Source organism: Schistocerca americana, chromosome 8, assembly GCF_021461395.2.
Source record: "Schistocerca americana isolate TAMUIC-IGC-003095 chromosome 8, iqSchAmer2.1, whole genome shotgun sequence".
Lineage (NCBI taxonomy): Eukaryota > Metazoa > Arthropoda > Insecta > Orthoptera > Acrididae > Schistocerca > Schistocerca americana.
The window spans coordinates 283,019,298-283,091,386 of NC_060126.1; the positions used below are offsets into that span (position 1 = coordinate 283,019,298).

The window sequence follows — 72,089 nt, forward strand, 5'->3', positions numbered from 1 at the left end:
TAACTCCCGAGGGGCTTCACTCCACGGAATCTGCGTACTTCTAAATCGCAAGCCCTTGATCAGACCATAGTTAGGGACACTATTTTCTTGTGTTGAAAATCTAAAATAAAGTACAACGTATGATCATCCATAACACCAAAAAGATCGTTTCTATGTCTTTTCTCTGTCTCAAAAATGTTTCCAAACTTTGCCTCTCTTTTGCTCATTTTAATGAGAACCTGGCCTTAAGAAGACTTCCGATGTTCTCCCCTAAATCATTTATCTAGATTAGCAACAGCAGAGTGTCTATAACACTTCCTGCGAAAACGCCAGATACATTATTTGAAAATTGACTGTCACTTTCCGCATCGTTACAGAAAGCTTGTCGTAATAATTTTGTAACTGTTTTGATCTTGTGATGACCTGTCTAGACGGTAAACGACACCGCCACCTGCAGACAATTTAAGACCAGGTTTTCATTCAAAATGGTCGAAAATTCGATATTTAATTGCACTTTGGAAATGTGTAAGTGCCAATAATGTTGGGACAAAAAGGTTTTTCAATTTGTGGGACGCTCTCAGCTGCAAACGACGATGATCATGATGATGTTTGTTTGTGGGACGCTCAACATCGTGGTCATCAGCGCCCGTACAAGTTCCAGATCTTTCCATTTCCAGTCTCGGCACTACCCGAAAGATGATGAGATGATGAGGACAACACAAACGCCCACTGGATGACATTCTGTCAATTACTACGAACTTTGACTTTTTTGACAGGAACTCATGAATCCAGTCGCACCACTGAGATGATGCTTAATAGACACGCAATTTCACTAGAAGCTGCTTGTGAGGAACGGTGTCAAAACTCTTAAGGATATCTAGAGATATGTAATCATGTATCCCATGCCGGTAGCATCCACGACTTCGTGTTAATAAAGAGCTAGTTGCAGTTCACAAGAACGATATTTTCTGAATCCGTGCTGTATGCCAATAGATTGTTCACTTCGAGGTAGGTCATAATGTTCGAACACACTAATTTATACGTTCCAAAAACCTATCACAATTCGACGTCGGTGATATGGGGCTGTAATTCAGCGAATTACTTCTATTTCATTTATTGAGCACTGGTGTGACTTGTGCCACTTCCCAGTCTGTAGCTACTGATTTATTGTTGAGGGAGTGGTTGTACATGATTGATAAGTATCGAGCAATTACATCAGCTCACTCCACGAGGAACTAAAATGAGATACAATCGAGCCTTTACTAAGTGATTCAAGTTGCTTCTCTACATCAAGGATAACCGACTTCATAGTTTCTGGTGGTAACAGCTGCTCTAGATTCGATTTCTGGAATATTTAATCCGCGTTCTTGCGTGAAACAATTTCGGAAAACCGTAATCGGTAACTCGGCATTAGTGGGCCTGCAATCAGCACATTACCAATGCTGTCACACAGTGAAGGTATTGATTGTATCTTGCAGCTGGTGTACTTTGTTTACGGCCAGAACCTCATCCGATTTTCTGCCAAGTATGGAGACGGATTTTCTTTGTGTAAACTCTTACAAGCATCACGCATTGAAGTCCGCGCTAAATGCCGAGGTTCTGTAGGACATTGATCGATGGGGATTTGGCATAGTTTTTCTCGTTGCTTCTGCAACGTTGTTCTGACCTGTTTTGCATCCCGATGCGGATTAGTTGCACCTCTTATTAATTTCATTGGTATAAACGTTCGTTCTGGTATTCTAATCTTTTTAATGTTATGCTTTTAATTTAGTTTCATCTGCAGGAGTTCCTGAAGGCTATTGCCAACAGCTATTTAGTATTTTCTGAAATGTATGACTCGCAACAGTCTCTAGGTCTTTTACTGGTTAGCAGTTTCTTTTAATCACCATTCTCTGAAAGAGCACATATTATTTACGTATCTTGTCATATTAATATGGGAATAAAGGTTTGCTTTTTAGATTTCCGAAGTTCACATGGCGCCGTGTTAGTAACATTGTCACGGTGATATGACATGATACGTAAATAATATATGAAATTCTATGTTGTTATGGTGGTTGTTAACTGAAAGCTGTAGTAAAAGTAAAGGATATGTAGCCAGCTGCATATCATGAATATAATAAACGTTCCCCTAAGTTTACTGAATCAGAACACTGTACTCACCTGTCGATCAAATTATAAAACAATGTATTCTTTAATTAAGTCTTTTTTTAGTTATCAGTCTGACTAGTTTGATACGACAAGCCACGGCTTCCTATCCTGTGGAAATCTCTTCGCCTCACAGAAGCACTTGCACACACTGCTCGAATTAATTGTTGCATAGTCGGCCGCTGTGGCTGAGCGGCTCTAGGCGCTTCAGTCCGGAACCGAGCTGCTGCTACGGTCGCAGGTTCGAATCCTGCCTTGGGCATGGATGTGTGTGATGTCCTTAGGTTAGTTAGGTTTAAGTAGTTCTAAGTCTAGGGGACTGATGACGTCAGATGTTAAGTCCCATAGTGCTCAGAGCCATTTGAAGCATTTTTTTTAATTGTTGCATGTACTCCCAACTTCAATTTTTCTATACGGCTTTTACCCGCTACACCTCCCCATAGGGCCACGGAAGTTATTCGCTGATCTCTTAACACGTGTCCTGCGATCCTGTTCCGTCTTCTTATCAGTGTTCTATATACGTCCCTTTCACCAACGATTTTGCAGAGAACTTTCTAATTTGTTATCAGTCCACCTGGTTTTCATCATTCTTGTATAGAACCACTTCTCTTCTTTTGCATTTTTCCCCATTGTTTAATTCAGCATTAATTATTCTGATGCCAAGGTAGCAGACTTATTTCATATAATTTACTTCTTAGTCACCATTTTTACTGTTAAACCTGTCGCTAATGTCATTTCCAGCACTACTCATTACCTTCGTCTAGTTTTAGCACACCCTCAATCCATATTCTGCAGTAATTAGACGATTCCGTTGATCAGGTCCAGTAATTCTTCTTCACTTTCACTCAGGACAGCAATGTCACGGTGGATATTAATCCCACTCCAGAAGCTTCAATTGCTATAATTGTTTCTACGATGTGGAGATTGAACTTTAACGGTCTTATTCGGACATTCTCGATTTCGGTCTTCCATTATCATTCGTTTCCCTCGTTTATTGAAAATACTGCATATTACCCACCTCTCGATGTAGTTTCCACGTATTATCCTCAGAACTTCAAACATCTCACACCATTTTACACTGTCAACCGCTTTTCCTAGGTCCACAATCCTCTGAACGTTTCTTGATATTTCTTCAAATGGTTCAAATGGCTCTGAGCACTATGGGACTTAACTTCTAAGGTCATCAGTCCCCTAGAACTTAGAACTACTTAAACCTAACTAACCTAAGGACATCACACACATCCATGCCCGAGGCGGGATTCGAATCTGCGACCGTAGCAGTCGCGCAGTTCCGGACTGAGCGCCTAGAACCGCTAGACCACCGCGGCCGGCTCTTGATATTTCTTCAATCTATTCAAAGCGTCCGTTATCAAGCGCAACTTCAGAACTGCCTCTCCGTCCCATTGCATTTTCTAAAGCGAAATTTATCTTCCATCAGAAATCGATTGTATTTTCCGTTCTTCAGTGTGTTATTCTTGTAAGTTACTTTGATGCACGAGCTATTGAACAGATTTTACGTTGTTATGTGCTCGCATAGAAGCAGCCTCTCCGGCTAAACAAGCAGCGCAGTTACAGCTGTCGTCTTTTCTCCATAACAAACAAAAAATCGTTTTCCACATACACCCTCTCTCTTAAGCGGTGGTATTTTAGGGCCAATGTACATTCTGACACAAATGACATCGGTGACCTTATGACACAATACGGAAATCAAAATAATGAAACAGTCACTCTCCAGTTAATTAGTCTGTTCCATGAGCAAGGCCGCGGCAACACCGACGAAACCTTGTTTGTCTCATTTTTTTCAGTATTGTGAATATTTTATGAGACGGTGCTGCAGTAACCCAGAATGATTACAATGATTAACACAGGCAGCAGAAGCCTACGTATATACATCAGATTTTTCTTACATGAGGACGAAATATTTCGAGGTGTCACTGCTGTATAAAACATTTTCGGATTTCTTGCCGAGTCAATTGAGGGTTACACTTTGAACTTTAGACGATTACCTGTGTCAGCTTCGTTAGGAGCATTGATGGATGCCCATACTCATCCAAATTACAGGGGTTCATCACACTATGTCGAAAATTTAGGAGTATGACCTCATTGACCGAAGGTGTGAAGAAAACTGCAAAAATTTTGTTCAGAAACTGTAAGTAATCATTTTAATTGAGCAACTGTTCTGAGCTACCAACATGTAACTAGTGGTATAAATCTCGAGATTTCATCATGAATTGACGCGGCGAGGAGTCCTACAGTGTATTATACAGATATCTCTTATGCTGTCGTAAATAAAATGTGGACGAACATTATTTTGAACTGAAATATGATTTTCAGTTAATGAAGTATCTATTAACCAGCATCAGCTGATTTATTTTCTGAATACGAGCAAGTGGAAGCGTTCCAAAGAGGCTTGGACAATAGTAGTGATGAAAGAGCTGCCGAAACGCAATTGCTCTTGCGTTTCGAGCCTATAATTTGCTTACGAACACACTTTTGGTGGTGTCGCCTCGTATGGTGCGGGTACAATGATTATTTGCCTCTCTCACGACCTTGGTCCCGCCTACTTACGCAGTCTCTACGATGGTAAGTACACGCTGTCGACACTGATGGATGTCTATGCTCGTCCAAATAACATGGGCACATCAAAGCACGTCGAAAATTTAAGAGTTGGAGTATATTGTCCATAGATCTAAAGGACGCTAAAAAAATTCTGCTCAGAAACTGCATGCAATCATTTTAACTGCACAGCTGTTCAACGCTACCACCTACACGAATAACGTAGCGGATGTGAATTTCCTTCTGGTTCCTTTAATGACCCATATAAGAAATTTCTTTTCCAAATATTAAGTGAAAAATTGGGATATTTTTAATCGAATTGTAAACACTTTATTTATCTTTAGTGACTTGGGTGCTTTTCCTCTCGGCTGTAATGTTACTATCAGTCCAAGCAAAGCTGACTGGTTGTCATTGCACCTTGAATTCCATCCATTCATTGCTGCTGTTACAATACACTGAAGCGCCAAAGATACTGGTATAGGCACGTGTATTCGAATACAGAGATATATAAACAGGCAGAATACGCCGCTGAGGTAGGCAACGTCTATGTAAGACAGCAAATGTCTGGCGCAGTTCTTAGATCGGTTACAGCTGATACAATGGCAAGTCAGTAACATTTAAGTGAGCTTCAACGTGGTGTTGTAGCTGGCGCACGAGCAGTGGGAGAGAGTGTCTCGGAAGTAGCGATGAAGTGAGAATTTTTCCCGTACGAACATTTCACAAGTGTGCCGTGAATATCAGGAATCCGGTAACACATCAAATGTCCGACGTCGCTGAGGCCCGAGAAAGATCCTACAAGAACGGGGCCAAATACTGCTGAAGAGAATCGTCCAACGTATCAGAACTGCAACCCTTCCGCAAATTGCCGCAGATGTCAATGTTGGGCCATCAACAAATGCTCAAAGAGACACATCCTCAATATCGGGTTTCGGAGCCATAGGTCCACTCTTATACTCTTGATGACTACACGACATAAAGCTTCACCCCTCGCCCCGGCCCGTCAACACCGACATAGGACAGTTGATGACTGGGAACATGTTGGATGGCCCGACGGGTCTCGTTTCAAATTGTGTCGAGCGAATGGACGTGTACGGGTACAGAGACAGCCTCATGCATCCATGGACCCCGCATGTCAGCAGGGGACTGTTCAAGCTGGTGGAGGCTCTGTAATGGTGTGGGGCGTGTGCAGTTGGAGTGATATGGAACTCCTGATACGTCTAGTAACGACACTGACAGGTTACATACACGTAAGCCTCCTGTCTGATCACCTGCATGCAATCATGTGCATTATGCATTCCGAAGCACTTGGGCAAATTCCAGCAGGACAATGCGACGCATCACATGTCTAGATTTGCTACAGAGTGGCTCCAGGAACACTCTTCTGAATTTAAATACTTCCGCGGCCTACCAAACACCCTGACATGAACATTATTGAGCATTTCTGGTATGCCTTACAAAGTACTGTTACGGATTTATGGACAGCCCAGCAGGGTTCATGGTATAAATTCCCTCTAGGACTACTTTAGACATTAGTCGAGTCCGTGCCATGTCATGTTACGGCACTTCTGCGTGCTCATAGGGGCCCTATACGATATTACGCGTACTAGTTTCTTTGGCTCTTCAGTCTAGGAGATATACAACTGGAACAGCAGATATTCTGTTCACTACACTCTTACCACACTTCGGCTAGTACGCTAATTTCGGGAGATATACACAGACTATGCAAATTGTCATGGAGGTGCACAACGACCATCACGTAAATAAAGTGTATTTATTGCTTATTTCACCCTCTGTGTTCACAAAATCGCATAATTTTGTAGAAGCAAGAAACCCTATATCAGAAAATCTAATTGTGTAGGCTTCCGCGGCCAGAATTAGTCGACATAAAAGTTTTCTGGGCATGGTAACGCGTCATAATATATAAAACTACTGCTGCTGGAGAAAAACCAACGTTTCGGCCACGGTTGAAGCGGCCTTGTTCTGGGTCTACAGACGATCTGTTTACAAATATAGATGATAGTAAAATGCTCTCCCTTATAAAAAAAGTGAAGTATCCGCAATACAGCGTTGTATATGGGAGTAAATTTGTACACACAAACATCATCGATGATAAGAGTTGCATTTTCTTGTGACAGGAAAATCGCTGCCAGAGTGCAATAACCTCTTCGTGTTTATCACCAGGCCTCGTAGGCTATATAAGGCGCGTGAACATCGTAACGTGTTGGATGATAACTGTGAAAGACACAGAGGTTCCACGTACTCGTCTGAGGCAGCGTTATCAGCCCCTGACAGAGTCCTAAATGAGCCTTTAAATTGTTTGGGTCCATTTGGCCGGCTGGTCGAATCGTGCAGTATCCTAATATATGGAGTATTCGGATGTTACAATGGCGCTATATTGCACTACATGGGAAAGACGGGGGCGGCATTCTCGCCATCAAGGTTCCGGTGGTACACGTTTGACAATCAAAAGGGAGGACGGCTATACTGCCCACCAAACGCATAGTAACCCCTTCACATCAGCGGCTGCTGTTCAGAACAAGTAGTTGACCCCTTGCAGCATTCTGTTTCATCTCGCAGAAAGTCTAGAGAATCACCATCCCGTCTGTCGGCTGGCGTCAATAGTCCTATCCACACACAATGCAGTGCGTATAAGGTGCGTCTCGTCTTACATATTCTTCGTGTAGCAGAAAGTCACTTGAAACATTTCACAATGTTCTCAACGCCACATGCTATTGTCGCAGAGCAACAAAGAAACGTCTTTGACTATTCAATATACAATTTCGGGGAGATAATTTTTATGCTGCCAAGTTTTTGTTTCTTTTATGCCTTTGTCGACAGTTTAAAATGGACATAGTGGTTGGTATGGCTCCCATACACCGGAAGACCTCAGTGTAATTATTGTTGCAGCAGATGGAGAGAAACAAGCTTGAAGCTGTCATAAACGTTTCGCCTCATAAAGGTTACACGGAATCGGGTCCTGTCGCTTACGACGTTCTATTGTTAACTGCACCAGCTGGTGTCCTGGCGGTCGTTTACGACGGTCGTGGTGAGATTTGCTATAAGGAATGACTTATGTATGACATTCAGTTAACAAGCTTCCAAAACCGTTCTGTGACCTGACACAAACAGACTGGTTATTCAGGTACATATTCGCAACAACACGTGATGATGAAAATACACCAGTAGAAATTCCACATGGCCCACATTATTTTAGCCGGCCGGAGTGGCCGTGCTGTTAAAGGCGCTTCAGTCCGGAATCGCGTGACCGCTCCGGTAACAGGTTCGAATCCTGCCTCGGGCATGGATGTGTGTGCTGTCCTTAGGTTAGTTAGGTTTAAGTGGTTCTAAGGTCTAGGGGACTGATGACCACAGATGTTAAGTCCCATAGTGCTCAGAGCCATTTGAACCATTTGAACCAGATTATTTTAATGCTTCAGGCATAAGCCACAATTAAAAAATTCAACTTGATCTGCTAGAAAGAATACTTTACGTACTAACATTCACATCTCCGTCTTGATGAAAAAAATTGAATCTACAAAGAGAATCGAGAAGTGAATAAGAAAAAAGAAATGAATTATTTGAAGCTGGGAAGGGTCAATGCCGGAAAGTAATCTGACCTTTTTCCAAATGTTCCTTTTTATCACACTTCCCTCGCAATGCGTCTGTCAATGTCATGATAATCCTGTTCTACATATTTTTATTCTTAAACGTTAAAAAATTTTGTGATCACTGAGAGGATAACTATAGAGGAATCCATATTACTTTATACCACAAACCGTAAGCTGTGGCTACGCGTAGGAGTAGTTTTGACATGTTCCGCGATTGTACACAGTACGTTCTAGTAACGTAGAAACGAGTTGCGCAGAATGAGTGTACGAAATATTTAGATTATATTTTAATTTTATATTTTTAACGTGACAGTAGACGGTTGTTTCAGTACTGACCTTCGCAATGTCAGAACCTGACGACCGACGCAAATTGCAAAACACGAAGTCATTCGCACGACGAGAGTTAGTGACTGACGACACTGCATTTCATTGTTTCCGCAGACAAATGACTGACGGCTGGTGTTCCTTGTGGTTGAACTGGCCTGCTGTCAATATTGAATGTTTGCCTTTGGACACCGCTTCGAGACGGCGGTAAATGCGAGGGATAATAGTTGGAGCCGCATCACCCGTGTGGCGCAAGCACGATGACTCAGGAGCCCAATGTTCCTGCTAATTGTGGCCCTGAAACCCCACACTGAAAGGAAGCCTTCGGCGATGGTGGACCGTGTATGTTGTCCAACGGGAGATGCGAAAGATGTATAATACTGTTTTAGACAAATTTCTCATTTTATTCTATATCAGCAATCTTTGCAGAGAGTCTGACTCCAGCAATTTAAAGTCCAATAATCGTATTGCTAGAATTCGATGTGTAGCATCACGAGGGTTAGAACAGTATTTTCTCTTCTACTTTAGGGGATCGAGAGTCACGCCATCAAACAGCCGCTTGCTTGACACCATCAATCGTTAACGTATCTCAGTCATTTACGTACATTTAATGGCTCTCAAAGTCTCCCCTTTAATGATTAAGAAAATCGGTCGCCGTTAGCCTCTGTGCACGACTATACTACATACCTGGTGCTTCCAAGATTACTGGGGTCATAAAACACGTATCGGTAATAGACATGAACCACGTATCGCGAAGAGGATACGAGTCTGACGTAAAAACACCTAGCGCCTAAAGCCAGGTTCTCATTTAAACGGGGAAAAAATAAACAAAGTTTGGAATTTGTTTTGAGACAGTGAAATACATATGATCTGTTTTAGGATTATGTTTGATCATATTTTGAACTTTAATTTAGATTTTCAATACAACAAAAATGGCGACCGTAATTATGCCTTTGTCAAGGGCCTGCGAACTTGAAATACGCACACTCATTATGTATTTACAAAAAATAATTGATATTATTAAATTACAAGCCTCAAGAAAAGCGTTTACTTTTCGGAGGTCAAACGTAGAAGTTAATAGGTCGAACCGTGAGTCAAAGGTAGATCTTGATAGGTCGAACCGTTTTTATTTTATGCTGGACGCAGCTTTGAAAAATGTTTTCTCGAAAAAGTTGTTTAAAAAAATGGCTCAAATGGCTCTGACCACTGTGGGACTTAACATCTGAGGTCATCAGTCAGCTAGAACTTAGAACTACTTAAACCTAACTACCATAAGGACAGCACACACATCCATGCCAGAGGCAGGATTCGAACCTGCGACCATAGCGGTCACGCGGTTCCAGACTGAGTCGCCTAGAACCGCACGGCCACTCCGGCCGGCAATTGTTTAAAATTTAGGGAAAACTTTTGTATGCATCATTAGTTCAATTTGCACAAAACTACAAGTTATTTTATATTTTTTATGTCGCTGAACACAAATCTGATGTTAGATTTTTAAAATTCAAAGGGGCTAATCCAATATGGCGGAACAAAAATTTTGTTTCTGTCAACTTTGACCGAAAGTTTAGAAAAATAAAATTTCGTTACTTACTTTTAGTCTGCAATTCCAGAACCGAACATCAACCCCTTTCTCTAACTCGAATTGTTCTTGGAGAGCAATTCCCTCGTCCTTCTTTGCGAGAAAAGCCGATCTAGCAGAGCTGGATATACTGCATTCGCTAGCCTGCTTACGTTGTTCCTCAACTTTCTTAGCGAATATGTCTGCATGCATACTGTAATACAAATCGTTTTGTGAACGTGCGTCACGGCACGATGAAGTTTTTACCTGAGGCGGGTGACTCTGGCTGAGAGCGCCCCACATCGGCTATGACAGAGCTTCGGACAATGTGCGTAGAAACTCTTTTAACGCACGGATTAAATAAGCTTTTCCTCCCAACATTCTAGACAGAAATACCTTTCAAAAAAACAACAAAACTCGATTTTTCGACCATTTCCAATGAGAACTTTTTCTCGAGGGTAACAAAACCTGCACTGATATTGATGAAGCAATCTTACTAGGAATAGCGTAGAGGTACTTAAGTAAAGCAGAGATCTCGATCATGACGGATTCATATATTTCTTAGTATTTGTGAAATCTGTATAGAGTATTTGGAAACAGAAATATTTAAAATTTATCTTTAAGATACCAAAACTGTTCCAGAAATATGGCATCGGAAGAATATCGTTCATGGACATATCAGATCCGTGGATAGTATAATTGCACCGCACAGATTGAAAAGTGGACATGAAGCAAAATTTCATGTTTTAATAAACTGTCATCTTGGCACCGCAGGAATAACCTGACGTACAAGATAGAAGAATAACTTCGCTCCTCAAGAGTTACTTCGATAAAGACACATTACTCCGACAAGTGTGGCAGTGAATGCGGGTCTTCGCTTCTTAAAAACACATTTTTAGACTTTAAAAACAAATACGAAATGAAGTAATTCTGGGTCACTACATCAAACAGTTCATAAATTCGTTTTTTTCCTTCATCATTTACATTATTGTACTTTTACCAGAGTTCTATGTTTTTTTTTTTAATTTCTGAAGAATGTTTTTGTATTTTAACAAAAACAAATAAAATCGAGTTGCTAATACCGATCTGAACAAATCGAATTTCTCGATAGATCGAGCTAGTTGCCTGGTCTTTTGTAGAAACATCAGTCAGTCGCTAAAATCATAAGAGAGCGTCCATACCAATCAATTCAGCTAGCCACAAGCGGAATCAGGTTTGGAATTAATTCACGAGTGTATACATTTACAGTCCTAGAAGGCTGATCATCACATCGCATTGCAGTTAAATCAACACTTGTTACTGGCGCTTGTAAAACTGTCCCAGGATCATGATTTGCTGCAAGATAAACGTAGTATGTTAAAAGTGGTGACCAAAAGTTACATTATCAACAAGAACTAAATGTTACCGTCAAGAAGACATACTGGTTTTTGGACAACAATTAGCCTACGAATCTACGTATACAACCAAAAACGGTATTCGAAAGAAGTATAGTTACATTTTACCTACGATATTATGCGACACTTCTTGGCCATAAGCCAGTAACTTCCGAATTTGGTGGATGTATTGTATTAACGGTGGTCTTAGAGTACGTATTAACTCACGGGTCACATGTACAATCACAACGTATGGAGTTCCCCAGACAGACACCGAGGCGCTGAGACTCCGGCGTGTCATACCCCCCGCGCAATGGAGTCGCGGCTCTTGCGTACTCTGTGGATGGGTGGGAGAGGGGAGGCGGTATCCGTGAGGACAAAGCAGTTAGCACGGGGAGGGAAGCCGAAACACCGATATATAAAGCCCCGAGAGCCCAGAGGAAGGCAGTTCCTGTGGAATTCTCTGACTTGTGAACGTCAATAGCCACTGCCGCGGAAATGGTCCGATTCTTGGTAAGTACCGAACGCAGCAGCAGAACTGCTCTTCTCTGCCAGCACACAGACTCCAAAAGTATTCCTATCCTACATCTTCATCTATATCTACGAACTCTACAAGTCGTCGTATGGTGCCTGGCGCAGGGTATGTTTTACCACTGGTAGGAATTTCCTTGCCTCTCGCAAATGGGGCGACAGACAGCTTCCGTTCCTTCTTGACTTCGCTGTCCGTGCGTGAGATGTACGTTGTGGACATAGAATCGTTCTCCAGGCAACTGTACACAGCGTTCTTTAAATTCTCTCTATAGTGTTCCGCGAGCAGAATCCCTCCATGGATTCCCATTTAAGTTCACGAAGCACCTACGTACTACTCGCTACTTGATCATAACATAACAGTAAAGATCTAGCAGAACGCCACAATTCCTTCAATGTCTTCCTTTAATCGGACCTGGTGGGGTCCTAAACACTCGGACAGTACTCAAGAATGGGTCGCACTAATGTTCTAAAAGCGGTCTCCTTTGCAGATAAACGACACTCCCTTAACATCCTCCAAATAGGTCGATCATATTTGATACCTACGACCGTTCTTACGTGGTCTTCCATTTCATATCGCTTTGCAACATTACGTCTATATACTTAATCGTCGTGACTGTGTGAAGGAGCACATTACTAACGCTGTAGTCTAACGTTATGGGATTTTCCTACTCATCTGCCCTAGCTTCCATTTTCAAATATTTAGTGCAACTGCCATTCATCACACCAACTACAAGTTTATACAATACTGCAGCGTCTTTGTTAGAATTATGATGCAAAGTTCCTTTGGATATGTATCCATGTATGCATGTCCAAAGGAACTTGGCATCATAGTTCAGAATAACACAGGCACTGCAATACCGAAACAGGGCAGATGAGTTTCAAATAAAATCTCTCACCTGTACGGGAATAATAATGGATGTAGAATTGCTGGCAGCAGACGCATGGTTGACGAGGTATGGAAATCTGGATCTGGCCCTGATTCGTACATGGATAGCCAGATGGTAGGGCGACCACTCGCGATAAGTCGGAAATCCAGGGTCTAGCCCCGGCCAGGCACAAATTTTCACCGTCGTCATTCAGTCCTACAGTTGATAGTTGTCCATTTCGCAATTGCGAATGGATTTAACGTAATCAGAATATCTGTCTAAGTCATCCTGTTTCTTCCTGGAATCAGTAAACGACGACTCATTCCCACACATCACAGTACCATCATGAAACAGCCGTAGATGTGCTACCCAGCTAGTCCTTCAGATCATTTACATATGTTGAGGATAACAGGGTCCCTGCTATATTCCCTTAGATCACCCCTGACGTTACTATTGTGTCTGATCTACACTCACTGTCGAGTACAACGTACTGAGTTCCATTAGGTGAGACGTCTTCGAGTTACGTACTAGGAACCTATTCCCTACGCTCGTACCTCCGTTATGTCTGTAGTGGAGCAACTTCACTGTGGTACGTCTTTCTTACAGCACTGAAGAACCACATACAGGCACGTTCTTCCTATTCAAATCTTAAACGTTGAAGTTCTTCACTGACCTCGGAGTGATCAACAATGGACTGGTAGTAAACTACAGGAGTTCCAGTAAAATTTCCTTCACGAGAAGATTTACATATTATCTTCAATTTCATTGTACCTAAAATTTCAAGATAATTTTTAATCATTCTCAGATAAACCACTCATTAATCAACTACACATTCAAGAACCAAACACGGAAATCAAGCTGAATGGCGTACAAGATAATTCTCAGTCTTTTAAAGGTTTGACCAGCGGGTTTATCAATTCTTTGAAATTTATTTAAGTTCATTTATTAGTTTATTTTCCCCGTCAACACCAAGCCAAAAGCTCTCTCTTTCTCTCTCTCTCTCTCCTCCCTTCAACTAAATCCAAGAAGATATCCTATACAAATACCGCTACCAGAAAACTTAAATATAATGGAAATGATTAGGTGTCAGAAACAGTGAAAGTATTAACAATGAGAAAAATATTCCATCGGTATTAATCTTCGGAAATGGAACGGTTAACGCAACAATAATCGGCGGCCGCTGTGGCCGAACGGTTCTAGGCGTTTCAATCCGGAACCGCGCGACTGCTACCGTCGCAGGATCGAATCCTGCCTCGAGCATGGATGTGTGTGTTGCCCTTAGGTTATTTGGGTTTAAGTTCTAGGGGACTGACGACCTCAGATTGTAAAGTCCCATAGTGCTCAGAGCCATTTGAACAACAATAATCATAATAAGAGTATACATGAAACTTGAGCTATATTTGGCAGGAAAGAACATATTTAAATAGTGACTGTGGCAGTAACAAACTGAAGGAGACAGAATTTTATGCGATCTATGGAAAGATTCCGTCATGATAGGAAGGATTGAGAAGTTAGTATCGCTTTGTTTGGAAGAAAATGACAGAGGATGTCGTGGGAGAGGAGGTGGGGGGAAAAAGTACTCATATGATACAGAACTGACCCCGTTGACCGTTAAGGTTATAGTAACTAAGTTACCTTGAATATAGTTGTAAGCATTTCTGCTTTTATTAGGTGTAAGATGAGGAGCAGAAGTCAATGTCTTTCCCCATATACTAAGAAATTCGTCAAATACTGGCTACGAGAGTTCTCTGTTGGTTGGTCACTTCTTTAAGACAATTTACTTGTTCAGCATGTTCTAAAATTAGTTTGCGCTTCTTAGAAAGTGCGTCTCAGCTCGTTAAATGTAATTCCGTTCTGATATACGTTAAATTGTAGTGCAGGCAAGATGGCCCATGAGTTTTCAGTACTTCTGCTTTACAGAAAATCTAAACACGGAAGGTCATTCGACATGTAGTTTCAATTAAATTTAGTTGGCTTGTAATAGTCAACTGATATACTGTATAGATATATTAGTTGATTGTTGCACAACAAAGAGATGTTCCAGCCGGAGCCAATGAACGTACATAACATCGTTATTAACAGAAATGCCCTCCCTCGAAGAAATGCGACGCAGTGCTTATGATTTTAATTCGACTTAATTTAATTTATCGTAAGTCAGAATGTTAGTAAACGCTCTGACAGTTGGTACACGTAAGCTGCTTGCCCTTCAGCCACAATTTGATAGCGAAAATTCCAATCATTCCGAGCACTGGCTATCCTCGTGGTGTCGAAAGAAATGAGACGCAAGTCGTCTGGTCGTGACAGAGATAGGAAAATTGACAGTGAGACGACCGCTGGATAACTGAGATGTTACAAATGTATTTGTGTAGTAACTAACTACCAGAGCATACTTTTGTTTTTAAGGACTTACTGTTATAAGCGCAAAAAAAAAAAAAAATCTATTCGAAGACAGAACAATACAAGAAGAAATTGTTGCCAACGGAAAGAAAATTAGTAATGCTTAGAATGTACCATTGAATTTGGAACCTTTTCTGAGTTGGATGGACATATGCCAACTTTATGTAGAATGGTAGGAGGTTTGATGCGGCTGCTTGAAAACTTGAAACGCATTTTGTTGGTACGAAGGATGACAGATGTGTTTAGAATAGCGCCCGAAAGGCCGATGAAGACCTTGAGGATACTTACTGAGAGCAAATTTTCGGAATACTGAATTTCAAGCTGCTGAACGTCGATCGTCAAGTTTATACATTATTTTAAGAGAATTAAGACGGAATGTAACAGTTATATGGAAAAAAGACATGTGATGCTATGAGAGCACGGTTAAAAACTTTAATACTTCCACCTGTAGACTGCCAAATGATAATGAATTATGATGACACCTAATGTGTAATAATTCACTGGCCTGCCCTCGTTACATCTTCCAGTTGGGACTTTCGAAGCGAAGGTCGCTTACGCCACGGATGTAACTCTTAACGCTTCCGTTCTAACTGCGATTACTGGTGCTAAAAATCGAAGCTCCACTGCAGCACTGTGCATCACCAGCTCAAAGCGAATAACGCTTGAGAATGTAACGATGTAGTTCTTGCCCGTCAGACAACTTAGCAAAATATTTAAAAATGAACAGTCGAGATCGCAACAATATTTCTTTATTAACAGGTTTAGTTGTATCTACGAGCCACCTTCAAAACTCTTTTTGCTCCCTATGGCTGGTGCTGGAGGCTCCTCGAGTATTTCGTGATACCACATATCACGCAAAATCCGAGCAGCCTCCAGCACCATACAGGGCCTAAAATGTTCTGAAGGTGGCTTGTAGATTAGCCGAAACCGGTTAATAAAGAAATATTACTGCCATCTAGATTCTCGTTCTCTATGTATGGAATCTGGTCGCCGCTCTCCATAGACTATGTTGTCAAAATTTATGAACTTAGCAACAGCTGACGGACGAATAGCATTAACCTCAACTTTTCTAAGCCTTTGAATTCTGAACTATGTTATTCTGTAAACTGTCACCTAATGTTGGGGTAGGCAGAAGTCTGGCCACTATTATTTCCTTTAAGGATCACACCGGAATGACGATGCAGCTTCATATAATAGACTGCTTTTCGCCCTTGTTTACTTCGTTCACGGACTGTGGTGTCCCAATGAACTTTCATCTAGATCAGAATTTACATCACCGTCCCCCCATCCTGACTGATTCCCTCACGCATACCAAATTAACAGAGGAAAGAGAACAATCCTGACAGACTGACACTTTAGTAGCTAAAAAAATGCACATTGTTGTATGATTACAACAAGACACATTACTGTAAGGTTACATTATTTCTAAAGAATACTGGAAGCAATCACATCCACTAAATGATTAGGAGTATGTTTACGGAGTGATAGAAAGTAGAACAGTCATAGAAAGCTATTCGTAGACAAGGCAGGTGCCACACGGAGGTTCATTGGAAGAATCCTCAGGAGGGCTAGCCCACCATCAAAAGAAGTTGCTTACAAGATCCTTGTTCAACTAATACTTAACACTGCTCTTCAGTGTGAGACGTATACCAGGGCTGAAACTAATAGTACATAGTGTGCGATAAGGGGATGAATTAGCCGAGCTGCGTAATTAGCACAGGGGTAGCCTCTTGATTTAGAACTTCTTTTGGGGAGTTGAGGGAACGAATTGTTAGCCTACAAAGCACATGAACTGAGGCATCGACTGATTGTAAATTGAGTTGAGGAGGCAGATGAAGAGTGTTATCCACTAATTATGACGATAAATATTCATCCTTTTGTTCTTGTTCTACACTTCAACGAAGATTCTTTTTGTGTAAGCCGTAGGTACCAATTTGAAGGACGTCAGTTAGATTAAAACGTGTGTATACACATACGTTTTCCCCGAGACAGAAGTCGTAGGTCCTCTGCGTGTGTCCCATACCCACAGACGCACCACTGTAGGCTGAGATATGAAGTTTTTTGTTCCCTTTCTCTCGTTTCTATTCCGAGGTGGGAGTTTGTTACTGTTGGGGAGCGAGGGTTGGGGGGAAGGATGGAGAACTTGATGTTACTTGATGCAACTGGCGGATCCCACAGGCAGGTATCGCCGTCCACGCCATCGTCAGCATGTGGTCCGCTGACACGTTAGACCGGAGAATTGTTGTACGATCTGACAGTTTTGCCCCAGACCTTTTTGGCTTGTTGTTTTTAGTGTCTACTATGGGTTTTGGGTATGTTGGTAAAGCTGTTTTAAGAGAACCATTCATTGTTGATCTTTGTTTCTGCGAACCGAGCGTTTCGCTGCCACCATCGACTCTGACGTATACGTACTTGGCGGTTTAACTAGTAGAGAAGGTATACACACATTTGCAGGTGCTGGTTGGCGTGCTCCGATCAGCTATCAATGTCTGGGTGTCAACATTAGTCTTAGAAACAATCTGAACAGTAGCTAGTTCAGAGTTTCAAATGCATTGCATCTCACGGAATTTCTCCTCGCTTCTCAGACAAATTACAGATCTAAACAAAGGCAACAATCAGTCGCAGACCTCAAAATTTATTGCAGATCTGGATTCCGACTATAACGCAGTTATCATCGGTCGATTACCAGAAAAGTCATACAGGAATAACTATGGTAATGCACCGATTAATACTGTGTTACAGTCTAAACCTACATCTGCAATAAGTTATAGATTCTGCGACTGACTTCTGTCCTTTAAATCTGAATATTCAACAGTGGCTGTGCGCTATTGGTATCCAATGGATTCTAACTTAATAAAGCAAATTTTTTACAGTGAAAGTCAAAAGAAGAGATTACGTCTTCTCCAGATCGACTCTCTTAATTTGTTACCTCGGTGACTCTCTCGCTTTTCCGTTCCCGTTCTGTTTTTTGACATTAATGTTAATTTTATCCCAGCTGCTTACAACTACTACGGAAAATCGTCATTTACGGCGCAGACTATTCCATAAGTGATTTGACATTTAACGCTTGCTTACTTTGATGCACATCATTGCTTCGAGCAAGAATAGTTTTTATTTATGCCGCAAGGCGACAGTTTTTCAAACGTACCTAACACATGCCTATTAACAACAGCGAGAAATCTCTACAGTGTTCGCTTCTCAGTTGGAGGTCATATTTGTGTATTGCCAGGTGACACTTCACCTTCGCAAGTGTAAGGACAGCACAGGCAGACATAGAATCAACTAGTTCCCGAAGCACAACACTTCATGCAACAAATGGTACAACAAATGGTAAACAGAAGCCATTGTTGTGGTAATGAATAAGAGAATTACTACGTTATGTATCTACATTCTAGACATTTCTATGCTACAGTCCTAGCTCTTCATTTCTGTCGCCATGAGGGAAATGCTCATTAAGCTGTTAATACTAGCCAGGTGTTTGAAAACGCTCGCGTGTAGCACAGCAGCTCTGGACCAAACAGAAACCAGAACTGTCACATAGTGTGTAATGACGCATCGAATGCGACTTGCAGCAACAAACACTTTGCCAACCGACCACGTGATCGCACTGTTGTCAGCAGGAGATATTCAAGGTACATTTTGAAAGGTATCCAAGCAGATCCACTGAACTCAAAGATATCTACAAACTAGATAACACGACCTTACCTTGTAAAATTTCCTCATATCGAATTCCCCTATCTGTATCTCATTTAGTTAACTCCTAATTTCGCAATCGCGGGAGCGCAACGGAGCAACAGAAATTACAGCTAGAGGTATCTCCGTATGTGCGAAATGATGGGTGAGATAAGTACTGTATGGTAACCTAGGAAATTTGTAACATTCATGCCGAGTACCCTTACTGCTAACTCCCTAATTGCAAAAGCGTGGGGAAGTAAGGAAAATTATGGAGAGAGTTTAGGTCTCTATCTGTATACATTAAGACATGGTGATATCTACACTGTTGCAGACTGTGTACCAGGTAATTACGTTCTGTTGGGCTTAAGTTTCTTCATCTGTGAAGCTTAGGTATAAAAAGTGGCGAACAAAATAAATTTGGTTTTGAGCAGGCAGCAGATAGCGTACAATGCCTCAGAAAGAGAATTTCCTACATTGCTTCAGTGTAAAGTACCCTGACTGTTTCACGACGTTGCTACTAAATGTAAATAGATCGCTCAAAAACGCTAGAAATAACATTTTTTGAATTATTGGATATTGCGATATAGTTCGTGATATAACCTTTTCATGTGGCAAAAAACTGGGATACAAAAACATTTAACATGGATACACAACTGTCTGAGAATGATGGTTTCCTATCTTCGTGTATTCTGTCCTATCCTTATCGTCAGAAATGCACGTCTTATTGTGGCGTCTTCACTTTAATCCTTTGCTGAGGCTGACTGTGTTTACGTTGCCACCGTTAAAAAACGCATGAAGGACGCTTAGAAATCATTGTTTAATTTGATTAACGTCACTTGGCTGTAGAAGGAAGATGTCAGTCAAAACGAAGTTCAATTCAACATTCCTATCGATGTGCCTCTAATGGCACCTGGTGTTTTTATCACACTTGACACCGCTGTACACCCAGAATGTTTTTATAGAAAAGGACTCCGGTCATGACAGCCTAAGATCTAATGTCGTAAGTGTTCTTCATATGTCTGTAAATTGTGAACATCTAAAATCCAGATAGCGACAGCAATGAGTACATCTACATCTACATCTACATTGATACTCCGCAAGCCACCCAACGGTGTGTGGCGGAGGGCACTTTACGTGCCACTGTCATTACCTCCCTTTCCTGTTCCAGTCGCGTATGGTTCGCGGGAAGAACGACTGTCTGAAAGCCTCCGTGCGCGCTCCTCTCTAATTTTACATTCGCGATCTCCTCGGGAGGTATAAGTAGAGGGAAGCAATATATTTGATACCTCATCCAGAAACGCACCCTCTCGAAACCTGGCGAGCAAGCGACACCGCGATGCAGAGCGCCTCTCTTGCAGAGTCTGCCACTTGAGTTTATTAAACATCTCCGTAACGCTATCACGGTTACCAAATAACCCTGTGACGAAACGCGCCGCTCTTCTTTGGATCTTCTCCATCTCCTCCGTCAGACCGATCTGGTACGGATCCCACACTGATGAGCAATACTCAAGTATAGGTCGAACGAGTGTTTTGTAAGCCACCTCCTTTGTTGATGAACTACATTTTCTAAGCACTCTCCCAATGAATCTCAACCTGGTACCCGCCTTACCAACAATTAATTTTATATGATCATTCCATTTCAAATCGTTCCGCACGCATACTCCCAGATATTTTACAGAAGTAACTGCTACCAGTGTTTGTTCCGCTATCACATAATCATACAATAAAGGATCCTTCTTTCTATGTATTCGCAATACATTACATTTGTCTATGTTAAGGGTCAGTTGCCACTCCCTGCACCAGGTGCCTATCCGCTGCAGATCTTCCTGCATTTCGCTACAATTTTCTAATGCTGCAACTTCTCTGTATACTACAGCATCATCCGCGAAAAGCCGCATGGAACTTCCGACACTATCTACTAGGTCATTTATATATATTGTGAAAAGCAATGGTCCCATAACACTCCCCTGTGGCACGCCAGAGGTTACTTTAACGTCTGTAGACGTCTCTCCATTGATAACAACATGCTGTGTTCTGTTTACTAAAAACTCTTCAATCCAGCCACACAGCTGGTCTGATATTCCGTAGGCTCTTACTTTGTTTATCAGGCGACAGTGCGGAACTGTATCGAACGCCTTCCGGAAGTCAAGAAAAATAGCATCTACCTGGGAGCCTGTATCTAATATTTCCTGGGTCTCATGAACAAATAAAGCGAGTTGGGTCTCACACGATCGCTGTTTCCGGAATCCATGTTGATTCCTACATAGTAGATTCTGGGTTTCCAGAAATGACATGATACGCGAGCAAAAAACATGTTCTAAAATTCTGCAAGAGATCGACGTCAGAGATATAGGTCTAGTAGAAGTAAATACGACACGAGAAGGTGACCAGACACGTTCACAATAGATGTGTAGCCATGTCAGATGCTTTAGTTCATTATGAATTAATTTGCCTTGATCGCAGTATAAATAAGCAGTTAAATTCCAGTGCACCGTTACTGGTTACATCTCACAATGCGAGGACGCCAGCTGCATTGGGAACTATGGTCTAAATAAATATGGTTGATGAACAACTGCACGAGTTACCAGACTGTTGCTTTACATTTCGACCAAGAAAAACTTATCGACTGTATGTCTCCTTACCTAACCATGTATAGTCTTAAAAACATTTTTGTGTTGTCATTTTATGGCGGATGATAAAGATGTAACTCGAAAGAAGTGTGTGTGTGTGTGTGTGTGTGTACGTGTGTCAATATCACACATCTTCTACATCGATTTCAATCAAACAATCAAACGTACTACACACATACCTTGCTGTCAGGCAATCATCGTATTGGTAACCTGTCATGGTTCACTACATATTATGTCACAAGCAATGAGATGCATGAAAGGCTACCGCATCATGCTTGATGATTTAACTTACTATTTCCTTGCAACTAACTCTATCCTCAACGTACTTCGCTAACAGCATCCATGTATGCTGCTGAATGTACCTACACAAATGCCATGCGACACTCTGTTCTAGAAATATGGCATCATAAACGCTGAGATTCGTGAAAAATATCGCATCATGCATGAATTTTTAATATGTATATCCATTACAACCAAGACACTCCTGCAGTCGAGTGAAATTTGGCAAATGCCTGCACGTGGAAGCGCCTTTGACAGCTTTCAGGTGCGATGCTCAGTCGGCTGTAGGCGGAAACCATAGCCGTCTACGGAGCTATGAACAGGCGTTGCTATAGAGACGTTAACAAAGTCGCGTTGTAGACACGCGAAGCAGCTTGCGCCCAGTGTACGAAAGCTGTCCAGGACCATGTTTCTTAACTTGGATATTATGCTTACATATTTGTATTTTTTTTTACGCCTGTTTTATAATTTCTACATTTTTTACCGACAGAGGGAAATGAACTATTTTCGATAAATCATAACAAACACAGTTAATTTCTTGTTTACGTTTCTATTAGAAAATTTGCAAAATAGCGAGCCATTCCAGGTTTCTCAGCCAGTGTTCTATAATTTTTTTTAATTAAATACGGCTCTTCCGATGTCACTGTGAATGATGTTAAAACATTTTGTTTTTCTGTCAATCACGTGCGGGACTAATGATGGAAGGCAACAGAAAATAAATAAAATTGACAAAGAACTGTTACTGGTAGTGGTCTATGAATAACCAACGTACTTCCGTTCACATACCATTCAACCATTTGTGGAAGTTAAAATGTAAAATTCTTAGAGAATGAAATTCTCACTCTACAGCGGAGTGTTCGCTGATATGAAACTTCCTGGCAGATTAAAACTTTGTGTCGGACCGAGACTCGAACTCGGGGCCTTTGCCTTTCGTGGGCAAGTGCTTGGGTAGCTCAGTTGGAAGAGCACCGCCTCCCGAAAGGCAAAGGTCCCGAGTTCGAGTCTCGGCCCGGCACACAGTTTTAATCTGCCAGCAAGTTTAAATTCTAACATCTTCAATTATTATATTTCACTAGATTGCTTATTGTGCTAGACAACGTGCGCTTTCTTCCTTCGTTCACTGTACCGTACCGGCTGAGAACACGTGGATGTGAAAAGTGCCATCTGTAACACGTAGTTTTCAACTAACGACGGATTGATCACTGTGCCTAACAGTTTGCAGCAATGGTGCTGGTGGTGGCGTGCTCGGCGCTGCCCCAGGAACCGCCTCCACCTCCGCCCCCGGCTGGAGCGGGTCCCGTACCTCCAGGAGGCCCAGCGCCGCCTCCACCTCCGCCGCCCCCCGCCCCTCCAGCGGGACCCGCAGCGCCTGCCCAGGGAGCCGGCGAGGAGGCGTCCATCACTTCCAGCAACTCCGTGATTAACCCAGACGGCAGCTTCAACTACAGGTGAGTGACAGCTGTCTATGTGATACTACCTGACCAGATGCGGCGACGAAATCAAGGGAAATTGTTCGGAGTTCAATGACCGATCGTTCATCGTGGTTACGAGAGAAAATACTCGTTACCGATGAAGATCGCTCAGGAATATCTTAAAAGTAATTTGATTAAGAGGTTTCGGGAACCACATTAAACCTAAACCACTGGGTCCTGACCGTGATTCTACGCTGAGTAACACTACCCGGACACCTCTGCGTGGTGAGGAATTGACCACTGGATGTCACGTGATGCGGACCCCCACAGTATAAAATGAGGCGGGAAGTGTTGTGTTGTCTCTAGAGAAACAGTAACAGCAGGAATGATCGGTCACAAGAGCTAAATGTATTCGAACGTGATCATAGGATCTCACCTGACTAACGAATCTAATGTTGCCAGACTGTTACTGATGTGAATGGTGAAGTGGAAATGCGAAGGCACAACGACTGCTGAACCAAGACCAGGGAAAGCCTCAGGTAGTGACGGGCAGGCGCTGTTGGGTGTTGCGGTAGGTCGATGTACAAAATCGCACGGTATCAGCAGAACGAATCACTCGTGACTTCCAAAGGATCACCAACAGTCCAGATACAACAATGTCTGCGCGTAAGTTGTTAAAAGGAACGGGTACAGTGGTCGAGCAGCTGGTCGTAAGCCACACATTCCCGTAGTGTCTGCTAAGCTATCTTGAGGCGATCTAAAGAGCGAGTCCACGGGAAGTAATAGATCTGGTGTGATGAATTACGCTATATCTTGTGGCATTATGTTGGAAGCGTTTGGATTTGCCTGAAGCGTTGAGGACGTTACCTGACATCACGTGTAGCGCCAGTGGGGCGCTTGGGTGTTTTTCGTTGTTAGGATAAGGTTCTCTTATGAGTTCATGAAAATGCTAAACGCCGAAGGCAAAGAACATGTTTCAAAGCGTTGCGTATTGCGTGCAGTTCGGACACGACGCCGCTCGGAGAGGCCGCGCAGTTTCAAGCGCCATGTCACGGACTGCGCGGCCCCTAGCGCCTGAGGCTCGAGTCTTCCCTTGGGCATGGGTGTGTATGTTGTTCTTACCATACGTTAGTTTAAGTATTGTGTAAGTCTAGGGACCGATGACCTCAACAGTTTGGTCCCTTAGGTGTTCACACACATTTGAACATTTTCGGACACGATGATTGCATCTGCATGACGATGCCGTCATCAAGCAGTGATTGTGACGCAATGGTTTGTGAACAGTGTCGTTCTTGAAATTAACTGTTCCGCCCACAGTCCCGATCTGAGCCCAACGGAACACTTTATGAATGGGTCAGAAAGTCGATTTCGCTACAGATCTCAGAGTGCAGCGTCATTACCTTTTCTGGTTTCCACTCTTGAGGAAGAATAAGCTAACGTTCCCAAATGGATATTCCGATGCCTTACTGACAGTATCCAAGTAGAGTTCAAACGGTCATAAAGGCGAAGGGTGGGCACTAACAGGTGTCAGATATTGTTGATCAGACTCTTTATGATTCAAATGGCTCTAAGCACTATGGAACCTAACATCTGAGGTCATCAGTCCACTAGACTTAGAACTACTTAAACCTAACTAACCTACGGACATCACACGCATCCATGCCCGAGGCAGGATTCGAACCTGCGAACGTAGCAGCAGCGCGGTTCCGGACTGAAGCACCTAGAAACGCTTGGCCACAGTGTACGGCACTCTGTAACAGTCCAGAGTTCTAACTACATCGTTGCTTACATAATACTCGAATTAGGTAATAATTCAGCATGTTGCCCTGGTTCACTTATTTGCAAAATCTGTCTCATAAATTCTACATTTTAACAACTAATGGCACAGTGAAAATTAACGGTGGTTTCTACATTTTTAATTTGTTTTTTTGGGATATATAACGTGTACATATGTGGCCGCATGTACTTAACGGTAAGACATGCGACACATGCACCTAACGATAAGACGTGTGAGTATAATTACGTTTAACACACTCATTCTCAAACCAAGCGTTTCAAAGTCTTGTAAGGGCGCCCAGATTTCTCTAAAACAATTTATAAAAAGTCTCGTAATGGACACTGCAAAACTTTCAAGAAAAGCATTCGTAAATTAAGCATAGGAAAATACAGTTCTATGTAAAATCATTGGGACAAACTTTAAAATTTATTAATTGCTTACTACAATGAACAATGAAGAGATAATATTTGAAAGTAGGAACACGATATCAACAAAGATCACAATGAAATGATTACCAAATCTCGGGTGGTATCTACGAACTCGTGTGTACCGAGTACGGCCGAGAGCATGCAGTTACATACTGTTAAAGTCCAGATCTCCATAACACCAAATACATTGTGGTAAAGGATTCTGTAACGGTGGCATTATAGTATGAGGTATTAGTACACAGTGTCAGAGAGGCAACAAATTGAGTAACAGGTAGTTAGTGTCAGCGATTGACTTGTGTAAGACTGTTGTACAAAAGTAATCTAATGGTTGAGTATATAATAATCACAATGTTTATTTGACACTACAACAATGAAGCCAAAATCACAGTACATAAATTATTTTCTTTAAAGAATGGGGCTACATTACCGGTTTCAACGAACTACGTCGTCATTTTTAAATGTAAAACATCAGTTGGAGAATATATTATGCTAATTATGACCATACATCTGATAACAATCACGAGAAATAATGAGACAAGGCAGCCGAGGCAGTAGCGGCACAACCAAGTCACTAGAAGTTATGGCCATGCTTCCTCAAACGTTCATTCAATGTCCTAATGTAGAATAAATAATAACTACACCAGAGGCCGGCCGAAGTGGCCGTGCGGTTAAAGGCGCTGCAGTCTGGAACCGCAAGACCGCTACGGTCGCAGGTTCGAATCCTGCCTCGGGCATGGATGTTTGTGATGTCCTTAGGTTAGTTAGGTTTAAGTAGTTCTAAGTTCTAGGGGACTAATGACCTCAGCAGTTGAGTCCCATAGTGCTCAGAGCCATTTGAACCATTTTTGAACTACACCAGAGTGCAAACTGACAAGAATTCTTGCGATGTGTCCTGCCGTGACACAACGGCCGTTGTAAGTGGTAAGTGGCAGTAAGTGTGAGATTCTCCACAGAGTCTAGAAGGAAAGAAACATGTCGGATGCGCTGGCTAGAAGGAAACACAAGAGGACGAAGCATGTATTAAGAAATCGGGGATTAACTTCCATCGAATTAGAGGGAGCCGTGAACGACAGATGCTGCAGGGGGAGATAGCTAGTGGAGTACATTTAAAACATAACTGAGAATGTTTGGTATATGTACTCGTAGTAGTCTGGGACAGACAGATACAGGTGAGAAAATCATGGGGCCAGTTTGAAGCTGTCCGACGATTAAGAGAGAAAAAACAGTTTATAAGAATAGTCTAACGGTGAACTACAACTTTAAAAAAACTTGTAATGAAATAGTAAAGTGCTGTGAAAGTGTCTTCTATGTTGGAATGCAGTTTACCTACGGTGTTCTGAATCACCTATGGAAGAATTTTTGTATGTTCCGTTTAAACAGACCACAGGATTTAGTTTGCTCTTTCTTTGCCTAATTTGAACTCAGAAATCGTCATAAATTACTTCACGGTCAACCTTGCCTCAGTCTGTAATCTATGATCCGAAAGTTTTTTGATTCGGCATGAATTAAATTAGTCAGTAAATCGATGTCTGTGTTGAGACGTCGTTCATACAAACCGAATAGTGGTATAAAATTTAATGTCATATACACACGACGACTGAAAAGTATACACTGGGTTTAATTACTCAAACAAGATCTAGAGTGAGCACTGATAAATACCTTGGAAGTTATAGACCGAAAAGAAAAACCGGCAGAAGGGAAATGCAGTCAGAGTATGAAACTGCAAAGAAAACAAGAATAATATGGGCTGAAGAAAGGTAATTCAAGGTGAACAAAAAAGTATTATCTCTTTTGAAAAACGGAAAAACGTATCCGAAAGCCTTGAGAATTCCAATAGGATTCTACTGTACGTAACTGCAGACTGATAAATTAGATGATAGAGAAATTTAGTACTTAATGTGTAATGTATTTGGTTCTCGGAAATGCATTACAATATATATATATATATATATATATATATATATATATATATATATATGACAAAAAGAATAAATATATATATATATAATAACAAAACGAACATACGTTATACCGACTCGATATGAATCGGAATAAAGAGAGGAGCCGGCGGAAGTGCCGTGCGGTTCTAGGCGGTGCAGTCTGGAACCACGAGACCGCTGCGGTCGCAGGTTCGAATCCTGCCTCAGGCATGGATGTGTGTGCTGTCCTTGGGTTAGATAGGTTTAAGTAGTTCTAAGTTCTAGGGGACTAATGACTTGAGAAGTTGAGTCCCATAGTGCTCAGAGCCATTTGAACCATTTTTTTTTTTTAAGAGAGGAAATTAGTAAATCGTTGTTTAGGTTGTTGACTACGAATCAGCAACATCGAAATTAAGGAAATGATTTCCTGGTGCCACAAAAATGCTCATGAGTAAAATGAAATGAAATAAGACAGAGTTAAAATTTATTACTGATACTTCATTACACTAAAAATATTTATTGGCACAGTAGTTACTGTATTCAGTCTATTCCTTTATTCCCCCTTCAAAGTGATTTCAGTGCTGTATTTGCTCATCGTGCAGAGAAAGTGCAACAGCTCCACGACGGTTGCTGCGGAGGAAGCTGGAACTATCTGAGGATGATCCCAAGCTCGTTGTGGCAAGAGGTTGCGTGTAGCACCGTTAGGTGGCAGCTGCAGCTTGTGCAGACGAAGGCCCTCGACTAATACGTCGGGACCGACAGCTACATATAGGCTACCTGAATGCATTGCAACAGTAATGTGTGTGTTCTTTAGTTTGGTAACTTTCTGCAGATATAATTGAAACGTGTGGCACCTATGGTTTGAGGGTTGTCGAAGAGGCCGAAGAACTTGCAACACTAACTTCAGTACTCGAATTTTCTCGTCCACGCAAGTTCAGTTCAGCTAATTTTAAAGATTTGTTTGAGATTTATTATTTCTGTTGTGTACGTGTGCGTAAAACTGTAGTTTTGTTACACTCACTGGTCTCAGAAGACGCAGACGCCATCGTCCATCCTTAATAAAAATTAACAAATTTATATTGCATCGTAATGTGGTATACCATATTACTTGGAAACAAATGCCCATCACAGTCGTTACGAACTTATTCAAACAAAGGGCACCTGCTTAGCTGAGTGATAACGTGATTGCTTACTGCGCACGGGGCACGGGTTCTATTCCCGGGCGGACTGCAGATTCCTCTCTGCTCGTGGACTGGGTATTGTGTTATCCTCATTATCGACACCCAAGGCGCTCGTTGTGGCATCACCTGAAATAAGACTTACAACCTGGCGGCCGAACATCCCCGGATAGGGCCTCCCCGGCCATCAATACTACACCATCATTTCATTTCATGTCTCAAATAAGACAAGATGACAAGTTCATAACGTAATGAACGATTTGTATCTTGGCACTGCTGCAGCAACAGCTTCAAGTTGTTACAGTTGGTGGTACAAATTAAAGCGCCACAAAGCAACTTTTAAACACAATACGATGAATATTAATTTTATGCATGATGAAAAAAATAATTCTAAAACATTTTACAGATTCAGAATGATGAAGAAAGTACCGAAAGAAAACTCTATATTGAGAAAAACTGCAGTGTTCTAAGCCATAAATGCATTATGATGGTACCACGATCATGTGTTACCGATGCCGGGCTATTATGGCTTGTAGCGTGGATGACATCATGTACTGTACGTGCAAATACAGTGGCTTGCTAAGTTACTCAAAAATTTACTTTTTACACAAATTTTGGTAACGTAATAGCTTAGGACAATTATTCGCTGTGAAAAGGGAGGAGGACAACTTCTACCGCTAATGCTGTCTAATCAAATAATTATCGTACCGATCATATGAAGGCAATGGATAAATGCCAAAAAAACAAAGAAGAAGACATGGGAAAATGTATTACTGCAATAGAAACTGATATCCAAAAATGGCTCAAATTAGTCTCACTGTAAATTCTAGGTTCAAACGACAGTACGTTCGTTTTACGAAGGCATCAGGTTCCTCGAGACATATGCTTCTGGTTCAAAAACGGATGTCTACCCTTACACAGGATGTCCCAAGAGGAATGGTCAGGGATACGACAGGAACGATAATTCGAAGCAAAAAACATTAGTAAACATAGGCTCTAAAATGTATACCTTAAGAGCTATGAGCACTTGGCCATCTTCTCTATTATGAAGGACGTCTCTCCTACTTAACAACTGCTCATAGCTCTGAAGGAGTTCATTGTAGAGACAGTTTAATCTTGTTTAGGACCATACCACATCCCCAAAAATATGGCAACAATAGAGCAGCAGTAGAAGAAGTGAATGCCGGGCTTGTACACTGGGCCGGTCTCATTTATTTATTTTCTTTTTTTCTTTTTTATTTAATCTGATGTGAAAATGGCGATCGGGCCCTGTCTTACATCGGACAAGGGTTTCCCAGGTACAGTACCTTTTTACCTCATAGTGAAGTACTTTTTTTACATCATAGTGACCTAAGAGAGGAAGCAGTTTTGATACAACACACAGAATAAAATGAATTGAGTGTCTGAAGTGGCAATGTGAGTAAATAGTACTGACTATGAACTAATGAAGTCCATAGAGGCAGTATTTCTAGTAGTGCTGCTACTGCCGCTAATATTGATAACAGTAATAATAATATTTAGAAGAGAAAGTAGAAGAATGTCAATAACAACGACACTAATAATAGTTGTTGTTGTTGTGGTCTTCAGTCCTGAAACTGGTCTGATGCAGCTCTCTATGCTACTCTATCCTGTTCAAGCTTCTTCATCTCCCAGTACCTACTGCAACCTACATCCTTCTGAATCTGCTTAGTGTATTCATCTCTTGGTCTCCCTCTACGATTTTTACTCTCCAATACTAAATTGGTGATCCCTTGATGCCTCATAACATGTTCTACCAACCGATCCCTTCATCTAGTCAAGTTTGGCCACATACTCCTCTTCTCCCCAATTCTGTTCAATAACTGATCATTAGTTATGTGATCTATCCATCTGATTTTCAGCATTCTTCTGTAGCACCACATTTCGAAAGCTTCTATTCTCTTCTGGTCCAAACTATTTATCGTCCCTGTTTCACTTCCATACATGGTTGCACTCCATACAATTACTTTCAGAAACGACTTCCTGATACTGAAAGCTATACTCGACGTTAAAAAAATTTCTGTTCTTCAGAAACGCTTGTCTACATTTTATATTCTCTCTACTTCGACCATCATCAGTTATTTTGCTCCCCAAATAGCAGAACTACTTTATTACTACTTTAAGTGTCTCATTTCCTAATCTAATTCCCTCAGCATCACTGGACTTAATTCAACTACATTCCATTATCTTCGTTTTGGTTTTGTTGATGTTCGTCTTATATTCTCGTTTCAAGACACTGTCCATTCCGTTCAACTGCTCTTCCAGGTCATTTTCTGTTTCTGACAGGATTACAATGTCATCGGCGAACCTCAAAGTTTATAATAGTAGCGGACATAGAAATAAATTATAGGTGTACAAAATAGAAGTTTTCTGATACAGCAAGATCTGGGGGAAGAAAATTCAAGGAGACTGCACCAGCCAAAAACTCTGGCAAATGAGGAAGACCTTGTTGTGGAAAAACGGATGTACAAGCGCTTGCTGCCTTAGCAGATATATCATTAACTGTCTTCTTAAGCTGGAGATGTTACTCAGTTCTCTAAAATAATGCGGGAGATTATTGCAGGGTCGAGTTACTGCTACTGAGAAGGATTTCGTGAAAATGACTGAACGATGGAGTGGGGAGGAGGGATTTTGCTCTGATAGAGAAAGGGTGTTTCTGGCATGTTGTTCAGACAAGGGAGTCAAGGTCCAGGAGAGATACGGTGTACGTTGATACGACAGTAGAGAAGACAGAGGGTATGCAAATCTCTGCACTTGTCTGGACTCAGGTAGAAGAGCTGTGCTTATGATGGTGAAATATAATGAAAGAATCGAACACCACAGATACAACGAAAACCAACATTCATAACCAGTACCAGGCGTCGTGAGCATTCCTGAGAAAGGCCTTTCGGCATAACATCACTTTAATCAGTATTGGAAGTAGAAGTATTTGTACAGGTTTCTTTTTCAGAGGGAAGAGCTTTTTTATATTTTTGTACGACATGGAGCGATTCTGGTGCCTTCTTGCACATTGCAGTTAACTGCTCATAACAGTTTAGATTTTCATCTATTATTACTCCCACAATTTATAACTGTCTCATTTAGAGTTAAAAATGATAGGGATCTTCATACGTGATTAGAAAATATTTAAAAAATCCTCCCACAATTTATAACTGTCTCATTTAGAGTTAAAAATGATAGGGATCATCATACGTGATTAGAAAATATTTAAAAAATCATTATGGAAAGTGCTCATAGCTCGTAGGGTATGCAGCTTAGAGCCGATGTTTACTAGGCTTCGAGGGGTTGCTACTGTCGTATCCCTGAATAAGTGCCGGCCGCTGTGGTCTCGCGGTTCTAGGCGCTCAGTCCGGAACCGCGCGACTGCTACGGTCGCAGGTTCGAATCCTGCCTCGGGCATGGATGTGTGCGATGTCCTTAGGTTAGTTAGGTTTAAGTAGTTCTAAGTTCTAGGGGACTGATGGCCACAGATGTTAAGTCCCATAGTGCTCAGAGCCATTTGAACCATTTGAACCTGAATATGTGAACGGTGCCTCCTAGCACTCCCTGAGTACAAAATATCGTATTCCTATATAATAATCACTTCCTTGCACTTCGTTATTGTAGTACAAAATACGTTGCAACTCTAGCTTTACGTATTGTGATTACTGTCTTGGTACCAGCTCATCAGTTGGTCCACAGGAATATTTATCCTGACTTGCATTGTGTTCGAGTCAGAGATGCAGGAATCAAATGATTTCTCCATTCTGTGCTGCCAGTTACGAGCTGAGCAACGGCATCAAGGCGGAGCAGTCGGGCTACCTGAAGCCCGGCAACTCGAGCTCTGGCCCGCAGGCGCGCCTGGGGGCGGAGGGCGGCGCCGACGACGAGGGCTCCGGGGACGAGGTGCAGGTCGTCACCGGCTCCTTCTCCTACGTCGCGCCCGACGGCAAGACCATCAGCGTCAGGTGGGTCGCTGCCGCACGCCGCCACTCTCGCGACACGCGACAGTGAGGGCTACAGGAAAAGAAAAGATGGAAGTCATGCATTCAAAGTCTCCAACTAATGTAATTTTTTCGATATACCGGGTGGTTATAATTAATGTGCAGCTAGTCACAGAGGTCCAGAGTAGACTGCAATTATCATGTCTCAGCGAAACTTGGTAGATACTTTACAGCGTTAATGAGAAACTGATTCATGCTAGAAAAAAAATAGTTCCAATTTTGGTCACCAGGTGTAAATCTAGCGCTGTGAATGCTACAAATACTTATAGAAATGTTTCCATTTGTAACGAATTAGGACCGGGATGTGGGCAGAAAAAGTCAAACAGATGAGATAAACATAATGTTGATTTTATTATCAACCGGTTCAGTCGGAGCAGCAGAGACGTTGACGAGATAATTTACACCGACTGATTTGTACCTGGTGGTGAAAACTTGAACTACTTTTTTCCAGTGTGAATCGGTTCCCCATTAGCGCATTTGCATATCCATCATGTTTCCGTGTCCTACAGTAATTACAGCATACAGTTTACCTCTGTGATTAGCAGCACATTTATTAAAACCACCCGGTACATACTGACAAATAATTTAGGCAAAATTATTATTGTAGTATATTAAAATTATTATTGTAGTATATTTAGGCAAAGCTGTTGCCAAAGGTGGCTACGCCATACTCCTCAAAATTCAGAAAGTAGCACGGATAGAATACAGAGAGCGAAATGTTGTATAGTCGAGGGAAAGTTACAGTTTCCAACGGAGTAGCACAGGGTTTTAGCCTATCCCCTACGTTATTGTGTTTGTATATGGAGCAATCTGCGGAGGGAACGAAGGAGAAATTTGATTCGGGGATTATTGTTCAGGGAAAAGAGATAATACCTTTGAAATTCGTCCACAGCATTGAAACTCCTTAACAGGTGCAAAGATCTTGTAAATCAAGTCGAACGGAATAAACAGTGTCTTCTAGAGAGGTTATTAGATATATGTATCAGCAAAAGTGGTGTTTGTACAAAAAAGTATGTGTCGGTGGTTGAAGCAGAGAGGATATAAAATGCAGCGTGACAATAGCGAGAAGAGAATTTCTGAAAAAGGAAAATTAGTTACGTCATATATAGTGTCAGAAGTCTTTTGTGACTGTATTTTTCTGTAGTTTGCCCTTCTAATGGTGTGGAACGGTGGATACAGAAATAGAAAAGATTGTATTGAAATCTGCAAAATGCTGAAGGTTGTGTAAAACACGTATGGAACTAATACGTCTATCAGTTTACTGAATAATGTACGAGGGTTGTTCGAAAAGTAAGTTCCGATCCGTCAAGAAATGGAAACCACTATGAAAATCTAATAAAGCTCTGCACATGTCTGTTCGGCAGTGTCTCTGGTATGCCTGTCGGTTACGCCAATTCTCTCTTTTCAGTTCTGAGCGCTTGGTGAGCACATAAAGATGCGTAGAAAATAGTGTCTCCCGTGAAGTATGAGGTCCTGGTGGGAGGTTTCACCTGATGTTATGCAGCCCCCATTACAGAACTGTCATACGGTTCCTACTTCGTGACAGTTCTCGGTCGCAGTCTGCAGGGGCTATGAAAATGCTCCTGCAGCGTTTTCGATGGGAAGTGTTTGATCACCCGCACTACAGCCCGTAACTGGCTTCCTCTGTGTTTCATCTCTGATCACATTAAGTACTGGCTATGAAGACAGCATTTTCGCACGGACAAGGAGCTATACATGAGAGTAGAGAATTGGAGTGGAAGCACAGGCGGCTGCCTTTTATGACGAGAGTCTTGGAAAGTTGGTACAGCGCTACGACAAATGTCTTAAGTCGGAGTGGTGACTGTGTAGAGCAGAGGCTGGACGCTGTAGCTAAATGCGATCAGTCGGCATTTATTTTCCGAATACCCGTAGTACTTATACATGTCATGGGTTGTTCATTTACCTAAATTGATTATTGTAATGTATCTTTGAGATGACATTGCTCTTTACTAAGATACTCTTCGCCTCTATACTATTGCCAGACAGAATTTCTCTAGCTCTCCTTTAATTGTGTGTGTTTGATTTCTATGCTGTATCATTTATTGTGTGTTGTTTTTCCTTGTTGAACGAACACTGTTTGGCAGCAAACGGCTATAGCACCAGGTCTTGTACTCCCTTTCATTCCATTACCCATAACAACTCAGATAAACAAAACTACACAAGCAATAGGAGGAACTCGAAAATAAGCATACTTCTCCAGTTATCTGATTGATATAGACGGGCATTATTTCAATACGGAAATAACACAGAATGTTCTTTTTCAAAAATGTGGACACACAAGCTGTTTACGATGTTAAGTGCATTGATCAATTGCCATTAAAATTCTGACCTCAGTGCAAATACAGTAGCACCTTCACTGGAAAACAAAAACCATTATTCGAGAGATATGGTTGAAAATGTCAGTAGAATTCTCAGCAGCAAATGCTTAGGCCGTACTCTTCGCAGATGAGTGTGCAAAACGTAACCAGTTCATCTGGTATACTCACTGAAAGTTTTAGCAAGTGTTTACGTACAAATACGGACTATAAAGGTATATGTTTCCCATTATGTTTGGATAAATGCCGTTACTCATAAAATTAGGTGCTAAAACACGAGTGCTGTTCGAAAAAAAAGGTCCGATCGGTCGCGAAATGGAAACCACAGCGAAAATAAAAAACGTTGTATTTGCAACAGTTAGCTGCACCTACCAGTTACTACATCTATAGTAGCATTGTACCAACTTTCTAATACCCTCATCATACAAGGTAGTCGCCTGTACTTTCTGCCAATTTTCTACACTGACCTGCAGTCCGTTCTCTGTGCCACAATGTTGTCTTCATAGCCAGCGGTCGATGGGAGCAGAAATAAAAATTCAGAGGCAGCAAAGTCCGAGGTATATCGTGGGTGACCAAATACTTCCCATCGAAACGCTACAGGAGCGTCCTCATTGCCCTTCAGTGCGCGACCGATAACTGTCATGCAGGAGGAACTGCACGACTGTTGCTTTGTGTGGACTGCATGAAATCAGGCGAAATCTCTCACCGGCGGGAGACACTACTTTCTACACATCTTTACGTGCTCACAGTGCGATCAGAACTGAAACGAGTGACGTGACGCGATCGATGGACATACTACGGACACTGTCCAACACATATGTGCAAAGCTCCGTCGGAATGTCACTGCAGTTTCCATTCCCTCGTATCACAACAAAATATTCAATTCTATATTGTTTACCCTAGGTTAAAACAAATCATAATTTTTTTTACCAATCAACACCTGTATATCATTTTCTTTTAAATTCTTGAAATGTTATACCAACTGCGACATGGTCGCGTATATAAACAGTGATCCAATCCTGTCAAATGTTTTTTATTCCAGTCTCTGATCACAATATGAATGCTTTAGACGATGACCGGTTTCAGCCCGTAATGACCATCCTCAGATCTTTTTTCACACCATGTCCTAAAGTGATAAGGCCATAATGGCACCGTCAAAACATGCTGATTATATGTTTTGACGATGCCATTATGGCCTTATCACCTTAGGACGTGGTGTAAAAAAGATCTGAGGATGGTCATTACGGACTGAACCGGTCATCGTCTAAAGAATTCGTATTGCGATAAAAGACTGGAATAAAAAACATTTGAAATGTTATAGACATAAGGTCAGAATACCAGTTGTTGTCGTAGCCGCTGCCCTTAAGTTCATGTTCTCCATGTACTAACGTCCCAGAACTTGAAAGACCGGTCGTGCGGTAGCGCTCTCGCTTCCCGCGTCCGGGTTCCCGGGTTCGATTCCCGACGGGGTCATGGATTTTCTCTGCCTCGTGATGACTGGGTGTTGTGTGCTGTCCTTAGGTTAGTTAGGTTTAAATATTATTAAGTTCTAGGGGACTGATGACCATAGCTGTTAAATTCCATAGTGCTCAGAGCCATTTTTTTGAACTTAAAAGACCTCAAATCCTGGCAGTATTCAGTATTCGGAAGCATATGATTGACTTTTTCCATGAAAGAAAATACCAGACAACAAGCACTTGTAAGATGCTCTAATGCTACAACTTTCCACTAAGGGAGGAAGATACGTTGTGCACTATACGTTGTTGTCATGTAAGTGTGGCCAACGAGTAGTAAATACTATCTTGTAGTTCAAAAAAATGGTTCAAATGGCTGTGAGTACAATGGGACTTAACATCTCAGGTCATCAGCCCCCAATAACTAAGAAATACTTAAACCTAACCAACCTAAGGACATCACACACATCCACGCCCGAGGCAGGATTCGAACCTGCGGCCGTAGCGGTCGCGCGGTTCCAGACTGAAGCGCCTAGAACCGCTCGGCTACCAGCGGCCGGCACTGTCTTGTGATATCAGTCAAAATAAGAAAGTTCACGTGACCTCTTTCGACTCTCTACAAAGCCAGGGCCACTGAATAGTTGTAAGCTGATTCTGAACTACATCACATGTGTTTATATATCATAGTTTTCATTACGCTGTAAGTGAAAGAGCGGTCTTGTCTTGCGATTGGTCATGTAGTTTTCACAGCATTTAAGGTACCCTACGTGACTTCTTACATGTGTCTGGTCACAGGTATACGGCTGACGACTCTGGATACCACCCGATGATCGACTACGGCGGTCAAGGCGGTCAAGCTGGACAGGCCGGTCAGAGCGGCCAGCCTGCCCAGTAAAGGTGGACGTCGACTGGGTGACAACAGTTCGCTGCCAACGACTCGGTGCACAATTCTCGGAACAATCCTACGCCAGTTTCACAACCAGCTGTCTGGAGACCGCCCGCCTGCCTACTGCTTTCGCCGAGCTCGACATGTATTGTGGTTCACTGCCATTTCAGTATTGTGATCGACTCACTGGTAACGTCAGTTCCTATGCCTCGAAGCCACTTACAACACTGAAAAAGAGGAATTCCTACTTTTAACTCCTACCGTGCAACGTACCACTTACTGTCGCGGTCAATGAGCTGTAGAGCTTATGTTGTTCCAAAATATGCGGTTTGGTCTCCTGTGACTGTTAATATTGTAATGAGAGTGGTCCTTATTCTACCTCTTTCCTCTTGTGCAACAACCAATAATTTATGAAACAGGACTTCCGGCAGTGCAGTGCGTCCTGCTTTTCGGAACATACGCTCCTGGACTGTTTGATTTTCATTATTGTACCAGCCTACATTGTGGGCACTATTCTATGCTGTTTTACTTCCTTGAAAACTAGAGATCAAAGTCAATAAAGATCTCTATTCGAATACTAACCTCAGTTCATCCTCCTAATGTGTTATCTGTATATACTATTGACACTGCACGTTAGCTTCAGATCCATGGGTTTTCACTAACATGTAATATACTTGCAGTTCTCTACTGATATGGAAAAGGAATGTTGTGTGGATATTTTATTTTGTAATTTTATTTTGTAACTTTATTATGGATGTGTGTAAGTATGTATGTATATCCAAATAAATGACTTTTTGATATGAGCATAAGAAAGCATTTTTCTCATTCAAGAACTTGAATAGTACTAATTTTAATAATACACAAGATTGTTCTTTCATTCAGAGGCGTTAAATATAAGATTAACGTACACTACTTCAGCCAGTATTATACAAACGGTCATGTACTTCAAAACAGACGTTCAACGACATTTAAGGTAGCTAGAAAGGAGATCACAACAACGATTTTTTTTTTTTTTTTTTTTTTGAGATTCAGCAGTATTCTGACTGGTTTTGAAGAAGCCCACCACCTATTCCTCTGCTGGGCTATCCTGTTCATATCAGAGTAGCAATCGACATCCTCAATTACTTGTTGAGGATATTCCCATTTCTGTCTTCCTCTACAGTTTTCACCCTCTTTTTATTCCCTGACGTATGTCCTATTATCCTGCTCCTTCTTCTTGCAGTGTCTTCCATATGTTCCTTTCTTCTCCGATTTTCCTCATTCCTCGCTTTCGGACCATCTGTCTTTTAACATTCTTTTGTAACACCACATCTCAGATGCTTCGGATTTTTTCTGTTCCGGTTTTCCCATAATCCTTGATACACTACTGCTCAATGGTCTGCTCGAAAAGTACATTGTTCTCAAAGAAAGTCCTGTGTCTGATACTACTTCTATTGATCTGTGCTAGTCTACTTCTTATGATATCCTTCTTTCGTTTGTGGCTCTGAGCACTATGGAACTTAACATCTATGGTCATCAGTCCCCTACAACTTAGAACTACTTAAACCTAATTAACCTAAGGACATCACACAACACCCAGTCATCACGAGGCAGAGAAAATCTTTCGTTTGTAGTGGGTTACTGTGGTTCCGAGGTAGCAGAATATCCTAACTTCGTCTACTTCGTGATTGCCAGTTTTGATGGTAAGCTTCGCGCTATTTTCATTCCTTCTCTTTCTCATTACATTCGTCATTCTTCAGTTTACTCTCGATAGATATTCTGTGCTCATTAGATTTTCCACTCCTTTCAACATCCTCTAATTGTTCTTCACTTCCACTAATGATAAACATCTCATTAGTGACTCTTATAATTACTATCGTTTCATCCTGAATTTTAATCCCACTCTAGAATCTATCCTTACTTTCCGTCATTGCTTCTATAAATTAAACAATAGGGCTGAAAGTTTCCATCCACTCCTTATACCCTTTTAATCCGAATATTTCGTGTTTCGTCTTTCATTCTTATTGTTCCCTCTTAGTTCTTGTACATTATCCACCATCTCTTGTATGGCGACACCAGTCTCACCCTCCAACTCGTCACCAGACAAATCCTCCCCCTTCCCCCTCGTAGAGTCCTATAAAGGCCTTCAACTATGTTCTTTCGCCTGCGTTTAATAGAGGAATTTGTACTGCCTTTGCTTTTAATTTCACCGATTATTATTTTGTCTTTTCCATAAGCTGAGTCAGTCTTTCCTCCACCATTTCTTTTTCGACATCATCACTACTTTATGCAGTCACTTCGTCTTTGCTTCCAACGTATTTCATTCTTGAGTGATTTATATTGCTGCATTCCTGATTTTCCTGAAATATTTTCGTACTTACGTCTTTCATCGATCAACTGAAGTATTTCTGCTCTTATCCATGGTTTCTTTGCTGTTATATTGCTAGCACCTAGATCTTTGTTCTCAACATTTGTGACTCTTCTTTTCAAGAGATTTCCACTCCCCTTTAATTGAAATGTCTGCTACGGTATATCTGACCACAATATACACATCTTTATCTCATACTTCCTTAGTACTTCCTTATCACACTTGCTTCCACACTAACTGGTGTGTACGAGTCTCTTAAAATGTGGCCGACTCTTCATCATTTCTAAATTGGGATTTGAATCTATATCTGCTCCTGGGTACCCCTTATATCCAATTTATCAACTCAGAATCACTGTCTGACCATGATATAAACCAGCTGGAATCTTCACGACCCATACTTCCTCCTTTTGTGAGTTTTGAACAGAGCATTCGACATTAGTAGCTGAAATTTACTGCAAAACTCAGTCGTTCACCTCTCTTATTCCTGCTGTCAAGTTCCCATTCTCCTGTAATACTCTGTTCCAGTCCTTCCCCTACAACAGCACTCCCATCACCAATCACTGTTAGTTTTTCATCTATCTTTGCGTACTGATTACGGTAATGTCGGATACAATATTACTAGTGTCCTGCTTGACATAGTCAAGTCGTTTAAATATCTGACCGTAACATTGAAAAGCAATACGAAATGGAACGAGCATGTGAGAAATGTGACAGGGGAGGTGACTTCCGTTTATTGGGAGAATTTTAGGAAAGAGTGGTTCACCTGTAAAGGAGGCAGGATATAGGACTCTGGAGTGATCTATCACTGAGTACTGCTTTAGTGTTTGGGATCGGTACGAGGTAGGACTCAAGCAAGACATCGAAGCAATTCAAAGACAAGCTGCTGGAGTTTGTATCGGTGGGTTCGAACAGCACGTAAGTGTTACCTCCGAACTCAGAGGCGAATCCCTGGAGGGCACACGACATTATTTTCCAGAAATACTGTTGAGAAGATTTGGAGAAACGGCATTTAAAGATGACTACCAAACGATTCTACTGCCGCGAACAGTCATTGCGCGTAAGGACCACCAAAATAAGGGTCATACTGAGGCGTTTTCCCTTCGCTCTATTTGCGAGTGGAGTAGGAAAGGAAATGAGTAGTAGTGGTACAGGATACCCACCGCTACGCACGGTACTGTGTCTCGGGTAGTTTCTATGTAGATATAGATGTAAATAATGAAACCTACTCCCATTATACTGCTACTGATACTGCACTGTAGTAGTCTAAGTCGAAATCCGTTTCTTCTCTCCATTTCACTTCACTGACCTCTACTATATCTAGAGATGTAGAATTTTGCTTTCCACATTATCTACCTTGCCTAAAACGTTCAGACTACTTACGTTTCCCGCCTCCACTCGCAGGATACCAATCTTAATGCCTATTTTCTCATAGCCGACATCCCCTTGGAAGTCCCCCCGCAGACACCCAAACGAGGGGCTTTCTGCAATCTTTTGCCACTGGAGACATCATCATTACACCTTTTCAATTACAGGCCACAAGTTCTGTGTACATAACTTACCTGTTTTAAACCCGGTGGAGTCCACTGCCTTCACCATGCTCACGCCGTTGATCATTGCAGATTCATCCGTCTCCTAGGAGCAAGCAAGTGCCCAGAAACTCTTTCTACTCCTCTGACCTCTGACTAGGCCGTTGGCAGAACCAAGTCTTAGTTGGTGATGATTTTGCTTCAAAATTTACCGAGTGACTGGGTTCGAACAGGAAACCAACACATTTTGATTAATAGTCAAAGACTAGAGTACCAAGTCATTCCTGTTATCCACAAAATTTAATAATGAACGTATTGACAATAATATATCTTATCATAACCCAAACTGACCTCTACGCAACACTATCGTTCTACGTACTCTGATGCGTTTGTAGACATCTGCGTCATCGTTTAAACCTGGCATCGGAACCAGTTTCGAAAATTTCCGGTTTTTCTTCTTGGCCCAAGTTTCTTAAAAGAAACTGAAAGCTGTTTTATGAGAACGAATCTGTCTCACTTCATGAACAAGTCCTCTGTGGGCGGTGTATCTGAAATGTCAATTTCTCCGTTACCCAACTCCTTCACCCGACGCCGCACGTTACTCGTGTCCATTAAAGCATCCCCTTATGCTTTCTTCATGGGTGAGATTTAAACTGATTTAAAATTGTCGGTCAAGAAGCAAAACAGGAATATTTGAAAAGTGTTTGAGATGCCTGAGTTCAGCAATGGCGCAGATATGTAAAAATGCACGATAAAAATGTTTATTGGTGGTGTTATGTATAGGACAGCTCAGGCTATGGTCTGTACTAATCCGCTGTTATATGTTAATTATTAAATTTTTTATGACACAGGGGGCATTACTTCCTGACACAAACTGATGCGTCTAGAACGATAGGCATTACCGGATTTTTCTGACTTTCACAGGTCACTGCTAACATTTATAGCAGCCGCTATACGACCCCTACTCTTTCCTTCATTAAACAGTCATGTTCCTTTATCTGGACTTTGGAAAGAACCTCCTAAGTAGAGTTCATTGAAGTAAGATGTGGGGAACCTGATCAAACAGTTAACAAGACAACAACACTTCCAAACTTCTTTTATACCGTGTTAAGAAGAGATCCTACAAATACCCATCCAACCATACCAAATGCAAGGACACACTAAACTCAGGTATGATTCGTGTGTTTATTACTATGACTAGCTCATCAAGCACTGTAATAGTTGACCTGGAGTACTGATACATGTTATAAGCCGCTCCAAATCAGGCAATACTGCAGACTGAATTTCCTCTGGACTCAAAACGGTACACTCCCCTGTTTTACTAATTTCATGTCTTGGGGAGTCGTCGATGTTCCTTGCACACCTCTTGTTTCAATTTTCGCCAGAGAAGACAATTCAGACGTGCTATGCCTGGTGAGCTTGCAAACCAGATCGTGTTGTCACTTCTTCGTAGTCACGTAACTGCCTCCCATTTTCAGATGTAAGTTTGAAATTTGTCTCAAAGATGGTTACAGCCTCCCTCTACAATGATGCAAAAACGGGACGTCCCTCTGGGGCTCGGTGAAGCTTCCAACAGCCAGATATCTATACTCACGAAAAAAAGGCCACAGCTCTGAAGTTCACATGAGCTGTAAGGTACGTTAAAGATCAGAACCGCGAGGGCCAGCTCTGAAATCGCGCCTTCTTACGGATGAGCGTGAAAAACATTTCAAATAACCGCCGCTCATAATCGAAACGATAAGGCCTCAGGTGGTGGCAGAAAAGACGTTAGTGAAACGATCAGTTTCCTTTGGGACTTGATTAAGAAACATTTCGCTGTCGAAACGGCAGTTCTCAGTGCAATGAGCGAAAGGACGACGTCGTTGACAACCTTTGGCACTGTTGATACCGCGGTTCAGCACTTCTTGACGGACATCACGGGGCTGCGACCCCACAGGTCTTGATCGACCCCTTCGGAGTGTATTGCGGCACCAATTTTTTCTCTGGTATTCAAGCTGATATCATTTGGAGTAATCGAAAACCATCTGACGAATTTTGAATGGGATGTGAAGCAACAGAAGAGTGTTAATGCTGCGGCCGCCCACTTCGTACATCGTAGCGCCTACCGCATCGGCATCCCACTTCACGTCCAAACAACACGGGATGCCTGCGTCACAGGGTGTATATTCACCAGGAAAACCGACGTCTTCTGTGTTGTCAACGTAAATACATACCGGCGCCCACAACACAACACCAGGTCTCCATCAACGGCCGCCACAGACGCTACCCGTTCGCCGAACCTGCAGAACAGCTTTACCAGAGGTCGTAGCTAGCTCAAGAACTACTTTGATACGCCAGGCATATGATCGCAAATAGTTCTGGCAGATCCGTCCACCAACGGGCTCTATAAGGCGGCGCACTGCCGGCGTATGGCAATTACACGCACCGCTTGGAAAGATACAGCGCTGCCGCCCCGGAAAACACGTCCAGACGCCTCTTCTAGCCAGCCGATCGCTGGTAAATGGACTTGGTAAAGTCGACGAACCTCTTTACGTTATAGAAGTGCTTATTGTGTCCACTTCCAGTGAAGAGTCGGGTCCCTTCTATTATTATTATTATTTGTTATTTTGTATTTGTATTGATCCACAGATGGGATTGAGTCAGTTGTTTTCTTTGAGATTGTATTATTGTTTCGTTTTAGTGTGAGTCCAATACATTGTTTTCGGACTTGTGTTTTCCGCATTTCTATTCTGTTAGCGCAGACACTTCAATTATTATTCTCCACCCTATTGCTTCCTGCCCTCCTGTGGCGTGATCACGTACTGTTATTGGGCACATTAAAAATGGACAACGAAAAACCAGTCCGAAGTTGCAAATTTTACTTTTCTTTATTCACTCGATGACTAGTTTCGCTCCGAAACTAGTCACCACGTGTGTTAAAAAAAAGGAAAAATTTTATACTTTGGGCTGGTTTTTCGTTTATTTGTGCTTGTTCTGGTTTTTCAAGGTACTGATTAACGGAAATGGCTTACCCACAGCTATCCCAGCATGTTGGAAGTTCGTGAACGTTAAAAATATGCCCATCTGAAACGTCAAAATCGATTCAGCCTCACGGATGCTGCAACGCCTGAGGATATTTTTCAGATATGTACATTTTTAAAGGCTCAACAAAGATGCGCGAACAGCACCGAGGGTGTTGCTGAAATAGAGGTCATGGAGGGACAGTTTGAGATTTATTCACGCACATAGTAATGTGACACCCCTTTCCCATCTCTCCTCCCCCTCCCCCTCTCAATCCAAACTCGTGATCACGCCACAAGAGAGAGTGAGAAGAAGCGCTGAAAAAGCGTAAAACACTGCATGGGGGCTTAATTAAATACAATGCAAATCATTTTAATTTTAGTAGCTGACTGTCCGATTTCGAAGTCTCGTAACCGGTTGGCCCTGACTAGTATTAGTACGCAATCTGACAGCATAGAATAACAACAAAGAATGAAAGGAAATTTCCGTTACCACAATTAATTAATTAAGTCCCCAGCAACTATAAAAGCTACGAAACAACAAAGCACAAGTGTAACTGTTCTGTGTGTGGAAGTGTGATTCAACGTAGCCATCTGGCACGGTTCTTCCTCACTTCGACAAGATGCTTTAAACGCCATTCACTGAAGTAATTTAAAAAACCAGAAATACTATAATTGCACATAGAAACCAGAATTACACTCTAATACACTCCTGGAAATGGAAAAAAGAACACATTGACACCGGTGTGTCAGACCCACCATACTTGCTCCGGACACTGCGAGAGGGCTGTACAAGCAATGAGCACACGCGCGGCACAGCGGACCCACCAGGAACCGCAGTGTTGGCCGTCGAATGGCGTTAGCTGCGCAGCATTTGTGCACCGCCGTCGTCAGTGTCAGCCAGTTTGCCGTGGCATACGGAGCTCCATCGCAGTCTTTAACACTGGTAGCATGCCGCGACAGCGTGGACGTGAACCGTATGTGCAGTTGACGGACTTTGAGCGAGGGCGTATAGTGGGCATGCGGGAGGCCGGGTGGACGTACCGCCGAATTGCTCAACACGTGGGGCGTGAGGTCTCCACAGTACATCGATGTTGTCGCCAGTGGTCGGCGGAAGGTGCACGTGCCCGTCGACCTGGGACCGGACCGCAGCGACGCACGGATGCACGCCAAGACCGTAGGATCCTACGCAGTGCCGTAGGGGACCGCACCGCCACTTCCCAGCAAATTAGGGACACTTTTGCTCCTGGGGTATCGGCGAGGACCATTCGCAACCGTCTCCATGAAGGTGGGCTACGGTCCCGCACACCATTAGGCCGTCTTCCGCTCACGCCCCAACATCGTGCAGCCCGCCTCCAGTGGTGTCGCGACAGGCGTGAATGGAGGGACGAATGGAGACGTGTCGTCTTCAGCGATGAGAGTCGCTTCTGCCTTGGTGCCAATGATGGTCGTATGCGTGTTTGGCGCCGTGCAGGTGAGCGCCACAATCAGGACTGCATACGACCGAGGCACACAGGGCCAACACCCGGCATCATGGTGTGGGGAGCGATCTCCTACACCGGCCGTACACCACTGGTGATCGTCGAGGGGACACTGAATAGTTCACGGTACATCCAAACCGTCATCGAACCCATCGTTCTACCATTCCTAGACCGGTAAGGGAACTTGCTGTTCCAACAGGACAATGCACGTCCGCATGTATCCCGTGCCACCCAACGTGCTCTAGAAGGTGTAAGTCAACTACCCTGGCCAGCAAGATCTCCGGATCTGTCCCCCATTGAGCATGTTTGGGACTAGATGAAGCGTCGACTCACGCGGTCTGCACGTCCAGCACGAATGCTGGTCCAACTGAGGCGCCAGGTGGAAATGGCATGGAAAGCCGTTCCACAGGACTACATCCAGCATCTCTACGATCGTCTCCATGGGAGAATAGCAGCCTGCATTGCTGCGAAAGGTGGATATACACTGTACTAGTGCCGACATTGTGCACGCTCTGTTGCCTGTGTCTATGTGCCTGTGGTTCTGTCAGTGTGATCATGTGATGTATCTGACCCCAGGAATGTGTCAATAAAGTTTCCCCTTCCTGGGACAATGAATTCACGGTGTTCTTATTTCAATTTCCAGGAGTGTACATGAACACAAGCCAGATGCTTTGTTGACTGAACCTGTGACCAAGAGACATTGTTCGTTAGGAAGTTTAAAAAAATAAAAAAAAATGCTTTTTACCTTTATATATATTAACTAAAAATACACTCTGATCATTACAACATCTCCATTCGAACAACATCTGCTGTCTAGCCCATCAAAACAACTGCACACGACATGGCCTCAAATAATACAGCTATCAACATCCTCTCAGCAAAGCACTAACCACCACAACTTCTGAACAAGCACTGCCAGTGGAGGCGGCGGAATAAAACTCTTTGGCGCAATCTCTGGCGCTGTGACTCAGTGTAGCCACCTTTCAACACTTTGCAGCTTCAAACCACGTTCAAATGACATACAGTGGATTTTAACGGTCCATAGTGGTTCTATCCCATATACCAGAGCAAAAAACCTGCCGCACTATAACTGAAACAAGTCAGATCACGTTCAAGGGGATTGCAGCTCCACGACATCCTTAGAGAACGGGTTGAAACGCCCAAGGGTTGGCAGCAGCGTCGAACGTTGTCAAGAACTGTGGCTCATTGCACTGCAAATGCTCATTTTCGATAGCAAATTGTGAAGGAATTAACGCAAGGGAAGAGCGGTTTTATTGACGCTATTTTTGACACTCTCTGAGGTCTCTTTGTGTCGATTCTGAGCTGCAGTGTATTTGAAATGTTTCCCTCAGCTACTCATAGAAAAATCACATGATTTCAACACCGGGTTTCGCGATCTGAACCCTATCGTGGAAGAGGGAAAAGAAGGGGTGAAAGGTGGCTGAGAGAAGGTGTAACGATCTTTCCATCATTGAGTGTTCGGTAGATTCGTGGTCAAATCTGCTGCCAGTGTAACATCACTAACCCACCTGTAGTCTCAAAAGAACTTCCGAGCTGTGGCCATTTTTTCGCATGTTTGAAGCTGAGGGTGAGGGTGACGTCTTAGGGTGCCACGCTTCAAGGTACCTTTGATCCAAATTTGAAATATATGCGTCGGAGTGGGAGACAACTACAGGTTTCGAAAAAGTGGTCCTTTAATTCTGTTACACAGTATATTTAAAGTGCCGGCCGCGGTGGTCTAGCGGTTCTAGGCGCTCAGTCCTGAACCGCATGACTGCTACGGTCGCAGGTTCGAATCCTGCCTCGGGCATGGATGTGGGTGATGTCCTTAGGTTAGTTAGGTTTAATTAGTTCTAAGTTCTAGTGGACTGATGACCACAGATGTTAAGTCCCACAGTGCTCAGAGCCATTTGAACCAGCCATATTTAAAGTTTTGTGAATAAAACAGGGACCAATGACGCTATTCTTGAAAACCTTACATTACACTTGATAGAGCAAAGTTGCTATATATTTACTTCCGTCAGACAGTTTATATTATCAACATACCATGGAGCCTAAACGATGCTTCATCCACAATCACAGTTTTCTTATGTATCATTCCGAGAACTGTTTATTATTTTGAAACTTATTGATACGCAGATGTCAATGAAGCTATAACTACCCTCCTTTACTATTCTCAAACACGGCTTTGTCTTTACGTCTATTTTTTATTGATTCTCTTCACGTCTTTGTCACAATGTGCCCTTGCTACACTTTGTGTACCATCCGTAGCCACTAAATTTCAACTCGCGAATCCAGGCAACAATATTAAGAGTTTCAACACAATGTTAAACTACAATGCACTCCTTGACTATTCTTGACAGCGTGTTTACCTAACTAAATTCTAATTTTTCTATCGAAACTTGTGAAACATTTAGCAGAGAAACTGATGGGTCGCTGTATTTAGCAACAAAATATTCGCTTCATCTTACTGCTTATCTTGAGCTATCTTTGTGGTAATTTATGTATTCCACTAAACACAGTGACTGTAGTCGCCACTGGAACAGGAGCGCTACTAAAATCAACTTGAGCAATACTTCTTGAAATTCAGCTAAAAAGACGGCAAGCTGTAAGTTCAGACAAACTCTATCAACAATGTAACACAGAAGTTAGCTTAATTTTTCAAGGAACTCCTGTACAAAGTAGATGGAATAGCCCATGAAATTATCAGTTTTTATTTGGAAGGGCGTAGATTACTGCTAAGATTTTTGAATTCTCGTTTCAACTTAAAGATAATGGAGGCAGCAGAATATTGAACGCCTTTCTGCACAAGAGTCAAGGAGGTGGGATTCAAATACAAACAGCATTTCTGGCTAGTATTAACTGAGTGGAAGCTGCTAATTCCAGAGGTTCGCTAACTTACACCACTTCCTGCGTGAACTGCTCGTTTCCGAGCGAAAAATACCTTTGGCGAATGGGAAGAGCTATACCAAAATGTAATAGCACACGTCATAAGCGAGTGAAAATTAGTGAAGTAAATTACTTGTCATGTCGAGCTATGATTTACTTCAGATACTGTTCTAATAGTAAAAATGGCAGCATTATATCTTTGAAGAAGATCTTGAACATCGGCTTTCCACGACACTTTACTAACTACCTGAACACCTAGAAATTTGGACTGTTCTGTCATTCTGATCATATGCGCCATGTATGTAATTAGAACGTTAGGTTTTGTTTCATCATGTGTCAGAAACTGAAAAAAATGTGTCTTACTGTGATTTAGCTTTAGTTTATACTCTGCAAGCCATAATCTGATATCTTGAACTGTATTGTTTTAAACAGTACCAACGTTGCAAACATCATCCTTTCCTATCAGGATAGTGTCATCAGCAAATAGACATATATTAGAAACCCTTCTAATAAGCATATAAATGAGGAACAGGAGTGGCCCCAGAATGATCCCGAGTGCCCCACTCGGACTACACATCACATCCATTCTCAAAACTGTCTGTTCTTAATGTAATTGGTAAACCAATTATGAGCTACTCCTCCTATTCCATAATGGTCCAACTTCTGGAGCAATATTTTCTGATCAACAAAATCAAACGCCATAGTTAAGTCAAATGATTCCTAGCGTTCGAAACATTTTGTTTAATCCAGCCAGTACCTCACAAAGAACACGGAATGCAGAGTTTTCAGTTGTTATACCACTTCTAAAAGCCAACTGTACAACTGACAGCAAATTATGTGAAATGAATGGTCAATTATCCTTACGTACACAACGTTTTCAATTACATTAGCAAACACTGATGGTATAGAAGTAGGTGTAAAATTGTTTACATTATCCATTTATCCATTTTTATAAAGCGGTTTTACTATCTGTACTTGAATGGTTCAACAAAGTAACCATTCCCAAAGGAAAAATTACAAATAAGGATCAATGAGAAGCTACCATGCACAGCATAGGATTTCAGTATTCCGCTAGATACTCCATCATATCTATGTGAGTCCTTAGACTTCAGTGATTTAATGATTAACTTAGTCTCTCTGTTGTCAGTATCAAGAAGGATTATTTCAGGTATCAGTCTCGGAAAGGCGTTTTTCCAAGAGAGTTATATGATTCCCTGTAGACGCTAAGTTTTTATTTGATTCAATAGCTAAGTTCAGAAAGTGGTTCGTAAATACTGTACATACATAAGTAACAGAAACATTTTCACTACGCACTGATTTTATGTCGTTGACCTTGCGCTAATGGCCAACACTTCCTTCACAACTGACAATAAGGTTTTAATTTTGTCCTATGAATTAGCTGCTCTTTGTCTTCCCAATGATATTTTAAGCACCTTACAGCTCTATTTGCAGTGGGCTAGTGTAGCTCGATTGTGACTACTTCTCACCTTGTTCTACACGATATCCCTACCCCACTAGTCAGCCACTTATGTTACCTCTCTTACAGCTACTGCCATTCTTTGAAGGTTCTAATGGAAAGCAACTTTCAAAGAGCTTGAGAATGTGTTAAGGAGAGCATTATATTTGTCATCTATGTGCTCAGCGCTACAAACATACTGCCACTCTTTCTCCTTAACGATGCTTAAAAATCTCTCTATTCATGTTGCATTGGCTTTTCTGCATAGTTTGTAGTTATACATAAAATTAATTTGAGCAGAAAATCCTGTTCTGCAAGAAAAAGTTGCGTACAAGAGCGTCGTCGTCATCACCTGAAAATCTTGCCGCTACAAAGATGTCCAGAAATAGCAATTCCGGAATGCAGTAGTCACAGAAAGGGAAAGCGTGGAATGCAGTGTGCGGCCTTGCGGAAGCTGCAGCATCTTCCAGATGGCACGCGTACAACGGCGACGCGTCATCCAGCGGCCTTGAGGCTGCAGCCTATGCACGAGTTCGTGCGCGTGCAGAGCAGACTTCACACACTCTCACCTGCTGTGTTGACTCCACAAAGCTTCCGCAGCGGTGGCTACATAAACACCACCTGCAGTAGGTAGCATTTCTGTCCCTTCTTATTGATTTGGAAAAACCAAATCTCAGGACACTTTTCAATAATATGGTTCCGTACCTGTTTACTTCCAGCTATCGATCCTCTTATTTCCTGTTTACAATTAGCCTCCCACTTCGTGGGAGTGACTAGTCTAAATTACTACGTGCACCAAAAGATCGTTTTCCAACGTAATCCTCAGAATTCACGAGCAGAACGATAATTATTATATCATCCAAATACTTTATGGCCGCAGTGGCAATTCTTGTGTAGGACTCTTATTTCTTTTCAGTGTAGTTTCTTCATTAATCTATTTATGCTCGTCATGCCTTTCCTTTTATCGCGCACCATAGTCAGTGTCACCAATAGCCTGTACCATGAACTCGAATCACTCTATTAGTCTGTAAATTTTATCCTGTGCTTTTTCAACTAGCAAAGTAGCAAATGGAATTCCACAAGTTCTTACTGTTTCTGGCAGGATTTTATAGACTATTTCTCATGACTGTAATTTCAAGTCTACTGAAATGTCACAATCTTTCTATAGCCTTCTATTCCAAATACTCCCAACTCGTTCCCAGATAGCCTACCTTCTATCCACTTTTTTTCTTTCCACTGCTGTGACGTTACGCTGGAAAGCTGTGCTGCACTCAAACATAAGTAAGTAACAACGTAAATAGTGAAACTTGTCGTTCATCATATTGATACAACTCATGACGTTAGCATTTACTGATGTAAATTTAAACAACACAGAGATACAGTGTAAAATTATTGGGACGGAAGTCGGGGGTCGTGCATACCTTTTTTCCTGTCTAGAGTCATTTACTCTCTCAGAAAGGCAATAAAAATAAAAGGAATTTAAGTGTTTTACGTCAGTCACTTCGTAGTTATTAGGTGGGAAGAACCAACGGGTTAAAGACGTTCCACGTGATTCTTGGAAGTGGAGGGAAAAATAAAAAAGGAGTTTTACAATTCAACGTTCTGCCATTGCTGTCGATATTTAGGCCGTGGCTGAACGAGACAAACGAAAACGAATTGGACATGCCTTTTAGAAATCCCAAAACTGGAATATTGGGCTTTGGGCATTGTGTGCTTCCAACAATGAAATATTTCGCACTGTATGCATACTCGTGTGATTCAATACCTTATTCTGGTAACAAGCAGTGGTCAAATGAAGGAAGTTTATTCCCGACCAAAAGAAAAAAAAAACAAAACAGAAAACCGGTCCACACCGTGAATGTATGACTTTTATACCACAAATAAGAGTTACTTGAAGCACGTGTGCGCATGGCAGTTTGCCTACTTATCAGGGGTGACCGAGAGAATGTTTGAACCTAGTCGCCTTGGGATCGTTAGGGAAGTTACACAAGAACGTTATTTCCACGTAAGTCAATGAATGAGAAAAGCAAAAATTACAGGCGGTGCTATCTTTTATTATTGGAGATGGAGTCCTATAGAAACATTTCATAATTCTATTTCCGTTTCCACTACGATTAACGCACAATCAGCAAAGAATCTTTGTCGCCATAAGTGAACTGTTATAAGGATCAACGTAGCTACATTTACAGCGAACAAGAAAATTAAGACTCCATTTTGAAGCATATGAGCTACCAGTGACGTTAGATTGGCTTTCTGTTCAATTTCCGAGCATATCAAATTTCCTCTTACTCACAAATTAGGGACTGCTAATTTCCCAGTTTCACCGCTGCCACTTAGGCACGTTTCGAACAACGATTTGTGGGATAGTAAGTTTAATTTGTGCCTTACATGTTGTAGTAGCTTTCGACTGATTTTACTTCATGTGTGTTACTTCTTTGGATGGTACACATTGAGCTCACTATTGCATCTGCTTAATCCTTCTAATTTTATTCATTATCGTACTAGTGATACAGAGGTATTATTGCCATGCATGGTGTTATCGGCTAGTCTAAATATTTATCGTTAAAAAGAACGTGTAATTCAAGAATACAGCAATGTTTAGCAGTCATTTATTGGACTGTAGGTCATATATCTTACACATTGGACTACGTGCAACAGAAAAAGAAAACTTTGCTCAGGGCTTCGGACATATTGTACGCAACTTCCCGGAAATATGTAGTTCACTTCCTCTTCTGGAACGAGCAATAGCTTAAAATACAAAGCTGTGTCCCGTAGCAGCTTTCCAATATTCGCCTTTGGATTTTCTTCACCCAGTGATTAACCTGTTGAATAGTAACGGTTGTACGGAATTACGCACAGTATAACCACAGTTGTGGCTGCTTGACTCAATATATTTTTCAGCTGACGTCAATCCGATCTCATGCTTAATAAAACTTGTGGCTGAAAAATATATTGAGTCCAAGTAGCCACAGATGGAGGACAACTGTGGTTATACTGTGCGTAATTCCATACAACAGTTACTATTCAACAGGTTAATCATTGGGTGAAGAAAATCCAAATGAGAATGTTGGAAAGCTGAATAAGATGGGGGTTTCAGTAATTTTGTGCTTGAAGTCATTAAATTTTCCTATCGCCTGAACAACTGGTAAACAAATTATTCTCAAGTAGGTTATATCGATTTTCTTTGACGTTACGGTCTCGGTTAAACAATTTCCCAACAAGTTGTCCCAGGGGAACTGTGACGGATCTACTGGTTTTTGTTTACCTTTCGTGTGATCAACTTTAACAAATCTGAATGCACTGATTTCAGTCAATTCTACAGATTTCGCCGTTTTGAACACTGGATCAATAAACATATTTCCGTATCCACCCGGATAGGCCGCGTTCTTTAACTTGGCGCTTCAAGGATTCGGGGGATGTCGGGTCTGGACCGAATCCGCCCAGAGTTCGAAATGTTAGAAAATCGTGTAACAGAGGTGGGACGTGTGTACCAGCGGGTTATTTACGTAGTCGGATGTTGAAAACCGCCTAAATACCACATCCTGGATGAACGGCACATGGGCTCTTGTCGTTAAATATTTCGAACATGTTCTCAGGCTTTTGCGGGGGGTAACACTGGATCCAGGCAGACAGTGTGCATACAGTTCCGTTCCGGGGGGGAGGGGGGGGAGAGGGGGGTAGGAAGGAAGTGGTGACGGAAATGGCATCCGACGGTGCTGCACCACAGCCAAATCCAGAGTATTCGGGCTGAACGCTAGGAAACAGAAGAACACTTTCCTAGAAGGTGTCAAATGTTTAACAAGGTCGAATGCAACATATTAACAACATTCATCATCTCAAGTAGCAAAAGCGACAACACCAGATAACTATATGCATATCTTATCTGTTCTTTCGGACATGAGAACAAATACCATCTTCATATAGACAAAGCTTATCGGCCACAGATTTTCTTCAGTGCGGATGCACTCACCTTGCCCGAACTCTTACGGGAATCAGTAGACTGACTGCCGCGAGTAACGAGTATAGTGGGCAGGGGCACTACAAATATTGTGTGTGGGCAGAAACCTGAAAAGTGTGGGTCTCATGGAGAACGTGCCAAAGTCTCTGCAGTCGCACTATCCTCCGTGTCCTCGATGGCTCAAACGGATAGAGCGTCTGCCATGTAAAGAGGAGATCCTGGGTTCGACTCCAGGTGGGGGCACACAATTTCAGCTGACCCCGTTGATACTTACCAAAGCCTGTAAGCAGCTGAAGGTCTGAATTTCATTGTAATTTCATACACCAGATAACTGTTGTACAAGTCGTTACTAGCCGGAACCATCATCTGTGTTCGCATTATGACCATCATGAAAGCCATTGTATTCATATTTAAGAATATAATTTTGCTGTTGATTATTGCACCTACGCAATGGGTATTGTTTTACCAGTCGATGAAGGGTTTGGTAATAGCAACTTTGCAGTGAATAATCTCGTATTCACATGTAATGACTTAAAGAAATGAAACAAATTGCAGGTTGTTGTCCTATTTGGATAACTTATTTGGGCTGGTTTACTAAAGATTCCTTTTCAGTTGGCAAGCCTGTAAGGAAGTCTTAAGTTCTAGGAGAGAAAAATTTGAAAGGAGACGTGAAAGCATTTATTACGTATCGTTACGCATATACGTTACTGTCGACTACGTATATGTCATAGATGTAAGTAATATTCATTTTAGCAACCAACGTCCTTCTTCTGTGTAACTAAAAAAAGACAACGTACTGAAACTTTGCTGATGATTATTTGTGATTTTCGTCCATTGACGTGCCACCTTACTAATGGCGCTGCTTGAAACTGTCTAATCAAACATATGTTCTAACACACCTGCACGCATCAGTACTGGGCTAAGTAATGTACTTCATATAGAACACGTAGAACAGACCATCATGGCAATAACTGTCACAGAATACCCACAGAATGAGCGAATCCAAAGCCTACTTGAAAATGGCCGAAGGCCAAGACCATCCAATAGTAAAAGATAATCTAAAACTGGACAGATGAAGGCGGTATGGACATATTCACAAAATACATGGCAACTATGAATCCGGCTTCAAAGAAAGTAAAGAAATTGTCCGAAACCGTGTTCGCGAGTTTGGAGATTTTGAGCGTGGCACTCAACATAAAGGTGGAAGATACAGGCAGTGTTGTAGCATATCCTCTACAAATTTTTGTTGTTTTTTGCGTGTAGCTGAACTTGCTGATGAATTATTTCCATATTATGGGTTGATGCGAAACTTTTGTTTAATATTACATCGATATTTCGTTGTGAAACTTACGTCAAGCGGAGGTTTCATTCTTTTATAACGGTTTTACATTGTGCTAGCAATATGAAGAGAATGATCGATGTATTCTATCTCGATGTCTGTGGGAATTCTCGTGGTCCTCTTCGCAGGTACTTGAGCCCGCCTTCTGATCGGCTGATTGGACAAAATTGCTAACAGTGTGGCCAACTCGCAATGCTTTATTGGTAAAAGATAGCTATCATATAGTCTCTTGACAGTGATACAATGCGGTAGTAGACATTTAAGCAGAAATCAAGTGGTATATCTAAAGTAAAGTGCAAATGTACAAGAGAAAGACGTATCGTGGCTCTGTGTTGGTACCAGCATCGGCAGTAGACACCATTCACGATTACTATATTGTCGAAAGACATGGAATTATGACTGAGGATGAACAGAAATCATGCGAAGCAATGAAAAAACAATAACCACTTTCTCTATTGTAGCATCTGCCACTGATTCTTGTTCAGTACGCTAAAGCAACACGTGGCGAAACGTGCCGCTGTTCATCATTCTATATGTTTTTTGTTAATCATACGTGGCGTTGGTCGAGGCTGATAGACAAGAAGATAAAAGCGGTCGAAAAAGTGATTTGTTAGCCACTTCTTTCGTGGATGAATTACATTTTCTAAGATCCTTTCAATGTATCGCAGCTCACGATTTGCCAGCCGGTGTGACCGAGCGGCTCAAGGAGCTTCAGTCTGAAACCGCGTCACCGCTACGGTCGCAGGTTCGAATCCTGCCTCGGGCATGGATGTGTGTGATGTCCTTAGGTTAGTTAGGTGTAAGTAGTTCTAAGGTCTATTTTTTGAGCTCGCGATTTACTTTTCCTAAAATATGTTTTACGTTGCCATTTCACTTTTGGTCGTTTTGGAAGGTAACTCCGAGGCATTGTCAACCACCTTTCACGGTGAAAAAATTCTAAGACTGACGCATTTGAAGGAACAAGTCTTCATCCTCGGAGCTGTTATAGGCTACACGACAGTATAAAAGCGATCAAGAGAAAATCATAAATTATTCTCCTAAAATACATCACCACACACCCGTCAAGTCGACGAAACGAACCGAAATGGAATGGCGCAAGCAGTCCTGGCTGCGTCTCAACGACAGCCATTCCTGTGCATCTGCAAGCAGAACAAACCCGGAATGTAAATGCGTAAGTATCGTGAGTGAATAGCTCGTGTTCGTAAACAAGAAATCAAAGAGATGAACAGTGAACAAAGATAACGCACAACCTCAGCGGGAAGTGTAAACGTCAACGGTATAACTGTAAATTAAGTTATTAACCGAAGAGTGTTTTTAAACAAGTTGTTTGTGTATCTTGTGAATTTCTTCCGCCATTCAAGGAACACGGTATCATCGTCGTCGCCTTTGCCTACGGCTCAGATTTATGGACGAACAGAGCGAGCTACGATGGAACCCTGGTTGAGTTTTATACTGAAGACTTCTGGTTTCCAGAAACGTCACACAGCGTAAGTAAAGAACATGTTCTATAATGGTACAACAGATTGACATTAAAAATATTGGCCTATAATTACGTACATCAGTTGGAAGACCCTTCTTGAAACCGGGTGTCATCTCTGCTTTTTTCCAATCGTTTACTACCATTTATATTCAAGTGACCTGCGACATGCTACTGATAGAAGACGAGAGAATTCTCCGCATCCTCTCTATGAGATATTCATACTTTTCAACCTTTATATTCTGCAATACCAGAAACCAGCGCAAAGTGGTTTGGGTATGGTGACTATCTAGCATTCGCTAACCAGCAAAATGAGTTGAAAAGAACTTAAAACAATATAACTGATAATCTCCACAAACTACATTATCATTACGCCAAGTGGAGACACATACCCAGTCTTTCTAAAGCCGAAGTCATCCATTCTCACTCAAACAACAGATCCGTATGAACGACAGAGTAAAACCAAATTATCTTGGAACAGTTCTTGACAGGACACTGTATTTCATAAAACATCTCGAAAAAAACCTCTTGGAAATTAATAACCCAAAGCAATCTTCGGCAACACTACATTACTAAATGTGGAACACTGGCTTCGAACGTCTGCACTCAGTTTTGTGTTTACTACGGCTAACTATTGAGCTCTGCTGTGACTGAACCACTCTCGCGTAATGAAGATAGACACTCAGCTCAATACAACCATGAAAATCAATTCTGGGTGCACACGAAAATCTCCATTATACTACCTTCCAACACTCCGCCACATAGTTCCTGAGCTGTTAAGAAGTTCTCTTGAAAGAATATTCCAAAACAATGACTAATCTTCAACTTACCATCAATAAAAGATATTCCCGGGTTGACGACAAACCGACCTGATTCCAAAAATTCACCACTGCGACGGGCCCAATAGCTTGCTGACAGGAACTTCACCACTGACAGCAACCTCAATGCTCCATCTGTAGTGCGACATTTTGCGACTCTACAGAGACTCGGGTTCTTTGAACTCACACGGCTTGACTTCAAGCAATTGAATCACTTCCAAATAGGACAAGGAATGTGTGCGTACAACCTGCAAACATGGAGCAAGTGGCTCAGCCCTGACTGTGTTTTTGGAGCACAGAACCAGACAACCAGGCACATTGTCGAGGAGTGTAAACCTAGGTGACCCAAACGGCGTTTTCATGGTTACATCATCATGCCGTAACTAGATAAGGAGACTGGACATTGGCATATACAACCGTTTCGTTTAATGTATCATTTGTATTACTTATTTCTATGTTTTTGTGTGTTCTTCACTGTATTTCGTGTGTCGTCCTGTGCGCTGAATAAATAAGCATAGAATCTCAAAGGGATCGCGTAAAAGTGTTTGCTGTTTCTCAGTAATAGAAAATAAAGGATGTGACTGTTGTGTGGCGGAAGTTGAGGTAGGTCCTAGAGGAGTAGCGGACACCTGTTCCACGTGATGTGGTAGCGGCTTGTCGCGACCGTCACGTCTAGGCACGTGCTCACGCCAGCCGCCAGGTGGTGGACGCGGCGCGTGATGGCATCGTTTGCGGAGGCGGCGCCGCCAGGGGCAGACGCAAGCCGCACGCGGAAGCGAATACCGGCGGTCGTGATATACCGCGTGGATGCTAACTGCGCACAAGGACGGGAGAGAGTGCCAACTGCACACGTAAGAGCTGTACTCCCTCCCACCACCATACGTCTATTTCTGTACTCCGTGAGCCAGCTGATGCTGGTAGGCTTCCCTGTGGGCTCGAATCTTTCAGATTTTTTTATTGTTGGTCCTTAACCTAGAGCCGTTTGAAAAGTCCGTGCAAAAATAAAAACTACTTACGTGTTTGAGGTAAACCTTTTTTATTTTCCGACATTGACTCCTTTTAGATTTATACACTTCGTCCAAAGCTGTTCTAATTTGTTGATCCCTTCCGAATAATGGGAATTCTCCAAGTCTGCAAAATAGCTATTATTTGTCGCAATCACCTCCTCGTTTGGATAAAATCTTTGTCCCGCCAGCCATTTCTTCAAATTGGGGAACCGATAGTAGTCCGAGGGAGCCAAGTCTGGAGAACAGGGTGGATGTGAAACGAGTTGGAATCCTGTTTCCATTAATTTTGCGACCACAACTACTGAGGTGTGTGCTGGTGCGTTGTCGTGATGGAAAAGGACTTTTTTGCGGTCCAATCGCCGGCGTTTTTCTTGCTGCTCGGTTTTCAGACGGTCCAATAACGATGAATAATACGCACCTGTAATATTTTTACCCTTTTCCAGATAGTCGATGAGGATTATCCCTTGCGAATCCGAAAAGACTGTCACCATAACCTTTCCGGCCGAAGTAATGGTCTTCGCCTTTTTGGGTGCAGAATCTCCCTTGGTAACCTACTGTTTAGATTGTTGTTTGGTCTCAGGAGCATAGTAATGTATCCATGTTCCATCCACAGTGACGAAACGACACTTAATATCCTGTGGATTCTTCCTGGACAGCTTCAAACCATCCTTGCAACACTCCACACGATTCCGTTTTTGGTCAAGCATGAGCAATCGCGGGACCCATCTTGTGGGTAGCTTTCTCACGTCCAAATGTTCATGCCAAATATTATGTACCCACTCATTCGAGATGCCCACAGCACTAGCAATCTCACGCACCTTACAGCTACTCTCTTCCATCACCATATCATGAATTTTATCTGGAGTCGTAATCTCCACAGGGCGTCCAGAACGTTCAGCATCGCTTATGCCCATATGGCCACTTCAAAAATTTTGAAACCAATTATAAAGTGTTCTAATCGAAGGTGCGGAGTCAGTGTAGTGTTTATCGAGCTTCTCTTTAGTCTCCTGAGGCGTTTTGTCTTTCATAAAGTAATGTTTAATCACCTCACGAAATTCTTTTTCGTTAATTTTTTGACAATCACTCGACTTCCTTGAATGCCAAACCCAAAGAAATAGACCAGTATGGCTAAAACTTGGTATGCGTTCTTTACAAAGTTGCTACTAACTAAACATGACCTCGATACGCGCCGGTGGTGCCATCTCTCGGATTTTGCACGGACTTTCCAAACGCCCCGTGTATATGTAGGAGGAAGCAATGTATTGGTTGACTCTTCTAAGAACGTACCCTCTCGGAACATTAACAGTGAACCATAGCCAGATTGGCCGAGCGGTTCTAGGCGCTACAGTGTGGAACCGCCAGACCGCTATGGTCTCAGGTTCGAATCCTGCCTCGGGCATAGATGTGTGTGATGTTCTTAGGTTAGTTAGGTCCAAGTAGTTCTACGTTCTAGGGGACTGATTTCTAAGTCCCATAGTGCTCAGAGCCATTTGAACCATTTTTGGACGATAGCACTACGTAGAACGCCTTCCTTGCAGCGCCTGCCATTGTTTATTTTTAGGGGCAGTTACGACTCCCTTCACCAAATGACTATCCTGTATTTGACTACAATATTCCAGCGTCGTTACTTCTGGTAGACGACAGCATCACGGGCAGAAAGACTCATGAAACTTCTGAAGTTATCAACAATTATAACATACGCGTCAAGGACACCCGAGGTTAATTTTACGTTTGATAACTTCCCTCGACTTATGATGACATTTTCTGCTCTGTTTGCTGGAAACTCTTCAATCCCGTCACACAGTTATTCTGATATTCCTAAGTTCGTATTTTGGTCGACTGTGCTGAGATGTATAGAATGTTATCCGGAAGTGAAGGAACACGGGATGTACTTGGACGCCTGTCTCGTGGATGGGTTTCATACCATCGTTGCTTTCGGAACACATTTTGGTTTTTTGTCTGGAGAAATGTTATAACATGTGGCATAAAACATTCCCCAAAATTCTAAAACAGACCGACGTCAGAGATGTAGGCCTGTACTTTTGTGCGTCTGTCCGACGACCCTTTTTGAGAACAGGAATGACCTATGCTCCTGTGCTTTCCTCAAATCGCTAAGAACGCTTCGCTTCTGTACAAATCTATGGTACACCGCTGCTCTAAGAGCGGTAATTTCTTTCGCATCCTTTGTGAAGAAAAGAACTGGTATTCAGTCAGAAACAGTGGACTTTTCTGTGTTGATTGTTTTCAGTTGCTCTTCTAACCCTTGGTCACTTATTTCGGTATCTATCATGTTTGTTGTGCGTGCGACGATTTAAAGGAGGATCTACAGTCCCATTTTCCTCAGTGAAATGGCTTGGAAAGGCACGTTTAGTATTTGGACCTCTTCTGTGTCATTGCCCGTTTCAGTGTCATTGTGGTCACAGAGTGTCTAAACGGATAGGTTCGAAACGTTTATTAATTTAACGTAAGAGCAGAACTTCTTAGGATTTCCTGCAAATTAGTGAAGAGGTGAAGAGAGAGTCTTACTTTCATATTACTTGAGCACTTAATACATAGCTCTCCTTGCGCTAATTTTGGCTTTGTTCAGTTTTGTTTGTCTGTGAGGCTTCGGCTACTTTGAAAATGGTAGTGAAGTTCGTAGCAGCTTTACAACATTATTGTCAAACCACGGTCAACCTGTTCCGTACCTCAAATGTTTGCTCGGAACGTACTTGGCTAAAGCGTATTGGGATGCTCTTTAACTCTGTCCATCGTCATTGCTGGAAGTGACATTTCCACGGCGATCTCTCAGGTGATCAGAAACATCAGAAGTCGTTATGTATTCCCTACGCGATATCACCGTTTAGTGCCGTGTAATTAAAACTCAAAAAGTTAAGCTGGTGCTGAAAGTAGAATTCGAAATAAATTTTGACAACATAGTCCACGGATGGCAGCTATCTTATTCTATATTAGGAAACGAACAGTCGAGATCGCAATAACATTTCTTTATTCACCGGTTACGGCTTAGCTACAAGCCTTCTTCAGAATTGTTTGGCCCCCTAGGCATCACAAAAAATTCGGGGTGTCCTCCACCTTCCATAGCGGGCAAAAAAAAAACTTAAGAAGGCTTATAGATAAGCCGAAACCGGTAAACAAAGAAATGTTATTGCGATCTCCACTGTTAATCTTTTAAATGAAGACCTAGAAACCTGGTGTCACACAAACAACATGGAATATTGAAGAGTAGGACACAGATAAGAAATCGAGATCATCAGAAAGGGGGACTCAAGGGTTGCGGAATTTTGCGTAACTTATACTCGCACTGATATGCAAATGTAGAGGTTCAGATGATGTAAGTAACAAGATCGGGCAGGAGAGATGGAGTACAATTTACCTATGTACTACGGAGCATGGATGTAACGAGATACGTTACACATATTTTAATAAGATAATTCCGGAAGTACCAGTATTTCGAGGCACGGACACGGGTGTTGAACAAGAAGCTAGCCTGAAGATTACTTACAGCGGGATTTTGTACCCGCAGCGTAACAGAAGACGTTTCAAAAATTTGTGAGTTGGTAGTGGATGAGTTTCAGAAGTTCCTGATATAATAAACCTAAAGATGTTAATGTGAAATAAAGTTTCTACAGTACTATGCATTTTCAATGCTCTCTGTAGGCTGAATGAAACATTGGAGAAGTGCTGTTTGGAAAATTGTTAATGACGCTGGAAACTAAAGGTTGAGTATCAACAATATAAGAAAAGACAGATTGCTTCTCGTCGTAAAGATGGGACATTAAGTTGTCAAATAGCATTCCGGTCCGAGATGCCAGAGATGGCGGTCACTTGTGCGTGAGCTTTGCTTGACTATGTGAATGAATGTGTGTGTATGTTTCCTTTTCTGAAGAAGGCTTTGGCCGAAATCTAAAAGTGTAACTGTCTTTCATTGTGCCTGTCTACCATAGCATGCTTTGCAGCAAGTCCATGGGAGCACCGTCTGTGTCGGGTGACCTACAGAAGCTCGTTGAAGCGAGGACAGAGGAGAATACTACTCGGAATGCTGGTTGGTTTTGGTACCACGTCAATAGAAGCCTCGTGTGTGGTTCTGGAGACTTGTCTCATTGACTTCAGTCCCCACATAGAGCAGCAGCGTACTGATTAAAAAGGGGCAGGGGCAGACACAGAAAGGTTCTAGAAATAACAGGGGAAAACATAGTAGAAATAAGTGAATTAAATAGCTCTCTCCTTCACATGTGGCAACTGGAGTGAGAAAAGACCGACAGAGGCCGTCGGATTTTCTCATTCTTCCCAAAAACCGGCTGAAGCAGAAGCTTGCGGATCGAAGTCGAGACATGGTTCACTTTCTGGCCGGCCACGGCCGGTACCCAGAACATTTGAACCGCGTGGGTCTCAGCCAGAGAGCTACGTGTACATGCGCATCTTACACTATATGATCAAAAGCATCCGGACACCGCTAAAAAATACGTTTTTCGTATTAGGTGCATTGTGCTGCCACCTACTGCCAGGTAATCAGCGACCTCAGTAGTCATTGGACATGGTGAGAGAGCAGATGGGGCGCTCCGCGGAACTCACGGACTTCGAACGTGGTCAGGTGATTGGGTGTCACTTGTGTCTTACGCCTGTACGCGAGAATTCCACACTCCTAAACATCCCTAGGTCCACTTTTTTCCGATGTGACAGTGAATGGAATCCAGACTGAAGTGCCTAGAACCGCTCGGCTACAGTGGCCGGTCATGAATGCAAAGAAACGGGGAGATAGCATACTCGCAGACCCTGCGTTAGACATCAGACAACAGGATACGAGAGACGTGCATCCCAATTTATTTCCTTGGTACACGAAGTAAAATACGTTGTACAAAGAAAAAAGCATTTGAAATAAACGTTAAAAATTAAATATTACTCTCATTCACTTGTTAAAATTTGTTTGTCGGATCGCTGGAATTCCCTGCAACAATGCTCTCACGGCTTACGAATCAAATACAGTTATGGTAGGTGGCCGTATGACTGCTTCCAGGTCTGATATTAGCGTACCTTGACTGCCGTACTCCTTCAAAGATACCATGCTTTGTGTGAACAACCTCGCACGCTACTTACAGCCTGTCCACTGGGTTTTGCGCAAGGTCTCACCACAGTTTTCAGATGGCTCCACAGGAAGAAGTCCAGTAGGGTGAGGTCAGGCGACCGAGGCGGAAACGTTACAGGGTCATTTTCACTAATCCAGCAACATCAACCGTACGATCTTGGTTCTGGCAGCTAGACTGAAGTGTGTGGATACCCCGTCGTGGTGGGTTAAAATAGTTCGAAGGACTGCAAGTAGCACCTCCTCCAGTAATTCCGGCATCACTTTCTCTGATGAAAATTTATAGCTGTCTCCTGTCAGTCGAGGGGGAAGCACAAAGTGTCCAATGAAGTAATCGTGAACCCTGTCAGCCCATATATTAACGGTGAATTTTTCCTGATGACCTCGTTCTTTGATGGCTTGGGGGTTCGCCTCCGTCCACACATGGTGTTTTTGGGCGTCGAGGGTGAAGGAAACCTCGTACATGAACAATACATACGCAGCTTTGTACGGCTGCCTGACACAGCGTTGCAGGTACCACTGCCCGATATCCACATGCGAAACAAAACCGTGGACCACAGCAGCTGTGTCTTCTGAAAATCTAATGGATGCCTTCCCTCCTTACGCAGCACCAGTCAAACCCCTGAGTGAGAGCTTTGTACCACATGTGCCACAGCGCGGGTGCTTGCAGATTGCTCTCCGTCGAAACTCTCTAGCACATCTTCAGCAAATATTGGCCTGTGTACGCGACGATAATGGTATGTAGTCGAATAAAATCGGGTGATGCTGAGTGAATTGGATGAGTAAATTAGACACTTAAAGTAGTAAATGAGTTTTGCTGTTTGGGGAGCAAAATAACTGATGATAGTCGAAGTGGAGAGGATATAAAATGTAGACTGGCAATGGTAAGGAAACCGTTTCTGAAGAAGAGAAATTTGTTAACATCGAATTAGATTTAAGTGCCAGGAAGTCGTTTCTGAAAGTATTTGTATGGAGTGTAGACATGTATGGAAGTGAAACATGGACGATAAATAGTTTAGACAAGAAGTGAATAGAAGCTTTCGAAATATGGTGCTACAGAAGAATACTGAGGATTAGATGGGTTGATCACATAATTAATGAGGAGGTACTGAAGTGCTGAACAGAATTGGGGAGAAGAGAAATTTATGGCACAACTTGACTAGAAGAGGGGATCGGTTGGTAGGACATGTTCTCAGGCATCAAGGGATCACCCATATAGTATTGGAGGGGCAGCGTGGAGGGTAAAAATCGTAGAGGGAGACCAAGAGATGAATACACAACGAAGTTTCAGAAGGATGTAGAGTTGCAGTAGGTACTGGGAGATGAAGAAGCTTGAACAGGATAGAGTAGCATAGAGAGCTGCATCAAACGAGTCTCTGGACTGAAGACCACAATAACAACAACAACGCTTCTTGTGCGACATCTATCGCGTCGGCACCCAGTGAAACGAGTCGACGACAATGGATGGTCGCAAACGGCTTACGCCTATTGGTATATCGTTGCCTATAGACGCACAACGCTGCGTACCTTCTGCCTGTCGCCTCACCACACGCGAAATGTAAGTCGCAGTGTTCGGACCAGGTGAACGTTTTCATGATGCGGCTCACCAGTACGTGACATACAATGATGGAGCGCCGTGTTTCTACTGCATATGATTTCGTTTCCCTCTACCGCTGTGCTGTACAGTGTTGGTGTGACAGGCGTGGTTGCGTTCTGTGCCACCTAACGTCCACTGTGCTGTCAGGCACATTACGGAAAGATCTTCTCCTCTGTTCGCGTACAAAGTCACTCCTACTGCCGTAGGGGTGGGCTAGCGACAGGCGCCGGCGGCTGTAACTTCGACGCTCTGTAGCATCGTTGAACGACGCTTCTGGACACGAACTCCTGACCTCATTTAGTTCCTAAATCCACCTACTACATCCCCTATAAGTTCGTCTCTAATTTTGAAATTTTCTGTAGATTTTGAAGGAAGTACGTTTTTTTAATGGAACCGTGTACTTTTTATAACTGCATTCGATAGATCTTGAGAAGACAATTACAGTGATATAGCGTTTATTAATGTTGACGTTGAAGTCTGCCGTAAAAAAATTCGAGAAACGTCCTAGAATATGAAAGCACGCTGGCCGGAATCGGCATTAGCGGTCCAAACACACCAGGCAGAGCCTGTTCACCTGTCTGCACTGCAGGCCACTCATTTCTCCTTCAGCATTCGTTGCTTGCAGACATGTATACCAATAAAGTTGGACGTACTACTTTTATATGGTGAATGTAAAAGCAATTCCGTAAAAACAGTACAGCGGCATAAGGATATCTATCCGGATGGCCAATGTCCTACGAGCCGGCCAATTGCACGAATTATTAAGACGCTAGTTCGTCGGCTGCTCAAACGTCAAAAGAGGACAAAATAGGAGAATGCAGAGAACACAAAGAAGCTACACTGTCTATGGCGCTAATGAATCCACACAACGGTACAAGACATACTGCCAAACAATGTGGAATCAGCAAGATGAGTGTCATTCGTATCTTGCATCGAAAGAAATTTCATCCCTATTATCTGTCGCTACATCAGGCACTCGACGAAAGTGATTTCGAACGTCGTACAGAATTTTGTCGGTTGGCAGTCGCATGGTGCAGCGTTATACGAAATGGCATTGTGGCACCTTAATTCATTTCAAGCGTTCTAAATGAACGTTCACACGCACACTTTCTGACGAACATTCTGCCGGTTTCCTGGGTGTGTGACTACAACATGACAGTTTTCCAGCTCACTCGTCTCGTGTTGCAACGAAATACTGAATGAAAGCTTTTCTGGGCACTGGATGGGACGAAATTCTGTTGTAAAATGGCCTGTGGAGTCCCACGATTTGATCCTCTCTATTTATTTCTTTGGGGAGCACTCAAATACGTAGTCTGAAGAAGCTCCATCTACCCAGACGAAGTGTCGTCGAATCGCCAGTGCATGCTCTACCATACAATGGACTGTACTTACATCTGTTCATCGTTCTTCGAATGGCGATTGCAAATGTTCCTTTCAGTCCATGGTCAACAGTTGTAAGACTTGCTTCTATAAAGGATGAAGTAATTTTTCGGAAGACAAAATTTATGTCATGTAGTTTGGGTGATTACCAAATCTTTGTTAGTAAATCGTTTATTTCATTTAGGCTTGTACGACACTGTATTGTAATGTCAAATAAGTCGACAGTGTGTATTGAACATAGCTGGTAACACTGTCTACATCTACATTTAAGTACATGGCAGCGGGTTCATCGAACCACCTTCACAGGTCTCTATTATTCCAATCTCGTATAGCGCGCGGAAGGAACGAACACAAATATTTTTCAGTACGAGCTCTGATTTCCCTTATTTTATCATGGTGATTGTTCCTCTCTATGACGGTCGGTGCCAACAAAATATTTACACATTCGGATGAGAAAGTTGGTGATTGGAATTTCATAAGAAGATTCCGTCGCAACCTGTATCATTTCAGTGACACTCTCTCACCTATTTCGCTATAATACAAAACGTTCTCCCCTTCTTTGGACTTTTTATATGTGCTCCGTCAATCATTACGCACTTATGTTCAGCATGAAACGAGGTTTCATTACGAAGAATATTTATTTTGCGGTGTACATTCTCTTTAATAAAATGTTTAGTTCAATGAATGTACCCCATATGATATAATGCAGAACAGTGTAGGTAGAGACAGTTGTCACACAGCATGTATTTCACCTCTAAGAAGCATACAGGCCACGTACAGGAAACAATAGGTGAAATCTTATAACATTTAGGTATTTAATACAGTAGTTGCTTTTTACAGCATATAATACTTCTTAATTTTTGAGGAACGAAGAGCTCATTTGCTTGTTTAAGTTCACGTAAGTCTGGGAGGGTACGTAAATGTGAAATAGTTTTCCTAAGCGCTTTGTGATACTGTGGTGTGCGTACTGTAAGACCTTCGGTACACACACCATCAGCCTATTTGACTTGTCGCTCTAGAGAAGTAGGCGAGTGTCAGCAATATGTCTCGTGGTCTTATCGTGGCGTGTTTATCTTCTGCCGTTAGGTCAGACGATAGAAATGCCACTTGCACGCTTAGAGTAGCAGATTGACGGTGACCAACTTTAAACAGAACTTGATTAATTTTCACACACATTTATTAAAATAATAAAAATCATAGACTTTGCTCCACTTGATTCTGGATGCTATTTACAATTGACAATCTGAAGTTCCTTTGGTCTTGGTACGTTAATCTTATTCTCACATATCTCTGATACTTGACAAAGTATACATTTATCTTCATGGCTATGTACAGGAATATGATAATCTTATTTGGCGCAGACTGAAACTTGACTATAGACTAATGCAGACTCACTAATCGGAGGTCTGTACACTCGTTATAATACCTCGAGCGTTCAGGTATCACCGCGCGAGTGTGATCCGCGAGGAGAAAAGGTTCTACGTTAGCGGCAATCTCATTGGCTGCGTTACATATTAATACGTGGAACGGCGGAATCAGAATTTGGTCCGTCTCAAAGACAGCGCCATCTCGTAGTGCGGAGACGGACGAGCGCTGCGCCTGCGCTGTTGTGCTTAGCGGGGCGCGCTCTAGTGGGAAAGTTGTGTACGCGCTGACTACGCGGAACTATGTACACAACAGATACACTAGATTCTAATAGTGTCGTACTTCGATACCAACATCCATAGAAGAACCTGCATCTATGTCGTAAGTTGGTTAAAGGCGAAATAAACCTTTATTCTCGTAGTGCAGACCTGCCTTACGGTATACAGCCACGCGGGCTGGTTCGAGACGGCTGCTTGGCAGTGTTTGCATATCGAATACCGGTTCCGGCCACTGTCCTCTCACTTTCTAGGACATTTCTCGAATTCCTTTATGACACTTTTCAGTGTCAACATCAATAAACGCTGCATTACTATAATTGTCCTCTCATGAGCAATCGAATGCAGTTATAAAAAGTATACAGTTCCATTTAAAGAAAGATATTTACTTCAGTATCTCGGTTGATACTAGCGCTAAAATCATTAACCAAAAAGAAGCATACGTAACCCTCGGCGCTCTAACATTTGCCGGAAACCACGTTTCGATATGTCTAATCGTTCACAAAATATGAGTGGTGTTACATCTGTAGTAACTGGAAGAGGAAAAGGGAGAAATGACAGTTGTATATAAAATTCCCCCACCACACAGCGTGCGATACCATGCAGAATATAGCTGTAGACGTGCATTTTAAGAATTACGAAGTTTGTGCTTTGTATTGTACGCCTTATGTGATCGCAAGGCTTTCAAAAATGCGTCGTATCCAATGTTACACTTTAACATTCCTCTCTTGTATAGTGACAGTAATCTGTAGTACCCGAATCAGCAAACGGAGAAATTCAGTTTGGAATTTAATATCGCGTCGATGGTGAAGCCTTTTGAGACATAATACAGGCTGGAATATAGAAACGATGGGGATGAAACCTGCCGTGCACTTCACAAATGAACCATCTAGGCATTATATCCTTAATTTCAGATATTTTCTTTCTTTTTGGTTATGACAAGTTTAGAGCAAATTTCATGATCTTCAGATCTATATAGTTGCGTAAGAAAAACTTTGCGTCAACATGGATCTAATATGTAACTAACGTAAGTTGGATAGGGAGACTACGCAGCTCCATAGATCTAATGATGATCAACTTTGATCGAAACTAGTCTTACAAAAATATAGCGCAATTGAGACGGTAACATAAACGATAAATTTTAAATATCCAGGCTGCTGATGGATCTCTCGAATATATTGGCAATACGTATGTAGAGAAATTTCGGAAAACTCAAATCCAGAAGGTGAACGGAGCTTCGAATCGCAGACCTCTCGAATACGCGTCCCATGTCCTTTGCACCACCTCTGTCAGAGAGGCTGGTTATTTTTATCTGTCCACTCTTCTCGTTGACTGAATAATAATATTTACTGATCCAATAAATTGTGCATTTTAACCTGAGGATGCCTGAGATGTCTTATTACGTTTTGGGTATTATTGCATCGGTTCAGAGGCAAGCCGTAATATTTACGTCGCATGATAGCGCTCGCATGTGTTCATTTTTAAATTTGATGTCATCAAGGTAATAAGGATTTCTGGAGACAACGGGTATGTCATAATGATAAAGTAGATAACTCCACTGAATAGCAGTTGTTAAGTCGGACTTTTATCCTAACACAATGCGGCTGACGTTCTGTCGTAACTCAGTTGGATCCTGTGATCTAATGCCGGGACAACCGCTTGTTATAGTTGTAAATTAAGGGCTGTAAAGTGACAAGGTATGTATTGTATCACTGAAAATATCTGCCTGTGTGGTTTACTATAGGACAATCATATTAAGAAAAAATAGAACCTCTTTCATGACTATCTCTAGTCGTTCAAGGTGTTCTATTTTTAGTGAATGTGAGTGTATTTTGTTTCCATGTCTTGTCCGATACCAGTAACCATATTGCCAACACAGTCATAATAATTTTTTTCTGAAGAAATGAGAATTTAGCAAATATGCGATTACCTTTACATGCTATGAAGAGAAGTTCAGAGATTACGCTTGGCGAAACAGCAGAGCAATGGAATCGACAACAGACGAAGTACTTTAGTTGCCTGGTGGTTCCATTTCTATCAACACAGCTTTGAGAGGACAGCCGATTTTTCGCGTTACAGCAGTTAGTGACTTATATACCTTCTTTCATAGTTAGCGACCGCTATCTCGACGCGCGAGACGTCTGATTTAGCCGAGACTAGAGACGCCTGCCTAACGAGAGGGCACTGACGTGGGCTCGCCTCGTGTGTTTGCAGTCGTCATGTTACCGCACACGCATTACTTTCCCCCATGCACCTCCTATTACGGAGCGCTATTGCGCCATCCATAGAAAGTAGTCGTTAGCAGCGGTACTAGCTACTGCTCGGCTGTTCGTCTTCCCCGTCTCTGCCTCTCTCGGTATCGACTGAGACGGCGACAAGTGAATCCCCGCGTTCCTGAACGATTCACATCACTCCGTTGCTGGCACACTAAGGTGTAGAAGCGTCATTTGTTACTTTCCCTGGATGTTCAGATGGGTTAAAAGAAGCTAACAGAAGCCGTGAAGCGGTAAGAAAACTATAGAAGGTCATTCAGCTGTACCTACCACTGTCAATTTATGCAGCCCGCAATGCTACACCTGGCTTTCAAAACAGCGAGACTTTCATACTCCCTCGCTCGCTAAGCGCAAACTATTAACCCTACAGAAAAATTGCAGGACCTTTTTGTAGGAAATTCAATTCAGTTAATTTTGTGCTGCTATACTTTTTCATTAGAGGCCCTAGTTTTCGAGTTATTTAAGAAAAATGTACAGATATGACTTGAAACGCAGCCCTTACTCCCACACTCAGCGTCCACCAGTCAGGATTTTTAGTAAGTTGTTCATGCCGATTCGTCTTATCACTGCAAAAGTATTTGCGACTGCACGAATAATTTCCCCCATTCGATTACTTTAGTGTTTATTGACTGGCCTTATTACGCCACCAGCTTAATCTAGCACAAGTTCTGAAACTGATGCTTGTGGAAATTTTCGCTGACAATTTTGTGAACATTAACAACATTAAATAATTACATCATTGTATTCGTCAGGTCTTCCGACTACGAAACTATTATGCTTTAAGAGGGTTACGTTTGGATTGAATTGTCGATGTAACGTTTAAAAAAGTCGTTTTCATCCATTACTCTCACAGGCACGTATAAGTCAATAATATTCGCGAATTAGCCGACAGTGCTGGTGGCGTAACAGCCCAATCAATGCAATCCAGCAGAGGGGGAATATCAGAAATGGTTCGTGTAGGATTCCTGAGACGAAAGGGAGGAAAAAAATTATATGAAGAAGTGCTCGGAAATATATCGTAGACACGGTAGATGAGGTTGACGAATAAAAATTCCTCTGAGCACGTGTGTTTCGGGCTGTGTTATTGAAGCAGTACGATGGTCTGGTATTCACATCGGAAACAGGCCTGGATGCTGTTTGTGTACGGCCAATGGGATGGGTGTGGTCGAGAGACAGCACGACTATACCAAAGCAAGTACTCTAACAGATACCAATCGCATCACACAACTTTTGAAGTCCTTTCAGGGCGTTCGCCTAATTATAGGTCCTTTCGGACAGACGGTCGTGTGGGGACACAGTGGGCTATGCGTACACAATATTTGGAGCACCAGGTTCGACAGGATATTGAGACGAACCCTAATACAACCTCTAGGCAAGTGGCCCACCAACATGGTATAGGCCCAGGTACGATTATGTGCATTGAAATAACGCTTGGCCGGACACAAACACAATCTCGGCTTGTTGCCGACATGAATACCAGATCATTATACTGTTGCATCAGTCTCTCAGC

At 42.3% G+C, this 72,089-nt stretch overlaps 1 protein-coding gene across 1 annotated transcript; it reads left to right on the forward strand.

Moving 5' to 3' along the window:
• Window positions 1-11,935: 11,935 nt before the first annotated feature.
• On the forward strand, window positions 11,936-38,110 carry LOC124545224 (endocuticle structural glycoprotein SgAbd-1-like). Its single transcript, XM_047124095.1, has 4 exons — window positions 11,936-12,056; window positions 23,137-23,369; window positions 32,412-32,600; window positions 37,222-38,110. Exons 1-4 carry the CDS (start codon window positions 12,042-12,044, stop codon window positions 37,319-37,321), a joined length of 537 nt encoding a protein of 178 aa, XP_046980051.1. The 5' UTR covers window positions 11,936-12,041; the 3' UTR covers window positions 37,322-38,110.
• Window positions 38,111-72,089: the final 33,979 nt, after the last annotated feature.

Coding starts and splice junctions, on each gene's coding strand:
- LOC124545224 (XM_047124095.1), top strand. Junction 23,370..32,411: donor GACGGCAGCTTCAACTACAG/GTGAGTGACAGC, acceptor CTGTGCTGCCAG/TTACGAGCTGAGCAACGGCA. Junction 32,601..37,221: donor GGCAAGACCATCAGCGTCAG/GTGGGTCGCTGC, acceptor GTCTGGTCACAG/GTATACGGCTGACGACTCTG.